At 41.6% G+C, this 70268-nt stretch overlaps 2 protein-coding genes across 6 annotated transcripts in view; both read left to right on the plus strand.

Moving 5' to 3' along the window:
* Positions 1 to 8988: 8988 nt before the first annotated feature.
* pbx1a (pre-B-cell leukemia homeobox 1a) lies at positions 8989 to 59457 on the plus strand. Of its 2 annotated transcripts, XM_005912746.3 has the most exons (9): positions 8989 to 9671; positions 10477 to 10550; positions 49278 to 49522; positions 51089 to 51279; positions 51449 to 51584; positions 52860 to 53019; positions 53930 to 54042; positions 55175 to 55264; positions 58635 to 59457. In XM_005912746.3, the coding sequence occupies exons 1-9, from the start codon at positions 9487 to 9489 to the stop codon at positions 58725 to 58727; spliced, it is 1287 nt and encodes a 428-aa protein (XP_005912808.1). In that variant the 5' UTR covers positions 8989 to 9486; the 3' UTR covers positions 58728 to 59457. The 2 variants fall into 2 exon arrangements, with proteins under 2 accessions (XP_005912808.1, XP_005912809.1); XM_005912747.3 differs by lacking the exon at positions 53930 to 54042 and having other exon boundaries at positions 8990 to 9671.
* Positions 59458 to 63558: 4101 nt separating this feature from the next.
* prtfdc1b (phosphoribosyl transferase domain containing 1b) overlaps positions 63559 to 70268 on the plus strand; it is a 10089-nt gene continuing 3379 nt past the window's right edge. For 2 of the 4 annotated variants that reach the window (XR_006054229.1, XM_005912744.2), the window contains exons 1-5: positions 63559 to 63720; positions 63932 to 64038; positions 65310 to 65493; positions 67122 to 67187; positions 69960 to 69977. Coding sequence is in view for 3 of the 4 variants with exons in the window: in XM_005912744.2 (XP_005912806.1) it covers positions 63673 to 63720; positions 63932 to 64038; positions 65310 to 65493; positions 67122 to 67187; positions 69960 to 69977 (423 nt within the window). In the remaining variant the exon portion in view is untranslated. The remainder of the gene's footprint in view (positions 63721 to 63931; positions 64039 to 65309; positions 65494 to 67121; positions 67188 to 69959; positions 69978 to 70268) is intronic. The other 2 variants (XM_042219222.1, XM_005912745.2) reach the window with 2 other exon arrangements.

A 70268-nucleotide genomic window follows, 5' to 3' on the forward strand; every position in this document is an offset into this window, starting at 1 on the left:
AGTTCAAACATATTGCATGCTTTTTTTTCTTCAAAATTAGATTACTGCCCCAAAGCGTCGAACGACAGCTCTAACTGCATGCGAGGTGAGTTTTAAACATCTTTGACTTTTGTTTCTTCTTACTAAATGAGGAAGATGATAAATTGAAAAGCCATGTGATTTGAGTTCTCCAGTTTCTCATTTTAGCCATTTGGGAAAACCTACACACACACACACACACACACACACACACACACACACACACACACACACACAAAGACACACAGACCAACACACACACACACACACATCTTACATCGATCGCATAATTGACATGAGGGCCAATGCATTACCCCATCAGATTGAGTTATGCATGGACGGCTCTTATCATTTCACCCTAACTTTCAGCTAAACGTGGAGAATGTTTTCCCCTGACATTAGAGTTTGGTAATGGTGCCTCTCAGGGCCACTTTATTTTCTGAAATGAAATATTCATTCATTGGCAGGGACAGTCTTAGAGGAAGCCTGTCTGAAGTCTGTTCCAGCAGACATTTCTTCAATATTTGATGGGTCATCAGCGCTCTGTGTCTAATACTGTGCAATTCTTCCAAATATTCGTTTTCTCTGTTTTGCTTCTCTGTCTGCAGCTGGTTGAATCTACTTACAGTTAACTGAATCAGACATAAAAAAAACTATGGCCAAAAAACATATGGGCAAAAGTATTTTTTTAACCACTTTTGGTGACATTTTAAGTGCAAATCAACCTTTTTCTTGACATTATTATTTTTTTCTTTCTCAACAGGTTATGTACCTTATAAGGCCTATCTGTTGTGTAAAGCCATCAGCAAGTACACACTAAATCAGCTTGATTGCATGCCAACAAGAAGATAAAAGGCTCGGAGGTGGGTACAGTAATCCAAAGAGAGCGGGTGGTCTGCTTCAAGGCATATCATTTTATTCTCTCATGCATATTCACTTCTAAGCCTCTGAGTATGCAGATTAGTCTTGCCTGAACAGTGGACTCTCCAATCACATCCTACTTTTTTTCTTTCGCTCTAACTGCACCCTGCTGTGCATGAGCGCTGGCACAATGAAGGTGTATGGGTGTGTATGTGTGTGTGTCTGTGTGTAGGGGGGATTTTTTTTTTTTTTTTTTTTTTTGCTTGTTTGCAAGTTTGGGGGCAGGCAGATTTGAGTGTGCATGCATGAATGAATGTTTGGGTCTGTGTGCATGTGTGTTTGTGTTCCCTGTGTGTGTGTAGGTATATGATTGCCAGACACATGGCTTTGTCTTGTCCTGGCACCGTGCTCTGCTCACCAGATGTTCTCCTTTTTTATCATCCTCCACTTGCACCGTGTTCTTTGAGGGTTTTTGAGAATCTGTGCTGCTCACATTCAACTTGCTCTGTTGTTTTCGGCTGTTTTGTGGGTAAAAACAAAATGCTCTTCAAAGCCTTTTTATTTTCTGTCGTTGAAGGAGGAAGGTTATTACAAACAACAACTCAGCAAATTACATTTAGACAGTAAATTATGTGCTAATAATTGAGACCTTTAAATCACAATTACAGCAAATTCTATTTAGTTTTATATTTAGAAAAAACCGAAACAGTAAAAATATTAATAAAAAATGTACAATTAAGCACTTGTGGTATTGTGGCTTTGGAAAAACTGACTAATATAAACTGCTGGTCTTTGATCACTGAGGTCCAAACACATGACATCAGCAGGGCTGTCTGTAGTCTGCAGGTTTACTGACTGATCATGTCTTTTTGTCCAACTCATACTTTCACAAGCAGAAGAGATTTACAGTATTAATCTTCCAAGATTAATGCATACGTTTTGGCAGGGAAACAACAAACCACGCTTCCAAATCCATGTTTTAACAACTTTGAACTGGCCTAACATAACACAGACCCATAGCTCCAGCTCATGTTGACTGAATATTCACTTTGAGTTGGATCCAAACTAACTTACGACACGTTGAACAGTATAATTAAGGGTAATCCTTGCAGGAGTTTGCAGCTGAACAAGCTACGTGGCATATAATCTAAAAGCAGTAAGCTAGCTCGCCCGTATTCAGACTGTAAAGCAGGTCCTCTTCATTACCTATGCAAACAGCACATATTTACACACATGTGTATAAAAGAATACACTCAAACAAAGAGCTTTGTGATGTTTTAAAGGCTGATGTTTTCTTTAGGTGTTGCCTTGGTGATACTGGTGAAAGTCTGTCCTTTGGTTAGGCCGACAGAAAATAAGACTGTGTAGGAAAACAAGTTCATATCCTAATAAGTGTTTTCTCCCCAAGGGTGTTCAGGCCAAAAGAGCCCCCACCCAGGCATCTTGAGTGCCTTTTAGAGGCCCGTGGTAGCACTGAGTGCAATTGAGGAAGAGTCAGATTATGGGTAATAGGCCAAGTGGACCACCTGCCACCTGTGGGCAACATCATTTTATTTTGTTCTCCTATGTTTTGTGTACTCCTAAATGTTGGTCTGGTTGGTCTGCACCTTATCGCTGTCTCAATGGGCGGATCGATCCAAATATCGATAGTATCGTTGGCACTGCTATTGTGTCAACACTAGCATGATATGATCGATGCTTCTACCCTCGAAGTTCAGAATGTAGCTCACTAAATTGTGTGTAAATTAATTATGTTTTTGGAAATGACAAAATATACCACAGACATGCACTATGAAAAATGTCTGACCCTTTTTGTGGTTATATCTTTTTATCCTATAACACATTTAAACAACAGAGGCTGACCCAAAGTGCTCAAGAAACAGGCACATTTATATCCCAGGTATCCATAAAACCCAGTTTCACCAAACATAAAAAGCCAAAAGGTGTGTTAACTCATTATTGTGGATAGTAAAAATCACAGTAATTCAGCGGTCAATAAAATATGTTCAGAATTTGCAAATTGACGATGATTTATCTCATAAGTCATGACACACTGCTCTTCCCTACATAAGCTGCCTTAATAAGTTGAAACTGTCAGAAATACTGGCCCTGTATTTATTTGGTATTCGATCGATATAACAATTTGCCTATTTCAAAAAATAATGCACCAATCAGCTACAATCAGCACACCTCGAGTCCTTGTGTTCATGTGGAAGATGTAGATGTCGACCACCCATCTAAATGCTGTAGCAGATTAAGAACACCTCAAAGAACTCCTTGATGGCAGCCTCCCCTATTCTTTTTTGTCTGCCTCAACATGGCGTGAAAAGAAACATGGCAAGTCCTACTCACTAATTAGATGATCATGCGCCTCATTCTGATTGTGACTTTTCTCTTTGATTGACCCCAACTTAAGTGCTGGTGATGTCAATGGTGGTGATGGCTTTATGAAACAGCTGGAAACACACAAAAGGTCTACCAGGATTCATTTATCAAAGAACGGGGAAACCAGGCCTGAGAATTCCTTATGAGGATCCTGCCCTTCGTCCACAAGAGGTCAGAGTGCAGGGTTGCATACAGAACAACTTTTCAAACGTTGCAACATTTTGCTCACGGCAGAGCAGGTGAGGGGAGGGAGGGAAATGCTGCGATGACTAGCATGTTTACACCCAGCTGCCGTTCTAGGTGACTGGTGCTAAACACAGGAAAGCAAGAGTCACGCTACACAATGCAATGCAGTCGTGCCCATGTAAAAATGAGATCAAGCTGTCACCTGGTCGGTGCCACCACCCACCAAACGCACAAACAATCACACCCCCATCAGCAAACGCATAGAGCTGTCAAATAAAGCAACGCTTGTAATTACGGGAGGGGCCGAAATTCAGATTTATTCATTATAAAATGAAGCCTGCCGATCGACGGAGGGACAGCTCTCCTCCATCTGTCATCGTCGAAGCCGCACGCGTCTGACAGAGGGATTCATTCGTCTTGTCGTCTTTGACAGTCGGATTTTCCCGGTGCACTCCCACCAAGAGTCGCACGGGATTTTTTGGAGGCATTCTAAAAAAGAAAACACTCTGTGACAAGGAGTAGGCTCTTTATGAATGCAAATGAGTCTGGGAAAATTCACAGAGTAGCTAGCGGGCTCCGAGGCTCCGGCATCCGTCACATCTCCCCCCACCAGGCACAACCCACGCTTTGCCAAGAGGTCTAAGGGCTTACAGGGGCCCTACAGCAAGAACAGACACACTCAGGGAAAAAAAAGGGCATGGAAATCCTGTGGCTGACATGCACTGCGAGTGCCACCGGTGACTATTATTTTCATGAAAATGATAATCTTACTGTTTTTACATGCCATCCACAGAATCGCTGGTGGGTTTTGGGGCTTTTTTATTATAAACCATTCATCTCCAAATCCCTCTCTGTGTGCGGATATGTGCGTTTGAGGATGCGTCACTTGTATCACTTGACATTTGGCTCCCTTTTATCCTGTTCCAAGGATAGTAAGTCAAATGCTGTGTGACAGGTCAACCCCTTCATATCAGTCATTCTTCACCCTGACCCAGCCTCGGCTGCACAAAAACACATCCGGCTTTTTCCACAGTAAAAATGATCACTGGCTCAAAGATGCAAGAGATTGCTGCAGGGTTCAAAAGCATCTCCATCCTTACGCATCTAGGTTTTTTTTTCTTCTTCTTCGTCTGTAGTCGAAATCCAAGAAACAGAAGCTGTTCATTCAGAGGATTTATGTATAATATTACATTAACCATGCGCAGCTTTTGTTGTTGACTCCTGGTTTAAGTATTTAATTTCCTTAATCGTTAATCTGAGGTGCAAAGAAACTGGAACGGGTGGGTATTTAATTTAGTAGGAGTTCAGAGGAGGATGGTCAACTGAAGCAGAGCAGGGGCTTGGAAATGCTGACTCGGCTCCTGTCGCTTAATCTATTTGAGGCGTGATTAAAGTTTAATTCGTGCCCATCTCCTAATGCTAGCCGAGTGTGTGTGTGTGCTCCTCAGCAGTGGGTCGGTGAGTAGTTTCAAGCTGAGCCCAGGTCTTTTCTCTCTGTCTGGGCCTCACTTTATTCATGCCTGAGGGACGCCAGGAGCAGCAAACAACTGAATTTTTCATCAAGGTTACTTCCTGTGCCATGCAGTTGCTGCTTTCCCGCGCTGTGTTCCTACCTCATACATAACTTACCCTGCCCTGACCCGCAGCTCTCTCTCCAGGAGGAGCTGTTTGACCCTGGTCCAGATAAGAGAATATGTGCTGTGGAGTCAGCATCGGTCTGTTATGAAGCTCGAAATATTGTGATTTGGTTCACCTGGTTTGGTAAACCAGGCGAATATATCTGGAAGCGTGTAATCCACTAAATTACCCATGTTATACATGGGTTATTACACATTATCAGGCTTTTAAAGTGCATAAAGTTTTGTGGGGGGTTTTGGACGCTTCAAGAGGTAACGGGAGTTTCTAAAATGTTACGCCACTGTTTATTTTTATTTATAGTTCATGCCGTAGTTAAGTTCCAGTTCCGGATGCATTATAATCTTTGGTACGATCTGTCTTCTTCCATTCATCAGAGCAGCTTCGCCAACAAATTCAACTAGTTTACATTTCTGTTGGGAATATCGAACTCCTTAGCATTTTTAGTCTCCGAAAAACAACTCTGCAACTTCTGCAGAAAAACATCGACTGTTTATAAGAACATTTTTACATCAAAATTCATCTGCAATTATAATCAAACTCTACTTTTTATGAGAATATTAATGCTGCAACAACACATTTGGTTTTAATGGAGGGAAAATATGCAGTGTCAGACGATTTTTTCCCCCCTTCTTCTTCTCTTTCATTAAGGCTGAAAATGCTGCTTTATCTCAATACAGCAATCAGAGCCACAAATGAGGTCTTATTTATTCTATTCAGAGTTTACTTTCCTAACGGCATCCGAGCAGTAAGGTCATTTTTGTCTATTGGCTTACAGTGGAATAAATTTGAATTTAGAGTGAACAGAATGAGCTCTTTCGATCATATTTCACGCTAATCAATGCTGCCTTGATTTGTAAATCAGAACTTAGGAGACTGATGAGTGGGGGGTTGACACAGATTGGGATTTGAAGAACCAACCTGACACTGCGGTTTTATATTAGCTGAATGATGGAGTAAAAAATATAAGGAAAAGAAAATTAATTGTCTTGACTCCTAAATGTTTTTTTTTCTCTCACTTTAAAGCATGCACGATTGCAGCTGAACCACCGTCTCCCTTCAGAAGATTTACAAGATAAATATGAGGCCCCCTCCAACGTTATGACACAGTTAAATAGGGAATAAAATAAAGCCGAATGGCTGCTGGACTGGAGACTTCCATTTCAAGGCTGTGCTGTGCAGTCTTTGCAGCTCCTGAGTGTCAGACATTATCACCACCACTACCCTCAACCTCACCCTGCCCCTTGTGACAATTACTACTCTACCTCCCTATTCAGCACGTAATGAGAAAACTGACTGATCGATTTCTGTCCGGCCAGTAAAAAAAAAGAAGAAGAACAGACCACACTCCGAGGCACAGAACTGCAGTTTATCCACGTTACAATTTCGATTTTTCAGGCGTTAATGGGAGAAATACTATTGCAAGGCAGCAACTAAATTATTTTTGATGATGTATTAATCATCTGATTCATTTCTTGATGAATCATTTGGTCTATGACATGTCAGAAAATAGCTGTCACAGTCAAAAAGTAAATACGACAAAGTAGATACAGTGCCCTTTTTTAATTGCATCTGCTCGTCTTCATTCCTACCGGCTCCCAATGTTGAGCTTGTTACTCAAGAAAAGTATGTATTACACATTACATTACTCACCAGAGTAATTTGTTACACTACTCATTACATTACTTTCTCGTCACTCCGTAAAATGACCTGAAATAATGTCTCATTTAGGTATGAACACAAAGTCGACAACACAAGACAAAGATGAAAAAGCCAAGTTGATTCTACTTTAGAAGCATGCTCGGATAGAAATGGAGGCTACAAACATGACTGCTTTTGTTACCCGTCGAAGTTCAGGCTCTGGCTGCAGGGCTGGGGTCGGCATACACTCAGCTTTAAAATCCCTCTCGGTTCTTGACTACTTTAGTGTTAGCATGCTATCTATGCAGTAGCCTTGCAAAGAGCCAAAGTTCTCTCAGCAGCAGGTATTCGTCTTAAAGTTTGCGAGGTTTCGTGTGTGATGCCGCTAAAAACAAAATGAAGCCAATGCGTTGGTGCCAAAAAAAGTGCAGTTCACCAAATGACCACTTGAGGCTCACTTCAAAGGTGAATCTATCCACACAGGCTTCAAATGGCAAAGTTGAGCTGGAAGAAAAATAAACACATTTAAAGAAAGGTACAAAAAAATTATATTGATAGTTTCATTTGCTGTGTCAACTTCATAGTGATTTTTTAAGCCCTCTTCTTTAATTGCTAAATAAAAAAAATAAAAATAAATAAATAACAAACTATCAGTAATTTTCCACCTGAGACCAGGAATGTCAGTTAAGTTTAGTAACTCATAAAGATGACAGGCAAAATAATAGTAATAGTTTTGCAACACATTTACCACAAGAAGTGCTGCAAAAGTCAAAGTGTGCAAATTTGTGAATTTGTGACTTGAGGGGGCACGTTTGAGTGGCTGAGTTGTGGTTGTAAACAGTAAATAAATAAATAGGAGTAAAATTATAGGTTTTCAGCTCTCAGTGTATTTGTGTAAGTATTAGTCTACATATTTGTATTTTTTCCCACGTGTAAAACATTTTATTCTACAATTTTGACATTTTATTCAACAAGCCCTCGCATTTTTCAAAACACAAGGTGTTTGGATGAAGACAAATCCAAACACCCAACCTACAAACACGGTCAGACATAAGGGCATTTGTTGATACACGACCGACATGCACACATTTTGTGTGTACTTTTGAGGTTTTGAGAAAGCTAAGGTATTAAACTGAGTTTTTGGCAGCTGTTTAAAACAAACCACAGATTCAGTGTCCTGACGGGCTGTTTGGATGCTACATCCTCTGGACTGTGTGTGCAACACAGATGGACCCTGATCAGATGATAAGAGACTTCAACTGCTGGAATAACGACTCAGCAGGGAGCTCCCCATGCAGGGCTTTATTTTTAATTAATGCAATTTTTAATTGGATTTAAAATGGAAATCCAATGACAGAAAGCTGGGCTAGTTCATTTGGTAGCAGCCTACGTTCTGGACTAACAAAATAACCTTTAGCAATATGAAGTGCGCAGGTACCAAGTTAAACTAGTCATAACAGCAGGTGGGTGAAGCAGCTACCAGTAGGAATGAAGGATACCACTGACCAACACAGGAAAGGGTGAGAAATACTGAACTGCCTACATAGCAAAAGCCTAAAAGTCCATCTCAATAAACTGAGGCGGTTTTAGATTATAAAAAATAATTATTTTGGCCAGCAGTATTACTCCCCAACAGCTGTAAACTGATAGGAAAAATGATCACATTTCTTTTTAATCAATTATCCAGATATTTTATGAGATTTATTTTCTGTTACTGGGTAACTGGTGGTTGGAGTAATCTTTATTATATTATTAAATAGCATTAGCTCTTATTGCTCTCACAAGTAGGCTGTTGTGTTGGATTCCAAAGGAGGAAGGCTGCTAGTTAGACCGCTTTCTGTTACGACTCTTGTGGTCCAATATTCCAACTCAAGACTTGTAAAACGCTTTCTACAAACTGCTCTATGCTCTATAAATTCATCGTGATTTATTGTTCCTTTGACTGATTACACGGGTGTAAATATTCAGCAGGAAAATATATATTCCGGATGACAGAGTGTCTTTTCCGAGCATCACCATGCTGTCCTGTTGGGTCAGAGCTCCACTGCCACTCACAATTATTTATTAGGCTACATATGCACCCTCGATCCATCACTGTATTGCCACCCGGTCCGGTCACATCTCTTTATGTTTATTACAGTGTCCCACCTTCCCGAGGAAGATGATTGACGTTTTCGGAGAGGACCGAGGTGGGACTTGCGCGCTTCTTCTTCTCCAATCGTGGCTCGAGGGGCGGAGGCTTTTCATCCACACTCTGATTATGAGTCAGTTACCAGACATAAGCGAAACAATAACAGTTGGTGGTACTTTGTATCCAAAACCTTCAAAGGCAAGTTGAGTCTTTAGCGCGTTTTGGCGCATCAAGCTCTTGAGTATATCGGAGGTTTCATAAGAGGAGCACAACGCTCTCCACTTTTAATCACATTAGGAGCCTTTAATGTTCAATCCTGTTTTTTTTCCTTCCCTACAGTAGCGGTGCAGGAGTGGCCAAAGCCTAAAGCAGCGATTCAGATCAGATTTCACCTAAACCAGCTGGGAGAGAGACCGAGAGAAAGCGAGAGAGAGGGTTTGTCAGTCTCCCTCCTCCCAAATCCAGAAAAGCTTACCAAGGAAAAAGGAGGAGTGGGCTGGGAGAGAGACACCGAGGAATCCAGAGGAATTTCCGAGGATATTTTCTCTTCTTTCTTTTTTCCTCTCTTCCCCTCTTTGATATTAAAATTTTAAAAGTTGGAGTGGAGGCAGCAGGGACCGTGGTCAAGGATGGATGAGCAGCCTCGGCTGATGCACTCCCACGGGGTAGGCATGGCCGGACACCCCGGCCTGGCGCAGCATATGCAGGATGGCACGGCAGGGACGGACGGAGAGGGAAGAAAGCAGGACATCGGAGACATATTACAGCAAATAATGACCATCACAGACCAAAGCTTAGACGAAGCACAGGCGAGGTGAGGCTTCACAAAACACTTTATTTATTCACGTGAAAATGGAAATATTTGGGATGGAGAGGGGGTGGGGGGGGGGAGAGATCATAACATTGTGGTTCGGATCAAGACTGCCTCTAAATGAAAGCAATTACGCCCACCGAAGTGCCGTGACTGCGCGAAAGCGAAAGAAAGACCCTAAAAACTTGTCACGATTCGTGGTAAATTCTTTGCAAAAACTTTTCTGTCATTTTTTTAAGGTAATATATCGAAACTATAAATGATTGCGTGGCTATATGAGATTGACACAGGGGTGTGTTTTAGCTGTGGAGCACTGAGGCACCTCAGTCAAAGTGAGAGTCTTCTGCCTTGTTACAAAGGAGCTTACATTGTAATCCTATGCTGTAATAACATGTTGCAGATCCCTTTCTATAACCTGCACTAGCAATAAAATATACATATAGCAAACATTTGAGGCAAGTTGTAGTACCTGAGTGAATTTTATTGGATGCTGCATAGGATAAATCTGTGTTTTCCAAAGATTTGAAGTCATGCATTGTGCATTTAAATTATTTTCAAAAGAATTATACCCACAAAGTATGGATTGATTTTTTTAACAAATATATTTTTTCCATGCTTTGGCTCCTGTAAGTTTTATATATTTGCATGCTTTGAAGTACAATCAGCTGAGATATGTTGGGAAAATGTAACCTTTCGGGGATTTCAGCAAGTTCAGTTGTGTTGCCACTTGTTTGAATACTGATTTGGAAAGTGGTGTCCTGTCCCCCCATCCCTCCTTTGTTTTTGTTTTTTTGTTTGTTTTTTTTAGAAAACATGCACTCAACTGCCACAGAATGAAACCGGCTCTCTTCAACGTCTTATGTGAAATAAAGGAGAAAACAGGTAAGGTCACTTTTATGGCCAGTTCCTTATGTGTCAGCATCACTTGTTTTCTTTTCTCTCTTTTTTTGGTGTCTTCTTTTGATCGTTGAAGCATTTTTAAAGAAAAGCAGAGGTCACGGTTATCTAGACTTGACTCTCCCAAACCAGTAAATATGTATTTACATCATGTTTCCTTTCACAAACCTCACTGACACTGGATAGCTCGCTGTCATTGGACATTTGGGCCTCTTTGGGACCGTCTTTCTTTCTTTCTTTCTTTCTTTCTTTCTTTCTTTCTTTCTTTCTTTCTTTCTTTCTTTCTTTCTTGCTCCTCTCTTCTCTGTTTTCCTTGGCCGAGTTTGATGGTGTTTGCTGAAGTGAGCTGTTTTGCATGCAGAGACAGGTCAGGGGGATTTTCTGTTTATGTTCGCAGCCTGGGTCAAAGTCATGAAAAAGAATGTGTGAATTATTACTCTCTTAACAGCAGATTAAAAGGAGAGCTCCTCACATGATGAAAGCCTGTGACTATTCTCTGAGGGATGTGGCAGAGCGCTGCTTTTGAAGGGGAGGAAATAAAACAAAAGATCCAATATAACCTTATCTGTGAACACAACTTTGAAGCTGCTGTCTGAGATTATTGAGAGAGCCTTGTCACTTTGGCTGCTCGGTTGTCGCGTCGCAGCCATGCAGACAGCTGAGAATAAACACGGGGCTTGTGCTGTATGGAGGCAATGCTGTTTTCATTAATTTAACATGAACTGTTGTTCACTGAAGCTTCACTCTTATGAGTCAGAGTTTGGCACAGCCCCCCCCCCCCTCCAAAAAAAGAAAAAAAAAGAAAATGAAGAGAGAACGTGTAGACACTTGATTTTCGTCACATTTAAAACGTGAAGCCCATGAGGAAGAAGCTATAGCAGGCTGGGGCCCTGTTTCTAAATTGCAAGGCTTGGAAAAGTGAGAGAGTAATGCCTGGCTCTTTGTAAACTGTCTGGCGTCTCCCCGGGTTCAACCAGAGTTCGTTTCCAAAAAGAAGAACAAAGTGACTTGGACCTTTTCCTGGCTTTTCCCCCCTGCCTCTCCTCTCTTCCCACCGTTCTTGGCAACCAGGATTTCACAGGGCTTCTGACGAGAGAGGCTCCCCCCAGACTGCAAATTGCCCTCCCCTCCGCTTAGCACCAAGTTTGGAAAAGGAACATAATTCAATTCAATGTGGATTACATTTTCTCTCTCTCGCTCTCTTTTTTTTAATGCATCGGATCAGTTATTTTTACTTAAAATGTGGCTGAGGAACATTTCTCCCAAACCACAAATCAGCGAGCTCTAAATAGCTACATTGTTTTGATGGCGACAGAACGACGTATAAAAAGTTAAGAATAACCCAAGCAATTTGTGAGGGAATCAAGAGTGAATGGCTGCCTCTCTGTGTCCTCCCTGTCTGCGTTTGAAGAGCTGAGCCGCGGCTCATCTTCGCCCATAGGAGGTTTGTGCAGACGAAACTGAAAATCCTTTCACTGCAGTGACAGAGAAAATGACTCAAACCTTCACCATGGCATTTACAGCCAAATGTGCTGAGTGCAGTGTATGCGAGCGGAGTACAGCCTGTAATTTGTCAGCCTTTTTTATATTCTTTATAAAGAGTCAGCTTCTCCCTGCTTTTTACACTGTTGCAGTGAGAGTGTCTGCGAGAAGAAGAGCGAGCAGGGGGCGATGAGTACAGCAGGGCAGATTTGAAGCAACGCTTTCTCCTCGACCTTTAACTGAAGAGAGGAAGTGTTTTTTTCCTTCTTCTTTACGTCATCTATAGGTGCTGCATGTTCACGTGTCTGTGTGTGTGTGTGTCTTGTACGCGCCTCTTCTTTGTAGTGCGAGTGTTGACAGCAGCAATATGGGACATTAGAGCAGTGAGGTGTCCATTGGCAAGCAGCTGACAAACAAGGCGGGAGCACATGCCAATAGCAGGCCTTAACTGATGACCTCACACACCCCCACACCCTGTTTATTTGCGCAGGGGTCGTTCCTGTGTCACAGATTTAGAGTATTTAGCAAGCTTAAACAAGCTCAGGTTCACACGCTGGCCGATGGAAAAGCAGCGACAGAGATTTGTGTTACGACTTACAGTCGTACCTTTCGACACTGGGGTTGTTTGTCCCGTCTTCTGGCCCCTCTCGACTTTTTTCTTTTTTTAAACTATCATCATTGTTTCTGCAGTTCCTGAGAGCACTTAGAATTTGTTTTCCTGTGCTTGCTTCACATCCTGTGAAGAGAACTGGAGAGCGTCTTTGTTTGTGTGGAACCATTACGGCGAGACAAGCTGGCACGTACAGGTTGACTAAGTAAGAGAAGCCAGCCACCAAGTCAGTGTTTCTGGGTGTCAGATTTCAGGCCTACGCTCTCCCTCTCTCACTCTCTGTCTATCTGTGGGCCTGCGACCGTTTCGTCAGGCCACTCTTGTCAGCAGCCTCACATTACTCCCATGCAGGCTCGGGTCAGATGGCGAGCTCCTGCATGACTAATGTGATCAGACGGATAATGCATTACACCGCTTGAACTTATCAAAGCTGGAGACCTGCTGAATCAGTCCATCCCGCTAAGTGCCACCCTCCGCTCTCAACCCCCCCTCCTCCCCATGCATGCGCCGCTAATTGGACGTGTACACACAATTTAGATATTCACAGTGGTGTTGATCTGGTCACTTTGGAGGTGTCATGAACTCTTGGGCAAATGTTGTTCTTTCAGTGTCAAGAAGGCGGCTTTTGTTTTGATGGCTCAAGAGTACTCTTTGATAGTAGAGATGCACAGATCAAGCAGCCAGGCACAGATTTTCAGTGTTCTCAGCCCAGACCTGATTCGTTGCATGTAAAACTTGGGCACAGTGGCACAGGCAAAAAGTGGCGTGTGCACTTTGGGGGGACAATCAGAAAAGCTTTAGTGAGAAAAAACTTAAATCAGACACTTAAATCCCCCCTGAACATGGTTATTTTAAAGAAGCTAACAAAGGTAAAGTGGTTAAAGCTAATGAGCCTCGGTATGAGCAAAGGATAGTTACTTTGGGGATGAGTAATAAATAAAAAAGGGTTCAAGTCCTGTTATCTGGTGAATTTATAAACTTTTTACAAAATGATGTAAGGACTTGATTTTTTGTCTTGTGATATAAATGTGTTGCACCTGCTTTTGTAAAATATGTCAGGTAAAGGTGGGTGCACAGCGACTTATTGTCGGGTTATTATTTGTACCTCATTTTGGTAGCATAACACTTTGTTTTCAGAGTAGTTTATTAAGCAAGAGAAAATCTGTAACTTACTGCAGTTTGAGGTAAACTTTAAAGTTTACTAATTTTATTATGAAAATAATGTTTTACATTGTAGAAAAGCTGATTTTTGGTTCTATATGTTGTCAGTTAGAGTTCTTAGAAACTATATGATAGTTTAACCAATAATACCGGCTGGACCAAATGGTCTCTAACAACCCAACAACTGGTGGCTGCCAATGTGTAATTCAGATTATATGGGATTGTTTTTGTTTTAACCTTAAAAAAAAACAGTCTAATGGATTGAAACAAAACAGCAAAACGAGGACACACTGCAGCCTGTAAATGACCAGGTGAGATGAGTAGCAACTGATAGCATACTTAGCATTAGCTTGGTAATCATACCAATGAGAATCTCCATCAGCATCTCTGTGCAGGAAAACGCACCAACTTGTGTTTACCAAGCTTTTAATTAAGGAAGCAGAGCACTGAAAAAAAAAACGTGTAACACTGAGCAGTAGACTTAGTCAGTCCCCAATAGATGACATATTTGTCCAATGCCATCACTGCAAAATCCAGATGGGATAAGGCAGCATATCCAGATGTTTTGTTTTGTTTGATCAGCTGTTGAAAATATGTATTATTTACCATGAAAAACAGCAAAGCTTCTTAATGCAGTAGGTGAAGCCAACAAGAGTTGGCATTTTGCTTAAATAAATGAGTGAAACGAATAAGTGATCATATTCAGTAACATCAGTATAGCAGTAAATAGCAGTATTGAGCATCATGGATCCTGACTTTGACTGTTCACTAATTACTAATCAAATAAGTGGTGTCAGATCTGCTTTGCTTGACTGAAATAAACCCAAAGGTGCACGGCGATAATGTCAAATTACCGTTTTCTGTAACATTAGCGTTAAACACTTGGAGAGGTACTGGTTGGGCTCAATTCAGCCGTGGATAAACTGGTCACTATGGCTCCCAGTCCTGCAGTTTTTCAGTATTTAATTGACATGGCTGTCCATGATGAGTTCAGGGGTTAGTGTTGCCTCTCTTTGTTACCCTCCTCTCATCTCCAGTGACAGATGGAGGCATTAGTCTCCAATGTGGCGCTGTCCTGAAACTAATGGCTATGTCCTTGGTTTCCCCGCGCTAGCTGGGAGACTGTATATCTGTCCCCGGCTTGGAAGTGCCGAAGCAGCAGTTTATCCCCCTATGTTTTAGTTTCCACGGAAATAAGGCTGAACAGGACTCTGCCTGTTCTCTCATAAATAACTTCAAATAAATAACTTCAAAATGTGTGCGAAGTTTTCCCGAGAAAAATATTGCCTGGCTTTGATTTATGCATTTATCGGAAAACTCTTCCTCTACTTACCAGAAATGTTCGTCTAAGTGAATAATAATAAACATGTAGTATATTTTTATAAGTATAGTCGGAGAGGGGATGTGCTGACTGTCAGTTTATCTTTGCTTTTGAAGTGAGTTATGACATGCGTAAATAGACCGGACTCCCTTTTATTCACTGGCATTTCCTCTATATTCATATTTATGCTCACTACATATTCACTTCAGGGGCAACAGCAAGTATTTTTGCTGTTTCCTGTCCTCTGATATAAACTCACTTGCAATTAGGACAGCTAATATATTATGCAAATGTTGACTGGCTTAATTGAGACATGTTAATCATGTTTTAAGAGGCTAATTACAGCCCTGTATATGTGAGGTGGGAGTTGTAATTAGCCGTGATAACAGATCTGGCTGTAGAATGGTCATATTCTGTGTGTCGATGTATGGGAAGGGTGTGTGTCTGTGTGTGAGATATAGGTATGTTGCTGGGCTTGTTCTATGTTTGCTTTCACTCCTTATTTTTACAGACCTCTCGCCCTCTTTAGCACACAAAAACAATGATAATGTGTGTTTACCTTTCCACTGTTTTTGTCCTCTTTACGTAGTCACAAGTTAAACTGGCATCCACGTCTGTTTGCTTCACCTTCGCTGAAAGGGCAAGAGGGACAGAAAGACGGAGCTATCGGCTCACCTATCCAAGAGAAATATGAATTCATTGCGTCTCTTTCTATAGTTTGTTTCCTGCACTTTTCAGTCTGGTTATCTGATGCAGCAGCGCTGACCATTCTGCACGCCGGGCTTTTATTCGAGACTGTGTTCTTAGTTTTCTGACAGAGATCATATTCAGATCCATTACGCTAAGAATGCCTTCCCACTTATCGAATATAAAATTGCTTTAGAGAGGAAATTTGCTCTATGGCAGAGTGGAGTTTCTTTTTTATCAGATGTTTGTCTCTAGAGCAGCTTTTAGTGTCTACAAAACAGCTCTGGTGACATTATTGCAACTGCAATTGCCTCACCCATTGTTTTTGTTATTGGTGCTGTTTGGATTTGATTGGATTTTCCACAGTCTCATGGAATTGCTTCACGCAGCGTGACTGCCAAACGCATATATCCTCATACTGTTGGCGTTGAAACACCTGCAGATCTTATTATTGATATGTTCATGGGGCTCTAACCATACACTCCTACCTTTGAATTATACTGGGGTTTTTTTGGCCTTTTTTTTAAATACCTTTCATATATTTTCTTGTGCCAAAAAATGTAAGTTATAACATATTCAGATTTTCTTGATGGAGGTGTGTTTTCCTGGCACCCTGCCACTAAAATGTAAGTGGCGTGTTGGCAGCATGCTGGGGTCGTACAAAGGACCCCCTGACTTCGATGAACAGTCAAACATAAAATGGCAAGCACTCTTCCCTGGCTGACTTAGTAAAAATGACACAAATTAATACATGCTGCTTAAACAGGACCAAGATTAATGGTTGCCTTTCGCAGCGGCTTAGATCCACTGTCAGTCGCTGCTCGCTGCCCAGATGGAATCAACACCAATCAATGAGGCTGCCTGACTCTCACTAGATATCTGCTTAGGATGCTGAGTGGTTCACACACACACACACACACACACACACACACACACACACACACACACACACACATTTAAATATGTACTGTACATCCATACACAGCTATTCGATGCGGTACTCTTGTGTCTCTCCTCAACATTTCTTCGGATAAACTCGTGGGCATATATTGTGTTACTTCCCATACAGTGTGACGTTCAATCAGGTGCCACAAAGTCAGATGGGGGAGAGCAGTGAGGCTGATGGCTCAGTAGTGATTGGATGTTTCAATTACTGATAGTAATGCCATGGTGTAGTGAGTCATGCAGTGCAGATAGCACCATTTATTTTAATCAGGACAGGGGAGAGATGGGTGTGGATGTGTCTCCCTCATTTCAGAGTTTCACATTTAGATGCAGGGGAGTGTGTGCTCTCTTTCTCTCACTCTATCTTTCTCTCTCTTTATGTCACACACAAACACTCGCACACAAGCGTGCACACACGCACATGCTCAGGTGGATTGAGAGTGGAGGAGAGGTTGCCGTGGGTAACGCATAGCGACAAGGTACTCTCTCGGTGAGCTATTCTAATTTATGTTAATAAACCTCGCCTGTGCCGTGAGAGACAAAAGGGGCCACAGATGAGCCTTGGTAACCTCGGCACCTTCGCTGGAAGGAAAGGCACAGACAAAGAACAATGCAGACACACACACGCACACACACACAGAAAAGCAGAGAAGAGATATTGAACTGTAGAGAAAGACACAAATACTGTGGCGGAGAGCGATGATAAATTTAGCCACACAAAGAGTTGTTTTTGTGGCTGCAAAATCAAACAGTCTCTTGCTGGCAATCTTCAGTGCGGTGTGCGGTATGTACTATTTCTGAGCGCGTGTCACAGTGTGTGTTGCAGGGGCAGAAACAGGCAGGCAGGCTGTCTCTGGGGATTGTTGCTGCTAATTCCGTGGGGCCTATAGAGACGCGGGGTTCCTGCAGTTTTTGGATCACTTCCCTTGGCAAATGTGACACCACAGGTAGCATTTAGCACAGTGGGGCGAGAGCACGGATGTTAGCACAGGTCAGCACTTGGCCTAGCCACCTGGCAGTGTAAATACCATCTCTGAGAGTAAGATAAGGGCCCTTAAGCCTGCTTCTGAAGGAGGCAGGCAAAAAAGGGAAACCTCAACATGCAGGATTTTTTTCAAAAAAGGGTGTTAGAGTGAAAGATTTTTTTTTTTGTTAGAAAGAAATACATTAATGCCACTCGTGTCATATAAATTGTCGTTAAACTCAAATTACATTAGAAGCAGCGCCGATTTTCTCAATCGTCAGCAGGTTTGACTCAAAGTTTTATGTTAATCTGTTTTGTGTAGATATCCGTTGCCTCATTGCTATTATATGTTTTCAATGTGAAAACTAACCAAACCATTTTCTGTTTGGTTAAATACGTACCCAATTTTCGCAGTAACAGCCATGAGGATTGATAATGCGGTGATGCTTCCTTGCTGCTTCCCTGTACAGTAAAAAATCTGTATCCCCTACCCAAAGAGTGAAAGCTGTGGATTTCCACTGTGCCTTCTGTCTGCCAGCTTGCCTTTGGCGATGTTAGTTCTGGACAGTTAACTCCTACTGAAATTATGTTAATTGCTGTCATTTTCTTTTTTCTACTTGAGCATAATCAGCAAATTATATACTTCTGTTCATTTATTACCAAGCCGCTCCTAACGGAGTTTTTACCCTTCAAAAGATTAAAAGTTAGGAGGTAGTTTGCTCTTATGATTTGTGTATATTCATGCGGGTTTATGGGTATTTTTATGCTATTAGCAATTTGTTATTTTCTGTATCAGTTTGTAATTGCATCAGCTGTTCTGGGCCATAAAAGTTGTCTTAATGCTCCGAATGTGGTGTGAACGCTGTGCTAGTGACACCTGAGAAGTGCTTGTGCTGGAGCCTATCGAAACATAACTTGTGTAAGGTTTATATCGTTTTAATCTTTGTTTGACAGTTTGCCAGTGTGATGCTTTTGTGTTGTTTTGGCAATACTGCCACCCTGGATGCCATCATGCCGCAAGGTTGTTTTTGGCATTGTTACAAAAGTTTCAGGTGTTCACGCACTTAGTATGGAGGAACAAACATAAACATCTTATTCCTGCAGCTGGTGCAGGACTCCTAACTGGTACCAGAAAAAGAGAAAAGAATCACACCTGCACTGTCTTCTCTGCACCGTCTACCTGTTAAATACAGAACTGATTTGAAGATCCTTTTATTTGAATAGGTTGACACCTGGGTACATTTCAAATCTTCCCTGTCTCTACTCTCCTTCTGGGTCTCTCATATCCTCAGAAGAACTGCATTTTAACTGTTCCACCATCATGGTTAGTGGGTAAGGCTGACTTTAAGTTGGAGCAGCAGCCCACAATTGCTGGACAAGCTTTCCAATTACAATCAAAGGTTTGCTCTTTGTTGGTGCTTTTAAGATGAAGACTTGCTGGCTTTCAATGGTCTTTGGTAGTTTTTATTGGTCTTTAGTAGTTTTAGTATTTTGGCACTGATGATCACAGTGTATGTATGTTCCCTAACTCCTCCTAGATGCAATTATTCTGGATAAAACGAAGGATATAAACTATATACTTATAGTTTACGACATACGATATATGTATATATATATATATATATATATATTATTTAGGAAATATTTAAAATCATAAACATTCAAATCCTTACAAATATATTATGTGTAACAGCTAATCTCAAAATGAAAGGTGACATAACGTGTACGTTAAATTTATGAAACTTAGTATATAAACTACCTTGGTTACTGGGATTATTGACATTTGTATAACTTCTGGGAGACATTTAAAATGCATTTTTAAACATTCAAATCCTTACAAATTATATATGTAGTAGCTGATCTCAAAATGAAAGGTGACATGGCATGTACACCCCCATTTAACTGGTACAATTGTACATTGTACCTGCCTGAAACAGGTATCTCTTGTAACGAGTCTCAGTGGGAATACCTCTTTAAATAAAAGCTAAATAAAAATTTTGAAAGAAATTACAGGAACATTACATATACGTGTACTTTATTGATATTGCATGTACATTACGTGTACATTTTTGATACTGTGGGTACTTTACATGTGCACGCTGTTGACATTACATGAGCTTGTTGACTTTGTGTGTATGCATATGTATATTATGTTGACGTTACACTACGTTGTTGGCTTTACGTGTACGTTACATGTATGCTGTTTGTATTTTGCTCAACATTTCTCAGTGCAAGGGCACTTTGGGATCACCGGAATATGTTGTTACGAATATGTGTAAATAAGTGCTCATCAAACACTGAAATTGTGCATCTCATACAATAAAAAGTGTAGCTTGCAAAAAGAAAAATACCTGTATGTATTTATTATTCATTTGTTTGGTGTTCGTGAACAGCCGTTTGTTGCTGTCTCTCTATGAAGATAAAAAGAATGACATGATAAATTAACTTGCACATCTGTGTTTTCACATATCTGTGTGAATAAACGTCACAGGCAGTAAAAGCTAGCAAAAACCTCCAGTATAAGTCTAATTACCACTTAAGTTACCTTATAGGTACGGGTAGGCCTGAAGGTTAGGGGTAGATGCTCTGATGTCACTCTCTGGGTGTAGTCAGCTTGACTTCATTTGAAGAATTATAGGAATCTTCCCATTGTGTGCATTATTAATTACTCTTATTTTCATGTCTAGGTTTATGGGCTACCTTTTCGAAATCCCTCACTTTCTATGTGCACACATACACACAGGCATGGCCTCTGCTGTTACAGGAAGGCAAACTGTGTTAGTTTAACCTAACAAGACCTCTCGTTTTTACGTTAAACTAGGTCACGTGACACAAAGACAAGTAATATTAGACATGCATTTATTACCACTTCATTGAATAAGTTTCAGTGAGTGAGCGTACATGGATAATTTATTTTCAGACTTCCCCGAGGCAGACCGCATGACAGTATGTGCAGGTTCCCCCACGCCATGTTGTAAAAGGAGGATTTTAGTGCTTTCTCGCCGATGCTTTCACGAGTCGTTCACAAGATGTGAAGCGACGACCCCGTGACTCCGCGCATGCCTCTCACGCCTTGAGGGGAGCAGCTCTTCTTCTAATATTTTTTATTTGGCTTTGCTGCCACCACCTTGCAGCCTGTTTTATTGGATTTTATTGATGTCCTTCAGCACCATGTTTAGCAGTCTCCTCCCCTAAACACATAAAATTCCTTTATGTTCCTATTACTTGAGTTTATGAAGAGCGTCTTCTCCCACCTCCCTCCCGATAAGATCATATTGATAGATTGATATTGGGAGAGCTGTAGTGTGATAAAGGCGTGGGGGTTAAGAGCTTCTTGGATAGTTTAACCTTGATAAAACAGTTGTTTCAGTGAGGCTGATTTTGCCCCATCCGTCTTCATCCGTCAGGGCCCCGCTGAAGTATGCAAATGAAGGCAGTAGAGGGAAGCGCCGTGTGCGGTTAAATGGGGCGTTGCGAATGTGCGGTGTACCGCGCAGACGGGGTGATACTACTTACTGTCCAAATTTAGTGTGTCTCTTCTGAAACACCCCACCCTCTTCCTTTTTTTTGGTCTGCCTTTCGAGAATATATACACCCTGAGAGCTACTGTGGCCTCTCGTAAAATGATTGCAGCTGTGACAGAAGCAAATCACTTGGCCCTTTTTTTTAACGTTGTTTAAAATATATGTTATTATAGATTTTAGTGTTTTTGAGCAGCGCGTTAGCCCTTTACTTGTGACTCGTACCTGCATTTACATGTTGCAGCGGGTTTTACTGCATGCTCCAGCCATACATTTTTAGAGTATGGCTGTTTACCGTGGTAATTAGTGAGTCTGGAGGTGTAAGGGTAATGATCTTTGTGATAATAACTGTTTATGCCTTAACACTGCTCTCCATTCACAGTTTATGTTGCTCAGGCAGCTTCATTTGCCTGATTAGTTTTGTACCTACTCAGCAGCATTAGGGATGGGGTTTTTTTCTGTGTGTGTGCGTGTGTTTGATTCTCTCATTTATCTCGCGTGTCGGCATATTGATCGATTCCCCTGCTCACTCATTATTTTGTTCTGTTCTTCACAACTCATTTTCAGAAAGGGGGGCCAGCGCCAAGGCCACAAACAGATACCGTGTCTCCTCGTTGCTGTCTGACTAGCCACCACACGCATAAAGCTGTCAATCAGGAGCTCTCCTGCCTGCCCTTTGTTATGGAACGCCAGCTCTGTGGGTGGGTCCTCTGGGTGATAGATGGTTTTGAGAGCCTATCGGACTGCAAGAAGCATCCATCTCTGTCTGGAGCCTGTTAAACAAGCTTGGGAAAGCAGCCATGTAGTCCTAACCACCACTGGCCTCCACTAAAAACCCCCATTAACATTAATGAAGGATAGCTTTAAAAGTTCTCCAGTAATAGGCTTGAATTGGATTTATGAGTCAGATAGTTTGCCAGAGAGTACGTCATGAAAAATGTCGCTGCTAGATAAATGGAAATGAGTGTTTGAAAGGTCTCGGGACACTGTTTCAGCGAGGATTTCAGCTCAGCTTTGAAACTTTTTTTCCCCTCTCACCCCTCAATCATTTCCCCCTCCAGCTCTAAAATCAAGCTGCAGCTTCGGTGGCTGTGAGGGAAAGCGAGGTGTTTGATGTTTTAAGTCACTGCAGAGATAAAGCTGCTCGTCTTACACTCAGTGCCTCTGCTTCTAGTGGGGGGAAAAAATAAGTTCTTAATACTTTTTTTAAAGGCCTTTCATCCCAGGTGGCACTGGCCATTTCAATATCTTGCAACTACCACTTTACCTGTCTGCAAGGTCCCTATAGATGGCTGATGTGAAACTGCCATTAGCCAGCCAATTCCTCAACCACAGATTACTGTGCCAGTACGTGGTAATCACAATGTTGAAAAGGTCTGATTGCACTCCATCCAACCTACAAAGTGTGGCGTAAATGGGTTTTTCGAAGGTCTGCAGTCGGTTGTTGGTATGTCATCATAGTGCATTAGGACTGTCAGAGGCAAAATAACAGTTTTTGAAACCTCTTTCATTTCATGTGAATGTTAACAGGATGCAGAAATACACTCAAAAGCAACCAGGCAAACAGGGTCCTCAGTGAGATGGTTCAGTGCAAGTGCCCGATGTACGAGCTGAACCATGAACTTGTTCCACTGGAAATAGATGTATTTGAGGTCTTTCTAATTTTCCAGAGCTCCCCACTCTCTCGGTTTCTCCCTCTTTCTGTCTTTGTTTCTCCTCCCATCTTCTGGCTGGTGTGCTCTCTGCTAACCTCGGATATCATTACCGTCAGAGGGAGGTTGAAGGGAGAGACAGGTTGCTATTCTTAATGAATTCCGCTATGTCTTTGCACTCCCCCACCTAGTTAACCCTGCCCACCGCCCCATCGTCATCGCCCCCGCCCTCCCCCAGCTCAAGGTGTCAAATTAGAGCAGCTGGAAAAGGGGAGAACAAGGAGATGAGCAAGGTACATCTTACCCCAGCTCATTTCCTCACTCTCCTTCAAATCACCTCATACAACATGATATTCATGAAAAGTATCCATGTAACAACTGGGGAAATGGTTGGATACACTACACATATTCTCTTTAATTATTAAGAAGCTGGTGTTGGGATTGATGCACTGGTGTGCAGTTAAAGTAAAATAAGTAAAATAACACAAAAGTATGAAATTACATTTTTGTAAAAGCAGGCAAGTGTTTAAAAAGTCGAAAACAACTACATTCGACAAAATGACCTGATGAAGAGGTGGTCAAAGGAAGAATCCAATGAGCTTGGATATTTACTTTATAAATACATCACACCAGTGACTTGTTGATTGGGGGTTTGATGCTGTTAGAAGGTCACTGAGGGCTGACTTCAAACTACTAATGGACAATTGGCTTTGACGTCACTGTAGCACAAAAAAGGGGGCCATGTGTTTGCAGGGTGGTGAGTGTTTAGGGGTTGGAGGTATTTACATGAGCAATAAAAAGGTCTTTCCAGAATGTGAGCTTGTTATCCAGTTGCAGTAATTATTATTGTTAATTGATATTTGCTGCTCAAGTATCCTCTCATTTGTGTATGCGTGTTATCATTTATTATTTTTGTATAAACGTTTATGATGTTTGATGATTGGATAAGGTCTGCCCTTCAAGCATTTGAATATGTTACGGGATCATTAGCATTAGTGTAATTTCAGTGCTGTTTCTGGTCAAGGTGCAGGTGATTTCATTTTTTTATGAGGCCTGTAATGAAGAAGCGTGTCCTTGTTGCATATTTCAGTGACTTGTGAATATTTTTCCATTTTTTTCCCTAAGCATCTCAGATTGCTTCATGGCAGTTTTTCATGGCAAAACTTGAAGGACATGTGTTACACAGTATTTGTGGTGTAAATACTTCAGTTTCTAAATTCCTGAATACAGAGTAAACAGTGAAGGTGTCAAATTGCTGACATGCAGTGCAGCAAGAGCATGGTTTCAAAACTCGAGTGACATACAGTAGATGTGCCAGCAATCCATCCATCTATCCATCCATTTCCTTTCCTGCTTATCCAATTCAGAGGCGTGGGAAGGGGGGATGGGTGGGCTGCAGCCTGTCTCGGATGTCACTGGGAGAGAGGCATTACGCCGCAGACAGGTTGCCATTTAAAGAAAGAATTCAGTGATTGTCTAATATTATTTGTGACCTGTAAATACAACATCTCAAATGCTGAAATTGAGCCATTTTAATGTAATTTTTTAAATTAGCGTTCAGTTTGAATTTTACATAAGCACCACAGTTCAAAAGTGAACATCCGTGGTGATGATAACACAAGTGCATTAGTGCAGATGGTGAAGGCATTATTAATACTGACTTACCTAAATATGGGTTTGGAGCAGGGAAGGTGTTGCTTATATCATCAAGACAATGCCAACTCACATAGTCCACAGTGGTAAACACGTATACTGTCCTGTGTTGTGGGGCATTCCCAGTGTTGGAATGGGGTTGTATCTCAGAGTAGTAATTTAATATTCTCTTTGCTATGCATCCGAACACTGTTCCAACTCACACCTTTAAATTTAGTTCAAGATCTTAAAGTTTCCAAAAAATGCAAAAAAAAAAAAAAAAAAATCCCTGAAAAACTACGTCATGGTGATAAAATTCAGACTTTGACGTAGTCGTAAAAAAGGGGGCCTCGGTAAGGAGCTGAAACAAAATCAAAGAGTAACATAAGATTGTTCACCGGCGCTGAAAGGCTGTTATTTGTTTAAGCCGTACTTTCAGCAGATGTAAGTACATGAAGTTGTAGCATATAGCAACCAAAGAGCTCTGCTGAAGTGCATCAGTTTGATGTTACAGCTGCTGCGTTTGGCCAGTTATGCTCAGGATTGAGAAGATCACACGCCAGCTGTTAAAAAAGAAAAGCACACAGATGTAAGCTCCGTCACCGGTAGCAGTTTTTAATGATGTCAGACTGTTTCAGGGTGGATTTTTTTCCTGTGAGCCCAAGCAGAGCTGTTGTCTACTTCACCCCGGCATTAGTGTTTGATAGTCCTGACTCAACAGAGACTCGGCATCCCCCCGTGGCTGTGCTTACTCACTCCTGAGCCCAGTGTTTAGTTTTCCTTGGCAGACCCGGGCCACAGCTCATTAGACTAAGAGAATGTGCTTGCCTTAATTAATGACATGTAAATATCCTTGAATTGGCCACATTTGCATATTAAGAGAGATTTGTGGAATCTGTGGAGTAATATATTTTAATTAGGGATTAATTAAAAATAATGGGAATTTCATTTCGCCTGGCAGGTTGTGTTTGGTGCGTCGGGGCCCAATCTTTGAACGCAGAGGCAGCTACCAACATGTGAAGGAAGCTCTCTGCTCTTTCACCCGCTATCTGTGCTGCATACAAAAAATTTTCTCTAACACACACACACACACACATACTGGCATCACATTCCTTGAGATGCCAGAGTCTTCCCAGGGGGTCTCCACAAAGCGCTGTAGCTTTGAAAAGCGGGTGAGGAGGAGGCGATTCCAGCTTGAACACCCACAATATGTTTTTGGGGATGGTCCCAGTTTGGTTCAATTTCATCTCCTCTCATCTTTCTGTATCTGTATTTTTTCCCCCCGTATAGTTGGGGAACGGCTCTCAGACACGGAACACTAGTTATGTTGGCAATTATGTTAATGGATGCCATTAGGCCATGATTGTGTATGAGCGAATGGGGAGAGAGGGCACGTTTTCGAGACCGACCTCAACTTCTGCTTTGATCCATTTTTAAGAGACTCTTTGCTATAACACTTTCTAACATATACTCCAGTTTTTATTCCCCCCCCCCCCCTCACAGATCAGCAGACATTTTGACCGTCATATCAGGGATTGTTTCATTTCAGGCTATTTGCTCTGGGTAATGATGTACTCAGTGTGTTTCTTCTTTCCTCTGACAGCTGTGAAAATAAATCTGAATAGAGACAAAGAAACCATCTGTCATCAGCATTACTAATGGCACTGATAGCACGGCCACTATCAACCGCATCTCCTAGGTGGAAATCATCCCCATTACCAAGCATCAAAGCTGCTTCCTGCTTCCTGATGCTCCTTGCAGCAGTATCGCGCACAAACACACACTTCACGACATCGGCTCGTTTTTAAAAGAGAGGTTTTCAACGATTTCCGACGCTCTCGGTCATTTTTGCGAAGAAGAAGAGGCACGCAGTAAACGTCTGTTTTTCTTCAGGCGCCGCTTGAAGCGGACGGCTCCTTTGGCATTTGTGATGTGTCGTCAGCGTGCTGATGTTATTGATCCAGGACCTTCCGAATTCATTAGGAGATCCAGCCCTACAGTGCCGCATCTTTATTTATGTTGCTGCCCCCTCCCTGGCCTGCCTCTCTCTCTCTTTCTCTCTCCGCCTCACTCCCTGTCTGCCTTCCTCTTTCATCCTCCATGCATTATTCTTTTATTATTCTTTTACAGCTGCCTTATCGCCCGCATTTTGGTGAGGATAAGACCTGTCATCTTTGGGTCTTGTCTGGGGAGATGATGGGAGACTTCAAGGGGAAGGAGGAGGTGGACTGGGGGCAGGAGGAGGAGGAGGAGGCGGAGGGTGGGTGTAAAGAATGCTCTCTGTCCCCTTTTTTCATCATCCGATGTGGACCTCTCTCTCTCTCTTTTTATTTCTCCTCTCCCTCTCTCTCTCCCTCTCTCTCACTTTCGCCGTCTCTCTTTGTAATGAGAATCTCTCGCTAATTGAGGTAGCTGCAGCGAGCTGGCCGAGGGTTAGATTGTGATACTGGCTACGTGACCGTTATGCTGATAGAGGTGGCAGATCAATAATTTAGGCCCTGACCTTAATGGTGGTGTTAAAATGCTCATTCCTCTGGAGTCTGGAGGCCTTAAAGGTGCAGGAGTTGGATAAAGGCGCAGGAGCTCGTTGGATGTGGAGGTGGGAGCGGGGGGATGGTGGGAAAAGCAGATAAGAGGAGAGGTGGAGAAAGACAGAGAGGGAGAGTGCATTTGCAGTCAGCCCCTCAGTCTGTGAAAGGAAGGGATCATGAGTGATGTTTCTCCTGCCTTTACATTCAGACACTTACATTGTCACCAACATTCATCCTCTTAGTATCCATATGAATGCCATAAGCTTTTTTTTTTCTTCTCCTCTCTCTGTCTTTCTATCTCTCGCATGTATTTGGTATCCGGTTGTAATCCGTTTTCATAAGAAATCCTCCACCCATTCTCACTGATGCACTGAATGCATCACCAGACACCAGAAGTGAACAAAGACTGCGGTAACGAGTGGGTTTAATCTGGTTCTGGGCTTGTCTTGTGCTTCGTAGCTTAAGGCCATGCTCATTGAGGATTCGGACAGCCATCGATTTGATTCTGAGGGACATTAACGTCACAGCCTCATGCATCTCTCTCTCTCTCCCTCTTTCTCTCTCTGAATCTCTAAGACTCGTTCCCTGCTGGCAGGATGCGACCATCCCCAGCTCTCCCCTGCTCTTCCTCACCCACCCAGTCACCCTTAGGGGATGATATATTAGATATAACCAATTCAATTTTATGCAGGCAGGACAGACGCCCCGGGGACATAAACACACACATTTTTAATACACTCCTCACCAGGAAGCCCAATGCGCCAGAGCCTGCGGCTGCCCTGGGTCTCCTCTCACACTCAATTATTAATGTAATGGCCGTAGTGGCTTAATTAAATAATAAAGACAAGCTCGCTGCAAAGGAATGGGCCAAGGACGGCGGGAGAAGAGGCAGATTCTGTAAATGTGTGTTATTGACATGTGTGAGATTGTGTTACTTTGATGGCAGATGTGCTTTATTATCATCGAGTGCACATTTTTGGTTAAGACCCGTTGTCTCGTCGACGGGCCGCGTGCCATCCGAAATGACTTGTGACGGTGGTTGGTTTTGTAATATTTTCTCCAGAAAGCCTTGTCTTCAAAATAAATCATTTGAGCGAGAGAGAGGGGGAGAGGTGTAGACTTTTGATTCAAGTATCCGATCCGCTCATAAATCAATTGTCGCGAGAGTCAGGTCAAATAGGGGCTCGTGATACCTCAACTACATAAAAAGACTGATTTCCTCAGATTATGGATTCCTGCCACCTCAAGGGCAAGCCAGAGGAAGCTCTCTGTCTCCAATGTGATGAAATGTGGCGTTATCTTTTACTTTGTTTCATTAGATTCACTGGAGATTACACACTCTATCCTCAAACACGCGATTTTCCAGCTTTCTAAGATGAGACATCTCCTGGCCTCGGGGCAAGAAATATATTTCCGAGCTGCTGTCCCCCCAGCCCGTTTCTTGGGGTTCGTGGGCTGTTTTAACTTGCAATTAATTATTCAAATTCATTTTGAAATGCAGGGTTACATTTTGAGTGGCTTGTTCAAAAGGCAAAAGCAGTTTTTTTTTCCTCCCCCCCCCCAACTAATGGCAAGTAAGCCCCCGCCATTAGATTGAAAAATAGGCCCATTGTGTGTGTTGACTTGGTGGCGTACTGCGATGAAGGATTGCGACAAACTGGAGTGTTTAAATCGGCGAATTGAAATTAATGCCCTCTCAAAGCCAGGCTTGCTGACGATACATTAAAGCTAATACTCCAGTGAGGTCGAGCAAATGTTTGTTTATATACATGAAATACGCTCGGAGAGAATGAAATGATTGGATTTTGCCCAAGTAAACACTTATATTAAAGAGAGAGACAAAAGAAACAAATTGTAATGCAATGAGGTGTGGGTGCCTTCTATGTTTATTGTTTCTCCTCTGTTTTTGAGTAGACTAATCTCTTCTGACGTCTTTCATTTATGGCTGGTGTTTTTTCCCCCCCCAGTTGTTCCCTTTCCTTCTTCCCTTCCTTGCTTCCTTCTTTTTTTTTCTTTAAACCTCCTCCTTAAAGCACCTCCGTCTATTTTGGTCTGCTGACACATTGAGACACTTTCAAAGGTCATGCCTGGAGTTTTGTCTTGTCGCATCACTTATTCAGGCTGCTTTTTATTTATTCATGCCACTTTTTGATTTTAATAATTAAAGCAGCGAGATGTTTATTTCATACGCCGATAAAGTGCTCGCGAAGAACGTCCACGTTTTATGTGGCTTCTTTGTGCGACGCCGACGATCTTCCATGCAAAAAAGCGCGAGCTGTTGCTGTCAGTGGGAGCTGTAATGTGTATCGACTGAAATTACCCCCTCGCTTCCACTGCGGCCAGAAGACCTCTTAGATGGCGAGTGAAGAGGCCGAGTGTATAAGAGCCTCTTTTTTTGTACTTTTCCTTTTCCTTTAGAATTTACTGCCAGCGGCTGAGAGTGGTATTTATTTTCCTCAGACTCTGCTCTGCTATCCTGGAGTTGGCAGAGTGATTTTGTAGAATAGAAACATTATAGACTGTTAGTGTCAAAGTGTTAAATGTGATGTATAGAGCTGGGGGTTTCAGTGGGAGGAGGAGGGGGGCGACGGGGTTGAGGAGGAGGCGGTAAGGAGGTGAGCACTGCCAGCCATGACTGGAGCAAGGTGCTCATGGGAGAGAGGAGCCATCCACCATGTGAGGGATGGCAGGGTAATGTGGCGGGAGGTAATGGCTTTTCTCAGTCCGCTGAAACAGAGGGGAGATCATTAGGGGTTGCTGTGCCGCACAGCGCAGTCCGTTTACCCCGACTCTGCCAGCGCCTCCTGTCAGAGCAGGGGTGTGGAGATACTCATTGTATTTGTCTGTCTGCTTTTGTGTGGCACTGGCAGCGTTGCTCCGAAGAGGCTCGAGTGTTTGATTATTATTTTGGGCCTTTTCTACCAGGATGGATAGACGCTGACACTTTGGCTTACAGCTGCACTCAGATATTTTCTTACCAAATGCTTCTGCAGCTGTGAAATCGAATCGGCGAGCTAGCCCAGACCTGATGACAAAAACAAAACTCTTTTTCTCCTTCGCTTAAATGAGTATTACTTTACCGAATGTCATTCAGTTATTAGGAGAAAGCAGGATTGAAAAAACCTTTGGGTTCATAAGAGTTATTTGTTCAAGGAGCCGCGTGAAAATATCAAAAGAGGAAGCCGCTGATTTTATTTGTTACGAGCCGCAACACATGTTTTTGTTGTTAAAAAGCTAAAGTCACAGTCAAAAGAGAAAGAAAAAAGACTTCAGACAGAGATGGTCTGAAAGGCTCATAGACAAAAAAAGGCCTTCAGATCTCAGAATGATTGTCTGTGGCAAATGAAGGTAACCCCTTCTGTTTTCTTTGAGCGAATCATCCTCTTTGGACTGTGTTTGTTTACAGTGGTTGACATTTATGTCTCACCAGGTATGTTGAAACAAGCGAAACTGCCTCCAGACTGAGCATCTTATTTTATAAGAGCCAGCATTTCAAGCTGTGCCGCTGAATATTTGTGAATGTGTCTGCATATGTAGTGTGACTGTGATCGCCCGACTTTAATTGTGGGAAAAGAAAGCGATGACATACAGCTGCGTTTGAAATAAAGGTGTGCTTTGTGAATCAGCGAGAAGTTCTCAAAACCGGTTAACAGCACTTGGAACTGTCGGTCGATTTTTGCCCCGGTGAGCCTCCAGCCCGGCGTGACAGAGAAGATTGGACGTCATTAAGGTCTACACTCTTCCCTCTGTCTGGGGGTGTGTGAAATGGGCTCTGCTGCTGCCAAAAGCGTGCACCGTTATTGTGTATCTCCATCATTCATGGTGAAATCTCACAAAAGAGGAGGGCTTGCAGCGCAGGCGACCAGAGCTGCAGATGGTGTCATTTACCTGCCCTGCATCGGTTTTCCAGATGTTTTTTTTGTGTCGCTGTTTATATGCCCTTCTGTGCTGGCTGAAGGTTGGTGGATAAGTCACATTCCTAACGAGAAGATTCTCCTCGTGTCGAGACTCATTCGCGCATTATGAGGAAAAAAAAGAAGCCTCAAAGAAATATGATCGCTCCTGTAAAATGGACCAATTACTCCCCATTGACAACCTTCAAAGCTCACTTTTATTGGCCGATTCAGCCAAATAAAAGTTTATTGCACGAGCTGAACGGGACGCCATCATTTTTGCATAGCTTTTCCAAGCCCAGCTTTTATATGATCCCCATTATTACACCTCTGTGACATTTAAACTTTATTGAACAAGACTTTAAAATCTGTAGGCAGTATATAAAAGAATGAGGAATTTATCTCTTTCAGATGGGAGGAACCCCCCCCCTTCCAAACTGCTAAGCGCTGACTGAAACAGACACACAATTATTTTGCATGTTTTCGAATCGACAGCTTTATTTTTATTCTAATATCTAAACTACTGCAACAAGCTGTTATTTTACCTTCAAAATATTTTCTCGATTTTAGGAATTAAATTTTACACAGTAGTTAAAAGTCTCCATCATAGCTGCTTTGATCAATCACCCAAGGTGCAATCATCACATTACTACTGTCTGCTAGTCATTTTAATCTTTTCAGCTATACAATATGGACAAAGGATGAAAAGTGAAAAAAGCATAAAATGACATGTTTAAATACATTTTTAAGATCACTTCATTGTTGATGAGCATTTGGTTGATTGATACTTTGCAGAGAGACAAGACATATGCAGCAAATGGCCCAGACAGACAGGAACTGAACCAGGAACTCACTGTTGAGGTGTGTTTGCATATGTTCTTATGTTTTGTTTGGTTTTTTTGCCCAAAAAACAGCTGAAATCCCAAAGATAGTATACAATTACAAAAGAAATGAATTATCACTGTTTGTCACAGTCATCTAATAGATTAATCTACCAGCTGTCTGATCTAAAATACCTAAAACATTGAGGCAATTTAAACTCTCTAATGTTCATTTGTAGGCTCTTTTTTTTATGACAAATGCAATCTTACATCTGAGAATAAATATATTTCCAAGACAGCCAGACGGAGAGAAAGTAAAGCGGAGAAGGGAAAGGCACTGGAAGAAAGGTCCTGCCCCCCTCCTCTATGTAATTAAAAGGGGGTGTCTGTCAGGGGCTGCTGCTGCTTTGTGTGGCCCCATATGTTTGGGCGCTGATACAGGGAGGATTATTCTGTTTGGAAGCCTGATAACAGCCTGTTTATAACCTTGGCACAGGCTGTAGCCTAATCTGGCAGCACCCCCTCTCCTCTCCTCTCCTCCCCACCTCCACCTCCCTCCCACCCCAAATATTCACAGAAAAACCATACTGGCTGTTTTTTCTTTTTTTTTTCTTCTTCCACCTGGGGGAAACAGTCATGACCCAAAAATCTTTCATATGCACGTTCGGCTCTCCTCAGCCTGAATATTATGTGAGATGTTGATATTTAACAATTTCAGAATGGCTCCATTAATCCAGCCTGTTTTGATATTTCGACTGATCATCTATCACCGCACGCTCAACGTGGAGGATAAATAATATTTCCTCTCCTGAATTTTTACTTCCCTTCTTCTTTCAAGGTTTTATTTAATTGAGCCGTACCGATTTTTTCGGTTCGTCTTTCCTTTTCCAGACGTCAGAGCTGCTATTGTTGGAAACTTTCTTTCTTTCTTTTTTTAAATCTGCAGGCTGATTAGTCCAGTCTTTTGTTCTCAGACTATATTGTCATCGCGCTGCCTTTCACATGTCTGAGTTTGTCATGATTTCAATTCTGCTTCTGAAAACTGCTTTGTGATTTTTTTTAAAGTCCTTTGTGCTTTCAGAATAACAGCCCCAAATTGTTTCTTTTGCGCGCCTATTATGCCTTTCCTTGACTAATTGCTACATGATTGACTTTATGAAATTAAATGAAAGCTCCTGTAGTCGCCCAGTATGGAGGCCATATTCTTACAGTAAGAAATAATTTCTGCTAGTGTGCGCTTTAATATGATTTTATTAATATGACTTTAGGCAGTGGCTTTTTCTTAATGTGAGATGACACTGGTGGAAGGAAACCAAAGTACTCCACTAATGTTCTTACATTTCACACCTAAAATACGACAAGTAGGGTTGTCAAGTTAACTGCAACGACATTAATAGTGATATTCAAAAACTAAATGTCAATCCCATTTCAATCATGAGGATTAGAGCGCATGAAACAAACAAAAATAGGTCATGACTTTTTTTTAAATGCTGAGACAAAGAATCAGAATTCCGATTTTAATGTCAGCAGTCTGAGATTTTTAATACTAATGGAAAAAGTTAGAAATGTAACTTCAGTTTTGGAATTTTGATGACAAAACAGAGTAAGTTAGAATAAATTCTGATTTATTAAAAATCGGAACTCTGAGGAAAAAGTCTGAATTCTGACTTCAGCTTTAGAACGCTGAGAAAAGAAGTTGTTCTGAAACAAATTGTAGGATTCTGAGAAAAAGTAAGTCAGAATGTCCAAATCCCGATACCAGCTGTACAATTCCAAAGTTACTCTGACACAAATGTCAGAAAATCTGAGATTCTGACTGTAACCTTGAAATTAACATTCAATTTAACTGAATTCTGACGTTAAATGATAACAATAAAATTGGAATTTAGAGGAATTTGAGTCGTTCTGAAACAAATGTTGGAATTCTGAGGTTAAGGCCAGAATTATTTCTGTAATATTGCACATCAGATTAGTCTGAGCACCTCCTTGCATTTGTTAAATTAATTTGCCACAACAACACATGGGAAAAACATTTGGTTTGGTTAGTTTTATTATTGCAATTTTTTATAATGATAATCATAAAGTGACAGCCTGGGTGATATGTATTAACATGTGACCCAGATCAAGTATTTTCAGGGCTATAGCCAGTATTTGTTATACTTTAAATAGTACCACCTATATTTCCACAGAGATATTAAGAATTGCTTTTCTTCGTTGTTTTATTTGTAACGGACTGCTTTTTAGACTTTTGCTTAGGTGCATAAGCGAATGACGTGACTACTTCCCGTGTATTACATCGTGTATCGACTTCTTTGCTCTTTTTAGACAAAATAGAAAAAAATAGCTCCCCGCCTCACCTCCTGAATCGCATATTTCCGTGCAAATCTCACTTTAAGTGTTCGCGTTAATAAGAGGGTTCCAACCTAGCTGATGAGTTTCCAGGGCGCTGAATAATAGTCGCTCCTGTAATGCACTGTTCTATAGCGAGGACACTTAACCAGCACACTGCGGGGAGAGGGGAGTGCTCGGAGTGGCAGGCAAAGAGAACTGTCAACCTGTCACATTTCTCCCTCCTCTTCCCCCTGATAAATTAAAGTTACACAGTGTGCGTGTTGTAGCAGCGGAAGGCTGTGCAGAAAGCCTGGCTCCTCAGGTCTCAGGAGATAGCTGGCAACTAGGTCAGACTGATAATGTAATCCGCTGACTGGATCCTCAGCCCACTACATCCAGAGTAGAAAAGCATGACAGGAAAAAAACAGAAATGTAGGAGGAAAAATAGCAACTTTAAGGTGTTGTTGCATATCACCTAGCTGGTTCCGCTTAATCAACATTTAAAAAAGAGTAGTGTCCATGCAGGATGTTGTGAGGGAATGTGCCGATATAATATCAAGCTGCTCTGTGTGTGTGTGTGTGTGTGTGTGTGTGTGTGTGTGTGTGTGTGTGTGTGCGTGTTACTGCAAACACCTGATTATTCAAAGTGTAATCCATGTCAATACACCTCACGCTACTTACGGGGGAATCTTATTTGCACGCATTGCTTTTTTCGCGTTATCTTTGCACCACATACTGCACTGCATATGCACAACAAAATAGTGCCGTGCGAGTCTGCAGGGAGAGAATGACAAGAATAAGTTCCTGCATCAGCAAGGTGCATTTTCATTCCCGTGCAGTACTCCAGAGAGCCTCTGTGGGCCCACTGTGACAACTCTGCCCCCCTGCAGGTGTGGAAATGAAACAAGGCCTATAAATAGCCCAGGCAGCTGGGAGTAGAGCGCTGTGGAGCTTGGGCGGAGGGGGAGGGAGTTTGAGGTCCAGCTGGGGATGCAGGTGTGTAGAGGCTGACCGACAGTATATGACTGTTGTCTCACCCAGGGGGCCGGGGAGGGCGGGTGAAGCTGCAGCATGATCCAGTTTAAGAAGTGGAACTTCAGCATAATATTAATTTTTTAATTCTGAATGAATGAAAAGATGGAAAACTAGAAAAAATAAACAGATCCAAATCAATTTGCTGTTTTTTTTAAAGGCTTCAGGAAAACTGTCAGTGCACGTAACAAAGACTGAGAAACAAGCAGAGCAGACCTTTGACCTCCATCCAGGATCCATGAACTCTGTTATGCTGTTACAGCATTTTTGCTGGCATGCTTTGAGTCTGCTTGTCCGCACTTAGAGGGAATGGTTACTACACATCAGGACACTTTGATCTTGATCCTACGATGAAGCATTTCTATTCTCTTGGGAATGGTCTCTTGGGCTCACCTGGCCTCGCTGAATGTTTTAAATATGAAAATGATGTGAGTCACATGCTGGCCTTCGCAGTCAAAAGATTTTAACCTATTTGAATGCATAAGGGAGATTTGGAGCCCACATGTTTGCGCTCCACACCACCACCGTCACCATCTAACACTTAATCTTTTGGAGAATGGTGTTTCATTGCTCCTTTTTCCCATTTCATGAAGGGGTGCTAACGGTGTGCCTCTGAAAAACCCGTTTCTACCCTCCTTTTTGTCCTTTTTTGCCGTTCTGCTGTTTTAATGATCTTAGCGTTGTCGTCATGTGCTGAAGTAAATCACAAAACCACAATAAGGACAGAAACTCGGACATCAGCAGTAGTAACAAGAGGATAACATTTTATCACTTAAAAAACAAAAAAACGTGAATTGAGTGTGAGAAGAAATCAGACGCCTTAAATTTAGTCAAATGATGGTGGATCAAATGTTTGGTGGATTATTCATTTTCGTTAGTGATTTCGCTTTCAGCTGGGCATCTGTAAGCTTGATAAAATGTTTGACATTGTTTCCATGGTTACAGCGATCTGAGCGAGTTTCTGCGGAGGGCTCTTAGCAGTGCTTCTTCGTGCCATCTGCACAGGTTCAACCCCTGAAGGAAGCATGTGGAATTTCAGCTTGCAGAACAAATTGAGTGAAAATATTCAGAGTGTCTATTTAAATCTGTGAGCAGTAACACAGGATATGTGGGTCAATGGAGAGAGAAAAAACAAGTAGAACTGCAGTAATTATGACAGATATGGACTCAGTTTCATTTTAGTAATAATGATCTTATTAGAGGCTGTCATTAATTTTAAGAATGCACGGTATATTTTATTAATCCCTCAGTTTACTAGGAAAGATACGACCTCACGTTTACATTTTGTGACCCCTGCGAAACAGACACAGCTGAACACAGCGTGAGCAGAGGGTCTGCATGACGTAAGAGTAAACTGAGTACAGCGTGTCAGAGTAGATAACCAAACAAGCTGCATAGAGCGGAGACTATAAAAGTATGCTGCCTATCTGCACTTCTCATCTACAGTGAGCCGGTCGGAGGAGCTCAGTGCGTTTCACTGGCTTTAGATTTTTGCGTTTTCCTCACTTCTCTTATCACCTCATCAGCCCAGCATCATGACCCATGTTAAAGCCACGCTGGTTTTCTGCCAATGCAAGTGTTTCCATGCCGTGATGACTCTGAATTAGCCTATGAAAGCACCGTGAAAAAAAAAATGGGCTAAACACTGGTTGAACCTGCATTCGGCAGTCCCTCAATGCACAGGTTTCTCATATCTGAGCGGGATATCAGTGTTTCTGGCGTGCAGTCTTAGTGCCACAGGGCTGTCTGCACCGTATATCAGTTTGCTCCTTGTTCTTCTTCTTCTTCTTTAAAAAAACATAAAATAGAGCAGTGTTGTCTCTATTTTTTAAAATCAAGTTTCAGCTTTTAGGGCAGAAAATGCTGCTTTCACTCCCAACAGATGACTTGATGTGCTTTTCATGTAAATGGCGTCTAGCACTTGCACGCCGGTGTTTGCATTAATGCATTAATTTCTCAGTACTGTATGCTTTTTGTAGCTGCAGGCTGAAAATGACACGTTCCTATCTAAAGCACATTTCTCCGCTTACAGTCCCACTCCACTTAGAGTCTCACGCACGTTTTTTAGTGCTGATTGACAGCAGGAGCTCCCCCTGACCTAGTATTCTGCTACAGTGGGACGATCCCACAGGCCAGTGATTAATGACTAGGCTTTATCCGCTAGTGGTGTGGTAGGCCTGCCAGCCGGGCCACTTAGACTGCTTGGACCGCTACCTCTGCTGTAAACACACTCGTGTCTCACTCTCTGTGCCTACAGCCATTGTACTATCATATTCACTATTACAGCTCTAAACTGGTGTCCCAAGTTGACCTCGCTCTAACCCTTACTCAGTGAGAATGCTTCCCTTAGCAGTCATTAGCCAAATGTATTTGCATTATTTTGAAATTAAGGTAGCTCTAGTAGTGTCTAGTGAGGTTCCCCATGTAAAAAAAAGTGCATGCATTTTCCTTCTAAGTATTCTGTTTTGTTTATGCAAAGTGTCTGGTGCTATTTTTTTTTTAAGTCAAAGGCAAACAGTCGCACATATGGCATGCTATAAGCAGATCTTAACAAACATTTTAAGCCAAGAAAAATGAGTGAATGCAGCGGAGGTGGTCTCACTCGTGGACAGTGATTGCTTACATTGTTTTTCTTTCCTTACAGCTCAGGGCACACTGAGCATTACTAGTCTGCGTTTGAACATCAGGCCTGGCAAAACAGCAAACCTCAGAGGGATTTCTGTAGTTGTGACAGCACCCTAACAAACTGCACACGCAGCAGGAACAAAGCCACTATGACTTATTTTCTCTTGGTGTGAAGCTTGCCTGATAAATGCGGGGAAAGATGATATTTCCTGCTCGGGCATATCTCCCAAGTGTTGCAGCATTATTGGCAACTTGTAACCCATCAAACATTCGGGCATGAATGTGAGCCTTGGTGCACTCTTTACTTTTGTTTTGATGACGAGCATGAGATAAGCGAATCCGTTCTGCTTTCAAAGGATCTATTAGTGTGCAAATATTGAGTGCAGCATAATGTGTTTCAATCAAGTATTATACTTCATGGTGATTAATTGCTTGATTAAATTAGTTGATCGCACATATTGTATTACAAAAACAATGATCAAACATTTACTCCAGTTTTTCAAATGTGAGTGTTTTTTGTTTTTCGGCTTTGCATCACAAACTGAATGGCTTCATGCGACAAAATGCTCAGTTGCAGATTTCTGACATTTACAAACAAATTATTTTATTCTGCGATAAGATCGTAAGATCCTTGCCAGTGATTTGGTCGATTCACCGGTCACCCTGCATTCCTACCCTCACCTATGGCCACGAGCTGGGGGTAGTGACCAGAAAACCAGAAGTTAGCTTCCTCCAGAGCGTGTCGGGCCTTAGAGATTGGACAAGGAGTTCATTCATCCAGGAGGAGCTCGGAGTAGAGTTGAAACTTGATACTACTCCAATACTACATTGAAAGCAGCTAGTTGAGGTGTTCTGGGCATGTCCTACTGGGAGGAGACCCCTGGGCAGATCCCAGATTTGCTGGAGGAATTACATCTCTCAGCTGGTTTGGGAGCACCTCGTTGGCCTACAGGAGAGTTGGAGGAGGTGGCTGGATACACGGTGGTGTGGGTATCTGTGATTAGACTGCCCCTTATAAGCTTTTTGATGCGGCCCTCCACAACAGTCCCAGTTTCTCATAAGATCCCTTGGGAAAACGAATGGCCCACCTCAGGATTTTATAAAGAAGAGTCATTTTTATCTTTTAGATAAACATTTGTCCTCTCTTTTTATTAAAGAACAGACAGACTGTTACTTGTTTCACCTTTTCATGTTTATGTGCAAAACCTGAATAGATCAGATAAAACAAATTCAAATACAGTTAATTGTTAAAGTTGTTCATTTTTTGTTTTGCTAATTACAGTTTTTCCTCAATTGCTTTGGTGCTATTCTCACATCAGAAAAATCATTGTCAGCACTCTTAATGCAGGTCTCTTTTTCACACATATCAAAACATGAGAAATCAGTCAAGCACTTCAACTCTGATGAATGAAAAAAACAAACATTTCACCACTGTATTGAAACTTAGACATCAAATTCTTTTAAAAACATTTTTATTAAAAATCTTACTGACAGAGAGTAGAGCAAAGATGAAGGCCTAATGTACATTAAAAAGTGTCCAGAAACAAAAATAAAATGTGAAGGATTTATTTAAAACTTTGCAAAATTGCTGAAATCTCCAAAAGCTAAATACTTGTGAAACTGTATGCATCAGAAAACAGGGTTTTCTGGTCACAGCACCACCTGTTGTGTAATCCAGTAAATTCATCTACATACATTAAGAAACCACTTTATTAGGTACACCTGTTCAGCTGCTCCTTGATGCAAATAAGTAATCAGCCAAATACAGGTCAACAACTCAAAGCATTTAGGCATGCAGACATGGTCAAGACAGCCTGCTAAAGTGACTGAACGTTGCATTATTGTTAGTGTCGGACAGATTGGTCTGAGTATCTCAGACACTGTTGATCGACCGGGATTTTCCCCACACAACTTGGGTTTACAGAGAACGGTCTAAAAATATCTGCGAGCGGCAGTTCTCTGGATGAAAATACCTTATATTTCGTAATCATAGGTCAGAGGAGAATGGCCTGACTACTTCAAGCTGATACAAAGGCAAGAAAAAAACCCACTCAACCACTCGTTACCAACAAGGTGTGCAGAAGAGCATCTGTGAACACGCAGCACATCGAACGTGGCACAGATGGGCTGCACTTGGACCACACTTGGACGAGCAGCTGACAAATCTGAAGCAACTGTGTGATGCTATGATGTAAGCATGGAGCAAATTCTCTGTTTCCAGCACCATGTTGTGCTGAGCAGCACAGCAACAAAGCAAAAGGGAGTCAGACCGCGTACTAGCAAGGTGTACCTAATAAAGTGACCAATGAGTGCATACGTATAGTACAAGCCCGTGTGTCATTGCCATGTCACAGGTGCCATGACACAAGGCTAAGAGTATGCTCTGTGTTTATGTTTGCTTCTAACTGAAGGGCAGTTTTAGTGCTGTTACTGGCCCTGTGTTCCTGGCCTTGCTCTTTATTAGTTTCTACAAGTTTGAAGTAATTTGGCTGAAAACACCAGTGCAGTCCAACACAGCATGTCCCTTGGAAAATTAATGGCCCACTTCGAGACTACATCATATAAATTAGAGTTGTGAGATTCAAGTGAGAAGTGTATCACGTCTAATGTGGCTGCGTTACTGATTTGAGAACTGCAAGAGTAGTGAGAATGTCTTTTCTGATGTGAGAATTGCACCAAAGCGATGGAGAAAAGCTGTAAAGTTAAACTCTGTTGTTATTAGCAGAGATACGTTGAGGCCCACACACTAACTAATAAAGCTTCTGTGATAGTTATTTGAATTCAATCAAATACTTTAAGTAACAAAAGTAATAAAAATGTGCTGATTAAACAGATGTTCACATTATTAATATGAACATAATTTTCGTTGCAGTCATTTAAACTAATTACTCTTTAACTGATATTCATTTAAGATATGCTTTCTTTGTAAATCTGCCATTTGCAAAATAATGACTGTCATGAAAATGTTGTGGAGTAAAAAGTAATGTAGTTCAGAAGCATAAAACAGCATTGCAGGTCCAAAATTCCTCCACGTTGTGCTTAATTGCAGCAGCTTGAGCGAAGAAAAGTAGTTGTTCTTGCGGCCATAGCTTAAATCCCGGAAATTCATCCTCCAGGAAAGTGTGCTGATATTTTTAGCTTTGCTGTGACTTATCATGTGGCAACAAAAGTGTCTTTTATGGATTTGCTGGAGTGTGATCTAAACTTGTGGAAAGCTTCAGGGATTTTGCTGTATGGTACAAATGAGGGAAGCTGAACAGCTACCAGTGATTTAATCCATGAAATATACAAATGTTGTCTCTAAAACAGAACAAATTAACTACTGACCAGTCAAGAAGCACACAACACTAGCACTTATCTCATTTGGATCATCCTATATTATATATTTTGGCTCTGATGTCACTTTTCCTTGATGCACAGATAATGTATACGCTGTAGGTTATCTATATATAGAAAAGACAAAAGGATCTATTTGCAGAAGGCATATGGCTAACATCATTATCATGCCATTCAAAGCACTCAGTGACCACTTGTGCTTTATGGAGGGACGCATTGTCATCATTGGAGATATTGCTCCCAGTGGGCATGAAATGTATCATGGGATAATCTAAGTAACCACTCAGAATCTTTTTTAATAGTATAGGATAGCGCAGACTGAGCCATGTGACTGTGAATAGGCTCTGTGCATCATGTTAGTAATAAAATGTCCCGGCGGCATCTCTGTGTTTCTGTTCTCTCTATATTTTCCCCTGTAAAAAAAGAAAGTGGGTGTAGTTTTTTTCCTTCTCCTTCTTCCACAGACTGTGAGCCAGGTTTGCTTTGCGGTGACGGTTGTGTAAAAATTCATGTTCACATGTTGTCGAGTGAAGCCGAGCACAGCGAAGCAGAACCACAAGCACTACTGTCTATGAGCGGCCATATGGTGGGTGTCCTTGCATGGTAGCTTAAGGGAGCCTTTCTCCCTGAGATGAAACAATTTTGTTCAGCAATGAACCTCGTCTCTCAGCCTTTCGTGTTCATCAGACCCTGCCCCATCATCCACCTCTGAGATCTCACAGTGTATCACAGCTCCCGTCAAACTGCCTTGAGCAGGGATGGCAACCCTGGGCATCCCAGGTAGACCTAAACAATCTCGGTCACGTGGGTTCTGCCTCCCCCCGCTAGTCAAAACCCACCCCTACTCGTCTCGCCCTGCTCCGTGCCTCCAGATGTGGCTTAATTTACTGCGACTCTGCTAATTGCTGTAATTAAGGATTAATTACTGTTAATTACCGTCGCATAAACTCATCACCAGTCAAAGAGCGAGGCCTTATGAAATGTGCCATGCACAGGAACACACACCGCGGGGACTCGAGGAGGATTGTTTTAGTGGACCTCTTGTTTTGTGTCTCGTCCTGGTGCGTTGGGAGGGCTTGTAGGGCAGCAGTTAGGGCAGGACGCTAACTATCACGGACAACCTCCTCCTGGCTCCGAACACTTCACACATCACCTCCTCACCAACTGTTGCCCAGGACAGCGTCAGTGCGCTGGCATTTGATTAGAGGTTGAAAAAAAGGGGTTTGTTTAGCTACTTAAACAGCAGGGGGAAAAAAATATTGACAGCTCGCCTAAAAAATGGGGCTTCATGGATCAAATATCTCATCAGTGCTGAAACTCATTTTACTTTGCCAGTAGTTTTGAGACATTGTTTGATGCGTTGGCCCACCCTTTTATGAGGCTAGAATTTTTCTGCCAGTACTGAAGCCCAAGGATTGTTCATGGGCTTCAGTTTCATATGCCCGGCCACTCTCTTTAAAGTCCATGAATATCAGATTCAAAAAATGGGCAGACGATAAATTCAGCATGTATGGTTAAAATTCTGGCACCTGTTTATTCGTCCCTCTTCTTCTCTTCTTCTTGTCACCTGTCTTATTGTGAAAAAAATCTTATAAAACATCTAAAAATAAATAGATTTTTAAAAAAAAGCCAAACCCTGCCTGACGTTTATCCAAAAATGAATACGACCAGTCTTTGTGTACTTTGTGGTATCCTGTGGACTGTCCTCTCTCCACAGAGACATCTTTGTCTCTCTGCTTGCAGGCCGCCTGTGCAGCTCGCTGGTCCACAAGCTTGTGACTTCTCAGCTATTCAGTCGCTGTGGTTTCCTACGCAGCCTCGAGCAGTTGGAACTGCATGGGCTGAGCATGAGTTTGATTCAATCAAGGAGATATATATTTTTTAAGACACCTTAAGAGAGACAGACACCCAGGGGCTAATGTATTGCCTATTTTGAATAATGAATTATTTTAATGAAGGCTTTTAAATGGGAGTGCTCTGCGTTGGTGGCAGGGCGGTGCACTGAATGGTCTTCTCCTCTGGCGCTGGCTGCCTCATTATCAGGCCAGCCCCTCAGGCCTCAAACTGGCCTGCTTAAGCCTCAGATGATGACGATAATTACCGTTATTAGGAGTAGCTGCAGGGGGAACTTGTTCTGAAAAACACCAAGCTGAGTTCTTGCCGCCACCGCCGCTGCTGCCGCCGAATGAGAAACTGCCGGTCGCTAGTGGAGAAAGCCGGAGAAGGGGAGAGACAGAGGGGAAGAAAAAAAAAAGCAAGGGATGAGGGGAGCGGCCACCAAATCCGCCTAATGTGACGCCTGTCAGCTCGTCTCCCACCAGCTGTCACCTCCCAAATGCACTGGGGTTCATTTTTTTAATTGACACCTCGCTTTCCTATTCCATTTCTATTTTTCGCCTCTCATTCTCTCTCCATCACTCCTTGCCAGCACCATCCACATCTCCTCATCTCTGTCTGTCTCTCCAGTATTTCTCTGGTGTTTTTCCTTGTCCTTTTGTGTCCCCATCCCCCCACCCAGTGACAGATACAACACTTCAGCTCTGCCCCTTTTCTGCACATGATACTCGAGATGGCTGATAAAACATAAAGCTGTTTTTAGCGGTACTTTATGACTATGCCCTTGTGTACTGAGGCTGTACAGCTTCCCATTATCTGGTGATGGAGAGAACATTTTGGGCCTGAGAAAGTTTCCCATGAGTTCATGGATAGCCACAAATCTCGCTTTGAGCTTGAAGTGGAAAACATTTTAGGACTCCTTAAAGCGGCACCGGACAAGCACGCCCCTACTCACTGATAATAATAAATACGTACAATAATTAGCTGTATAACAAAAAAAAAGGATAATTAATTTTCCCATGGGCCAACAGTAAGTAACTGGGACCAGTAAGCTGAACTCATTTCTGCTCAGTATTAATTTTTATCTCTTTATAAGCTCACTGGTGTCCCAGTTACTCTATATGGCCCCTTGGGAAATTTAATGGCCCACCCCTGCCTTACTTAATAAAGAAAAAACACGAATACGGATAAAAATTCAACTAAAAAGAAATTTAAAAGCTAAAATGAAATGAGCTGGAAACTAATTGGCAGTAAATGGAAAATTTTAAAGCGAATAAAAAAAAAACAAATACACTGAAAAAATGCTAAACTTTCAGTTTCTTTCACTCTCCTTTTATTTTTTTGCTTTCCTCCAACAAACATGGGTGTTTTTCACTTGTCAGCCAGTTTCCATATTTGCTTCCATATTGGTTTCCATACTTGTTCCATGTCCATCATTATATCCTCTTCCTGCTTTGGTTACGCAATCGAGCCTTAATTACTTCATGACAATAAGTCAGAAAAAAAGAACCCCAACTCGTCTCTTGCCGCTGTAAACAGCTCAGTGTTGAAGAGTTTTCATGGCGCAGGCTGTGAGCTATGATTAGTAATTTCATAATGATTGTCCTTTCTTTATTAAAGCCCAGATTCAATTCAATAGAAATGACCACATATACAGTAAATTGGATTTAATGTAACATAATATTCATTCAGTGTTCTCGGTAATGATAATTGCATTGCTCAGTAGTTTACCTCAACTCTGTGGGGTCAGTTTGAAAAATGTCACAATACCGCGTTTTATGATGATTGCTTTCCCGCTACCAAGTGAAATGTGTTTGTAACTGTGAGTATTGAAAAGTGTCGAGCTTGAAAGCCGAGATCAGTGCCGTCGGACTCGTCTGTACAGATGAAACAGTGATTACCTGATCGGCGAGTTGACAGAAAATTCAATCACAGAGTATTGTGACGAATGCAGGGGTCAAAAACTGACCGGCATCGCCTGCTGCAGCTCCCTGTCGTGAGGATTCCAGTTTTTGCAGTCGATTTAGTAACCTAATATCTTTGAGCTTGGTGCTGTAATTCGCACAAAATGACAGGGCTTTGGAAATTACAGATCGATGCTGAAATACGTACTCTTTCGCGGCTAAAATTGTGAGCTCCTCACCTCGCTTTGAGAGGAATTACCCTTTGAACTGCCGCGATATTAATCAAATTTAAAATAGTTTCAGTGCATCAGAAATAAACCAAAAGCAAGCGGTTCAATGAAACAATGCACGCTGGAGAGGAGAATTATCTCTGGGCCACGTTTAAAGAGAGCTCCACATCACAGTGTGATTGCAGGTCTTAAGGAGCACTAGAAAAAGGCTGACACATGTCGCCGTCTCTGCTATTATGCAGTATTATTTTGAGCCGTTGAATTGTGGGTAATGTAGGTGCCATATTTTGACACTAAGGAAGAATGAATGGAATTTAAAATGTGTCCATTTAACTGTCCATTGTGAGTCAGACAGTGTTATAGGTGCGCGACGCTAAATCGGCGCAGTAATCTTTAAACAGCTTTCCATTATCTCATTGACAGAACTTACGGAGCCGGAGAAAGTTCCCGCATAAATCACACATCCTGCAGAAACATGGCAAAAAAGGACTTTAAGGATGAAGAATCTAAATGTTTTCACGGCTGATATTTTGTCGAGATGTCTGATTGGCGAATTCGTAACGATTGTCCTTTTCTTTATTAAAGCCCAAATCGAATTCGGGAGGAATGATCACACAGCGCATACCGTAAATTGGACGTAATGTAACGCAATATTCATTTAGTGCTCTCGCTGATGATAATAGCATTGTGTAGAAATGTAGTTCACCTCTACGTCGTGTCTGCATGAGATATGGCTCAGTGCTGCCTCTTATGAAGACTGCGTTATTGGGCTTGTATCAGATGCAGATGAGGGCAGGATGGTGAACTCCTTGAAGGAGCGGGGGGGGGGAGGATTTGTATTAGTGATACTTGTCATGTCTGCTGTAAATCACGCTGCTTTTTTCAGGTTCCTAGGTTGTTGTTGTTTTGTCTCAGAATGCTGTGTGGCAGGGATGAATGGTGGTGATGTTACATTATCATGTGGCTGTCGCTTTCACTCCTGCTGACTGGTCTGTGACAGGCCCACACACACACACACGCACGCACACACACACACGCGCGCGTTTGTGTCAGGAGCAGGCCTGATTTATTAACTGCTGAAACCCAAGATGACGTTTGCCCACACAATCAATACAGAGCACAGCCACTGCCTGGTCCTCTCTGGGGTCATGTGATGTGGACAAGAGCTAGGCAAGAGAGAGGACGCACACATACATACACACTACGGGGCTGTGGAGTGTATTGCATTACTGTATTGATGGGAAATGGATCCAGTCCAGTGTTGGCTGCTAGCTGCCAGTCAGAGGCAAGAGGGCTAAACTTTCATTGTGGCTGTCAGGGACATCACTGCTGCCTTGTTTGATTGTAAATCTTCCTAATTGTGACAGAATACTTTGACGTCATTAATTAAACATGTTTTCATTTAAAAAAGCTTGCAGGGCGCCAGGCTGGGTGCTCGGGGTAGTCCGGCAATGTGCGTAGCTGTGTATTTTTTTTTACTGTGTGCTTCCTCATTATTAAGAGTGCTTACATTTGTTCATCCAATGTGTTTGCATGTGTGTTTGTGTGTGTGTGCGTTCCTTGTACCTTGAGTCTCCCTGTATGAGTGGGTGGCTTAATCGTCATGTTTATTTACACTCCTGTTGTCTGCAAACAGCAGGCAGCGCGGCGATGGGCATGAGCCAGCTCTTAAGGAAGTAAAACGGCATAAATTAATCCTGTCAATAAGCAAAACAAAGGCTTATTCTTAGAAGTCCATTCATCATATAGGAAGTGGCTCGAGAATAGTTTGCGATGCACATTTATTTTTGCCCTTTTTTTTGGTGGTTGTGGGGTTGGTGGCCCAAATCTCGGGAAAGAATTGACACAAGAACGTGCAAACAAAGGGAAGGAGAGACGACAGGAGGAAGGATGGAGGGAGGGAGGGAAGGAGGAAGCGACAGAGAGGGGAATTGCGTCCTCTCATTGTTCAATTAAGTCTGTCGGTAATGATCAAGATGAGATGATGGCCATCTTCCTTTTATAGATACTAATCTGTGACTGTCCGTGGAATAAGAGAATCGCAGAGTGGGGCGGTCTCCGCTCCTTTGTCGCCACCAGAGAAAGTCAAAAGTGTGTGTTAAAGAGTTTTTCTTCTCTTTTTTGCTGCCATTGTTGTTGTTGTTGTGCAGCTGTTGGGAGCGGGTGACTTATTTTAATAGAGGGCACTCGCCTTTGTCAGGTGATTACGTTAATGTATAGTCCGTGGTCGCAGAGTTCACGACGAGCGCTTTGACTGGCATTGAGGTCTAATCGATTTCATTGCTATTACTGAACAGAAATAAATAAAGCTGATGGCTGTGGTTGGGGTAATTATGCCACAGCACAGTGAATTGTTTGATTTTCCTTATTAATTGTATTTATTTAATCCATTTCATGCTTTTAGTTGTGCACTCGGGGACTTGGAGGGAATGAATAAATCACTCTTAGGCTCATTAGATTCCCCCTCTGGTAGGGATGTGCCACTATTTTGTCAGAATCAAATTGGCAAGTGTTATAATTTCCCGCTGGTGTGATTCACATGAAAAATATCCACATATTCATCTACCAGCACATGTGCACATGCGCCCACACACACACTCGCGCACATGCGCCCACTCCCCCCCATCTGAACTCCTGACCTTTTCCAGCCGTCTGATAGCCATTGACATTTGCCTCCTGAGCTGCGCTTGCTCACGTGTTGGAGCTGATGGGAATGGATGATGTTATTGCTGGAGGAGAAAAAGGGAGGGAAGGGGAAAAAAAGGTGGAGGGGGTGGAGGGGATGGATGTGGTGGTCGGGGTGGTGGCGGGGGGGCAGTTGAAAAGAGGTGGACTGTGGTAGACAAGCTCCCCACGCGGCTCCTGGAATCCATCTGGACCCCCTGCTCCCCGGAAAGGTCACAGGGCGTCTCAGCCTTACATCCTCATTACAAAGGAGCCGTCGCTGTGACCTGAGACTGTTTAGCTACAATATGGCTTTCTCTGTCACACAGCCTGTCACATCCCCTCACTGCCTACAGCCATCACGGAAGGGACGTACAGTATGTAATGTAAGACCGTCCTCTTTAAGCATTTTGATTGATGTGTGGATTAAAGTGTGCATGACAAATGTCGTGGCAGCTTTGTCTTTGTCCTTGAAGACAGGGGATGGAACGGAGGGGCTGCACCTGGTCGGCTGTTTTCAGCTGCTCGCTGAAAAGCAGGACGCTCCGCTTCTTTACCGAGGGAGCCTTCTGGTGGCAGAAAGAGGCAGGGCAGTAAAAAAAACCTCGTTCTCTGTTTGAAAGTGAGGGTGAACCACTTGTGCACAGTTAAAATAGTGTTAGAAGAGCCACCGGCGGAGAGTTTTCGTGCGAGCTGAGCCTGCACTTGTACGTGTTGTGGTGTGGTATGTCATTTGTGCTTGTCCACCTCAGCAGGCCTGTCTTTGCTGTGTTTACACTTCACTCTCCACACCATGGGAGATGAGTGTCAGCCGAGAGCTGAGCGCCTGTAGGTATGAGAAGCTTCAGTTTAGCTTCAGACGCTGTCCTATCTAAACAGTGGCTGTGGCACCAGCGTCCGAGGCGTGCTGTTATTAGGCCGTGTACAGAGGGGAGAGATATGGATACAGTTTGAAGCAAATGTTAGATTTATTCCTACTGAAAGAATATGTTCTTTGTTAAGTGATGCATTTTGAACTCTTAATTATGATTAATGTTACTATATTTCTTTAATGTACTCATCATTTTTCATTTCTGTGTGTAAATATGGCACTGGGACTATTTTATTTAACTCAAACTCTGGCAGGACTCATAATTGTTTTGTTTTTCTGTTTAGACATTAACAGGATAATAAAGCCCTCAGCTAGAAACTGAACCTCAGCTAGAGACATGAAACATGAACTCTGGTAGGAGTCTGTGTCGTTTTTCTTTTTTTCTTTTTTTGCATGAAATGATAGTCAGAAATAATGAAATGATAGTTTTATGCTCTTGCTCAGCTGCCAGCCTGTGTAAGGCTGCAGGTTTTTATGGCGTGGACTTGAACTCTTTTAATGACGCCTGTATTTCAGGGTGTCTACTCAGTAAAATGGAAGAATACTTAAGACTCCTTTCTCAGGCGCTGTAAAATTTTTATACCCACAGTCATTTTGAACACCCATGCAGATCGGCCCGTATTACATCATTGCTCTCGTGACCTCTTCTTCTGTCCTCCACAGTGCTCAGTATTCGAGGTGCCCAGGAGGAGGAGCCTCCAGACCCCCAGCTGATGAGACTGGACAACATGCTGCTGGCAGAGGGCGTGGCCGGACCGGAGAAAGGCGGCGGGTCGGCAGCTGCGGCCGCCGCAGCGGCAGCCACCGGCGGCATTGGCGCCGACAACTCAGCAGAGCACTCTGACTATCGGGCCAAGCTGTCTCAGATCCGGCAAATTTACCACACGGAGCTGGAGAAGTACGAGCAGGTGGGGGAAAAGCAAGCTCATTCTTTATTACACGTTGCTTCAAAACACATTCAACACTTGCTCAGCTATCATAGATCACGGATTTAGCTCAGGTCCTCTGTGTGCACAAGTTATTTATGTTGCTGTTTTAGTATAATGCGAGTGCATACATAAGCTGTATGCAAGTGAGGCTTTTTTCCTGAAAACTGAGCCCTTTGCTCAACGAAAGACACATAAATTTAACCCCCCTTTTAAAAGGATGATCTCCCATATTGATGTGCCCATGAGCCAGTCAATGGTACGAAACTCCCTTTTTTCTTGGATTGTGTATATGGATATATGTAACAAGGAATCCTGTGTGTAAATTCATTATTTTATTAGAGAAAACCTTTTGTCAGCAAAAATGTGATTTTTCTATTCTTTGGTGTTAAGTGTTTGAAAAAAGGCAAAACGTTGCACTTTCATGTTGATGGATACAGAATCTGTATTTTGTGAGAATTGTTGGCATAAATTTCAGCAGTTCCAAAAATCAATGTGGATGGAAGATCTTGCCGTTCTGTCAGTATGACCTCACTGTTTTTGTAATGTTGAGGATCTGGCTTTTCATTTTAGCTTTCTAACGTCCCGTCCAGACCAGATCTTCTTGCCCTTTGCATGCTGGGAGAGGCTCCACGCTGCCAGCCTAAATAGGAATAAGTTGGTAAAGGACAGACGAGATATTTTCCTGAGGATGTTTAAGTAATTTTGTCAGTCTAAGAGTATAATGTTCTTGAAATCAGCACTCGTGGGACAGGCAAGCCGAGCCTTTCGGAGATGCTATCTTCAGCAGGCAAACAGCCATTATATCAGTCACACACCAGCTCTTTTCCAAAGACTGTAACATCTTGTCATTCCCGTGGAAGTCAAAGCGTTCTGGGTTTGTCATCTTCTCCGAGGAAGGCTAGTCATCGCTAACTGTCAAAGCCAATATACACCTGAGCATTTTTGTGTCACCACGCTATGTACACCTCACGTGGTATGAGTGAGTAGTGTCTAGCGTGTGTGTGTGCAAGCAGAACGGCTGCTCAGTGCATCACTTTGACTGACGTAACCCTGGTGTTGACAAGCAACAGACACCTTGACTCTGAATGCAGTCATATCCAGTGACTGATTCAGACAGAGAGAGAACGAGGTAGACGGAAAGATGGAGTGAAAAGAGAGGGAGACAGTTTAAACCTCTTGAACATGAACGGGACTGAAAGCCTGCTGTCATTTTAGATTTCTCTTCACTTGTCACATTCTCTCTGCTATTGAAGAGAAGTCTTTTTAATATTCAGAGCACTGCAAGTGTTCGCTGCCTCCGCTGTATGACTCCGCTGCCACATTTGTTTGGCTTGAAACATCGCTGCGTGTCTGCCGCTTTAATTCAGACTATTCTTATTACCTCTAACACTACTGCTGTTACACTGTCAGCACTGCTCGTGCCAAGGCTTACCAGTGAAGGTGCAGGCTCACCAGAATCCAATTTCATCCTTTTGTTCTGTCTGAAGCTGTCGAGCCTCTGCGATAGTTATTCTTTTTATGAATCCTGCCTGTCTGTGCATCCAGGCGTGCAATGAGTTCACCACCCATGTGATGAACCTGCTGAGGGAGCAGTCTCGAACACGACCCATCTCGCCCAAAGAGATCGAGCGCATGGTCAGCATCATCCACCGCAAGTTCAGCTCCATTCAGATGCAGCTGAAGCAGAGCACCTGTGAAGCTGTTATGATCCTGCGTTCACGCTTTCTTGATGCCAGGTGTGTGTCTGTGCGCCCCCAACTAAATCTTATTCATATGTACTTATATTTCTATTTGACTCTAAGCTGCTTTTTTGTTATCACTCCATTTGATTTTGTTATTACAGTTATTGATTATTGATGGTGCAAGGGAGGAGTCATTTTTCTCTTCTGTGTTTTTTCTGATCAGGCGAAAAAGGAGGAACTTCAACAAACAGGCGACAGAGATCCTAAACGAGTATTTTTACTCCCATCTCAGTAACCCCTATCCCAGCGAGGAGGCCAAAGAAGAACTGGCCAAAAAATGTGGCATCACAGTGTCACAGGTAAGATCCTAGGCAAATTGAGAAAATTAGGCTCTGTGGTAAGTGTGTTGCTCAAAAACAATTCAATTATTCTAAATCAGCAGGGCTCTGTGCTTCAGCGGTCGGGAGCCCTGTCAGCCTGGGGTTACCATTAGAAACACTCACATTAAAAACAGTTGGTTTTCTTACCAAGTTGTCAGTAGTTTCCAAAGCTACCAATACCTTTCCAGGAGCATTTGACAGTCAGTTGATGCAAAAATGATTCACAGTTTTTTCATGGAAAGACTGGATAGTTACAAAGACTTTAACTATAAAAGCTTCTTTTTTGCATGCATTTTCTTTTTGTACTGTAACATTTTTGCTTTATCATGGATCCTCGTTTTTCTTTTTGGGTTGTTTCATTGTTTTTTGTTTTGTTTTTTTACTCAGTTGGTACGCTGGCTATAATTTTCCATCACTTCTTAAATAAATACTAGTAATAAAGACGACCACCCAAAAATCTAATTTGAATAGGGCTAAAAAACTCACAGGGAATAGCAACCAAATTCAAACATGTAGAGCGTGGCACGAGCTGAATATGGAAAGTTGATCATTTACCTGCTTGAAGTGCAGAGCCACTTCTGCCTTGGGCTGTTTTGTTGGAGAGCCAGTCAGCCAGCCAGTGTAACTATGCAGCATGAATTGGTATCATTTCTATGACAGTAAATGTCAGAGAATCTGCATATAAGAGTCATTAGTGAATTTCTTGTGATTGCTTCAACTTTGGACTCAGCAGCTTTGCAGTGTCATGCATCTGCCAATTTTTTTGTTTTGTTTTGGGGTTTTTTGCACCAATACAAGATTATTTTTCTGACTTATCTTCAATAGCAGATTATTTTTCTGTAGAAATACATGAAATGGGTTCTAGGTTAGGTGGTAACAGTCATTTGTAGTTCAACTGCAGGAAAAAGTTAAATCTGGTCCATGAAGTCCTCATCAAAACAAGAAGAGTGCTATTGGAATACTGCTGTTATATTTCTGTAGTGCTGAGAAGGCCTCAGTTTTCCCCCACATAAAGTGGAGGAGGTGGCTGGAGAGAGGGAGGTCTGGGTGTCTGTATAAGCAGAAGAAAGTGGATGGAGGGCTTTCCATATTGCTCTGTTCCATGAGAATTAATTTGCAAGCAACATGAAATACCGTGCAAAGAAGAGAGGAGGTTATTGTGCTAACTGGTGTACATGGCATGACTCCGACGTTTTAGGTGTGCAGAGTATCATCTTATATTTGCATTTATTTATCTTGCTACCGTCTTGACAGGTATCAAACTGGTTCGGGAACAAGAGGATCCGATACAAGAAAAACATCAGCAAGTTCCAAGAAGAGGCCAACATGTATGCAGCGAGGACTGCAGTCAATGCAACCAGCGTGTCCGCTCACGGCAGCCAGGCCAACTCCCCATCTACTCCCAATTCAGCAGGTGAGCTTCGGGCTCTGATTAAAGGCCGCTGGGCTATAGTGAAACAAGTTCCATCAATAGAGGCGTTATCAATATTTGTTGTTCACCAGAGCAGATAGAAGCGTAAGATGGAGCGTATTGACGTTCTCATACCAAAGCCACAACTCAAGAATTCAGTCTCTGGTGATGTTTCTTATAGACTAACAGAACGCTCTCCTTAATTAACCCAGTAATACACTTTGGCTTTCTTGCCGTTCTTCTTCCATTTTTCTTCCTTTCTTCTCTGCCGTCGTTATCTTCCTCTCTCACTCATTCGCTCTCTCTTTCTCTCTCACTCTCTCTCTCTGTTATTGACCTCTTGGTCTTGTGGACGTTAATTTTTCCTGCCTCTTGTCCGGTTGACCTCATGTATGCCATTAAGCTGCTCAGAGGGCAAGCGGAGTCTTTTGTCATATAGAGACTTTGCGACTGTATTGGATTAGGACCGGGTGTTGAAATCAAGTTACGCGATGGTCTCTTTACATCTGGGGAGCTGGGGTCCATTAAAGGACGAATACGATTCTTTGGGTCTTCCTGCAGATCAATTATTACTTCCTTAATGAAACACTAGCAGCACGGACATGTAACAGTAATATGATCCATGAGGCTCGTTTTAATTGGATCTTAAACAGTTTTACGACGAGAACCTGTCGGATTGTTCTTGCTGGTTGATTCAGTGCGTCTATTGTGTGCAACTTTGTAGAAAAAGTCTTTTTCATAATGCCTGCCACGCTCTCAAACTAACCCATTCAATGCCTTTGTGCTTATGCATGATTTCATTTTAACTCCTTTTTCTGTCCCCCTCTTCTTCTCTGTTACTATCCCCTTTCTTCTGATCCTTCTCCTCCTGTCTGCGCGTCTTTCTTTTTCTTCTGCCTCTGTGTATTCTCAGGTTCTGCTGGCTCTTTTAACATGTCAAACTCCGGAGACTTGTTCATGAGTGTGCAGTCCCTCAATGGGGACTCGTACCAAGGGGGGCAGGTTGGGGCCAACATACAATCCCAGGTAGGCGCCTCTCCAAGTTTAGCATCCCATGTGGCCGTAAACTGGCACATTCCTGAGCTCGTTTGTGATGTGGTTTAACCGCTGACCAGTCTGGGAGTTTAGATGCCCACAATAACTTGACCTACATTGTGAAACGGAGGTTATACTTAGCCTGAAGCACTACATTAATGTAGAAACCATTGTCAAGCCACAGTTGAGTAGACGACTGCGGACAGTTTTGGAAACGGTGCAACACTCATCAGCACCTCTGACAAGAGTTCACATAGCCACTGGTGCACTTTGTAGCTCCCTGACCTTGCCCCAGTGGACAGTCATGACCAACGCAGTGTTACAACTCTCACCACGGATTAAGGAATCACCACCCGTAGTGAAGGCCTCATTTGGTTTCAGTGCTTTCGGCATCACTTCCTTCTCCCTCCATTCCTCCTCTTCTGTTCTGATCAGCACGCCAATCGCTTTAGGTCGTTCATGAATATGCAGAAGGGACGGCCCTTATCGTAGATAAAAAGGTCTTCGGGGTTTGCCCTTAATTATTGAACCCGAAAGGGTTTATTTTTCTGATCACGAATGAATGACCTCAATCTCAAAGATTTGCAAGTATAAAAAAGGCACAAAGTACAAATTCATATATGTTTGTCTAGTTGGTAGAGCAGTCAGATTTGTTGTGAAATCCATATGGAAAGTGTGTTTCTGGGGAAAACAAATATAAAGAAATATGAATTGGACTGTGGAATCTGGAAAGAGCATGACAAAATGTTAACAGTAGAACAAATCCTGCATCACACCATGGTTTTATTGGCAGCAGGTGATGCTGTGGCACTTCATCTGAGTGTTTGCTCGACTTTAAATAGTTTAAAGAAAAGACACAAGTCTGGACATAAGAATATACAACAAGAACAACAAATACATTGATAATTAGCTATCCTATATTTACTCCTGTGTTTTTGTCCTTTTGTGGCGTCTGTTATCGAGCTTGTAATAGAGGCCAAATCATTCTGATTCGCTGTTTGTAACCTTTTCCTGTTTATGATACCCTTTTACTATCAGACTGACCTTTCCTTGTGCATTACTGTCTTTGTTATCCAGAGCTTTTGTCTTACTGGTCCTTTTGTCTGTGTCCCCGCTGTTCCAGGTGGATACCCTTCGCCATGTTATCAGCCAGACCGGAGGATACAGTGACAGCCTCGCAGCCAGCCAGATGTACAGTCCACAGGGCATCAACGTAAGACCTGTAAACAATCTCACTCTGTCCTTCTCAGTGCTTCTTTGCTCTTTTACTTTGCAGTGATTCCCCAGCTGCACAGTGTTGGTGATATCGCCTAAATCTGAATGCACACTAAAATGCCACTTAGCAGACTTTGCCGGGGTTGGGCTGTTGTCCAGCCACTTGCCCCCAACCCCCCTCTGTCTTCTGCCCCAGTCGTGCCCTATGGTGGCAGGCAACGAGGCAGCTACCAGGCTGAGTAGCTGGACATGCTCCTAGCCTGTCGGAGGATATTAGCGTTAGCGAGGCACCTGCAGTCGACAGAAACAAGGACACAGGTGTCATCGTCGCACCAGACGCTGCTCTGTCATTGCCACTGTAGGACGACTCATATTTATTTCTCCCTCCAAGACTGGCTTGGAAAAAAAAGAAGTTCAGAGTTGCTGCTAATCCTTAAAATAACTCGTTAAGCAGCCTGTCAAAGCCTCAGCCAGTTGTCTCGGTCTCCTTGCTGGGCCGGGCAGGGCGGGACAGGCAGCACTCGAGGCAGTGTGTTAGCATGTAGATCCACAGCGACAGGCCGAGCGGGGCTGAACAGAATCAATACGACAGTCACAGGGACAGAAAGAGCGAGGCTTTGGGCTAACAGTCCAAGCACATTGGCCAGATCATTCATCCACAGGAACAGCAGCACTGACAGCCAAGCCTGCAACACCCCTCGTGCTAAAATAAGAACGAGAACGCGTCCAGCGCGCTGCAGCATGCAACAGGCTCGTTTTACATCTGTAATTTAGACTAATAACAACACACCAAATTATGAATCTCTGACCTCAGTTGCGCAGCTAATTTGGCTTCTTTCTTTTTCTTATTTATTTTGCTTTTTGTTCATAAAAAAAACGCTTTTTATATGTGGAGGTAGTAGAGGATTATAAAAAACTTTGTTCTGCTCTAAATGCTTTTTTCTTTTATCTTCATTAGTCTTTGAGGATTTTTTTAAACATCAAATATCAAATGATTTAGTAATTTAGAGAAACGTAGCGTATCATGACTGCAGTGTAATTGTCATACATAAATGAGTGGTTAAACTGCAGCTACCATAAATGGCTTCATTAATAAATTGGAACTGGATGCTCAACGACGCATTTGGTTTTTAAGTGCTTTTATTGTCAAGGCAAGCCCCACCCCACCAAAACTCAAATGAGCCACCCTGCAAAATTCAAATTGCAGTAATCGATATATTAAAAATAATTAAAACTAATTGTGCTGTTTGTTGTGAAATAGATCGCAGATCCAGCCTGAGTAGAAACACTTACTTTGAAAGCTTTAGAAAAGAATAGAAATAACTATTTCGGAAATTCTTAACAATATGAGGCTCTTTTACAGTTTTACTAACAAAAATTGCAGTGTTTTATTGAAGCTTATGAATGAAGTCGTGCATCTATTTAGCCCAAATGATATTTTTTTTATATTCTTTCTAAGATTTACTGACTGAACTCTCGTGGTTCACCTCTCCTTCTTTATCCTTGAACAGCAATTACAGCCCCTCAAATTGCTAGTGGGTGTCGACTTTCTCTGAGACTGGAAATGCATTTTTTTCCCCTCCTCATTCTTTCTTTTTTCCCTCTTCTTGCTTCTGAATAAGATGACAGACGGTCTTTACACAAAATAACAGGGTTTGGAAATAAGAGGCTGCCAAAGCACATTCCCAGCACTCACTAATAGCGTTGAAATTGCAATTAATGGTCTTTAGCCAACCTTTTATGATGATTTGAGAAGGCTTCCATTTTAAAGAGCTTTTTTTTATTGTGATAATTTATTCTTTTATCATCCATCTCAGGGGTATATTCTGAGATATATGAAAGGTCTGTGTATTCGCTGTTTTATCTTTGCTATTTATCTCACATTATGTCGACCATGTGGAGGTCCAAGTGAAAGAAGTGGCATGATAATTTATTTCTTTTTCTGAAAGCATCGTTTGACAGTTTTTAGTGCTTTCATTTAGAGGTTTTAGGAGCAACATCACTGCTTTTGAGGAAGTCTTTTATATTTGTTTTTACGTTTAGGGTTTACCTGGTATTCTTCATATATATTTAACAACAAAACCTGCTAAGAAAAACCTTCTGCTGTGAATATTTTTCGAAGGCGTTACCTATAGCGTACTCCTTTTTATTGGCAGGTGTAGTTCCACATTTATTACCTTCAATCAATACACTAAAGATGTAAATATTAAGTAGTGTGGTTTATATTACATAGATGTCATATAGAAGGCAAAGAGTGCTTTTGTTGGGCTCAATATTTGGCTCTATTTGAACATATCTGGGGGGACGGGTGAGTCTGTACAGCACACTGTAAAAAGGTTTGTGTATATTTTAAAGTAAAACTGTCATTTTCAAAGAAATCTTCACTATTCATTAGTTTTTCCAAGCAACCTTACCTCAGTAAATTACAGTAGTGACCCAGCATACTAACACATATGCACACACCTATTATAGTATCTTCCTGTAGATATTAGAGTATAATCAGTTACAGTGTAGCTGTACGGCGTATGGGTACTTTATAAAACTAGGGTGTAGTGCACCGGTAGTCCCTTGTAATGAAAGCATATGATGAAGTTTCATTTTTACAGCAAAAAGCTCTATAAATCGTCTTATTGTCTCCCTGTTTAAGAGTCCAATGGGCAGATTAATACCACTGTCCTGTGTGGTCATTTGGCTCAACATAAAGAAAATATTCCAGCCTCGCTCTGACAGGAGTCTGCAGATTAATTAACGCATTATAACGTATTAATTTACTCTGCACAAAAACCGAAGTGTAGAAGTTGTGACAAGCGTCATCCCTGGCATATTTTGATTTTAAAGAAAACAGGACATAATGTGTTAGTGAGTAGCAATATGCTAACGTGCAGATTGTTTTTATTATATCTGATCAGAACCAGCCGAGTTAAACACCTCCAGGCTCCGGCCTCATGGTTTGCATGAACCTGTGAGGTAAACTCCTCACCTAACTCTTGTTCACAACACAAACAGGAGGAGGACAGTTTTTACTAAGAATATTTTATTTTGGGGTAAAAAACATGTTTTTTTTCCTTCTATTTACTCTTTTCTTATAAATCTAGAACCACTCTTTTTATTTTATTTCATATTAACTGTAGTTTGTGTTTATTTGTTTTAATTTTAGTGATTTGGTTTGGAGAAAACTAAAGAAGAGAAGAGCTCTGTAAATGCATGATGACTCCAAAGTCAGTTAAATAACAACCCTGAACAATAACCAAGCTAATCGTGTTTGAGATTTTTGACACAATTTAGCAGCCCATCCTTAATATAAAGAATGATGATATTTCATATCACATTCATATTCACGCTAACTTTGTCTTCTTGTGTCTTTACAGACAAACGGTGGCTGGCAAGATGCTCCGACTCCTTCGTCAGTGACATCGCCCACAGAAGGACCCGGAAGCGTTCATTCAGATACTTCCAACTGAATATATCCATCTCTACACTCCATCCACGAAAAACAAACAAAAAATGTAAAAAACATGAACTGACGTTGCTATTCGCAGTATTAAAAAAAAGAAGAAGAAAAAAAGGAATTCACTGCCCCACCGTACGGCGAGGTACCACGAAATCCTAACCAGAAAAATTCAATAATATTTCCTCTGCTTATAACGATGGACTTTTGGGATACAAACAAAAAGTTTCACAATAAAAAATATTTCAAAAAATTAAACGATATTGCAATCAATGGAGATGTTTGTACAGATTTCACATTATAATCGGAGGGCTGGGGTTCCTTATTCACTCGTAATGTTTTCGCTCATTATGACGATAAGATAAAGCAAAGAAATAAAATCATTGGTTTTAACTGAAAATACTTCATTCTACCTCTCAGCCACTTAAAAAAAACAACAAAAAAAGTAGAAAAATGTCAGTGACCATTATTTGTTTTGTAAAAATGAAACTTTTGTCTTTGCGAGCAAGAGGCACATCTTCTTACTTACATTTTGTTGTCTCTCACCTATTCTATGGTACGCCATTTAGACTTAAATATTGCTCAGTTGTTTACAATGTGTGCTTGACAAAAAGTATGTTCATCTTCCCCTCGCTGTCTCCGACGAGTCAAAACCAAGTTCTGTCAGGAGATTTTTACCTCTAAGGTAACCCTGTGAAGTATGTTATCTGTAAAACAATAAATAAATACCTGTCATCAAATCAGACAAGCTTGACATTATTCATTAAGAATCATTAACCTAGACGATTTTACACAATGTTGGTTTTGGTTCTGCAGATACACGAATGACAGATTTAATAGGAAAAGTAGGAATTGTGTTTTTCTGAGTTCTTCTTTATCGCAGCAGATTCTGATCATGCCAAAACAAAACTGCTCAGTTTACTCGCCGTGTTTGGTTACTTTGTTACTAATCCCGATCCTTTCCGAGAGAAAGATGAAAAGAAATATTGCTTTCATCGCAGACAAAAGTTTGTCAAAGACGCATGTAACTCAGTTTGTTGCAATCCACTTAAACAGGGAAGTCATTATGCTAATAGAGTTTTACATGCTCGCACAGTGGATCTTTGCTCCTGAAGCTGCGGCGCAGGCCCACAGATGCTCGTAGCATGAAGCCAATGATCACCGTCACGACGGAAGGAGCAGGTGGATGAACTGCGGCTCAGCTGAGGACAGTTTTTGACGTGTTACGCATTTTTTGTTGAATTGTGTCCTTGTTAGGATGTTCATTTGCATATAAATCAGTGCATTATTCTGCTGGAAGTGCTTTAGTAACTCTAGAACTGACACCAAAACAAATATAGATGTTTAAAGTCATGCTTGCCTCCGTACCTATCAGGCTGATTCTTCTCAGTATCAAAGATTTACAAGGAAGCGTTAACGATGAAGTACTTAAAGAAGGGACGAGTCATTCTGTCAAATAATGTGTTTTCTGAGCAGTCTAACCTTGTTTATAGACACTTTTTATGTTGTGTGGCCTATTTGTTTGTATTTGTATTTTTTTATGGTATGCTTAATGTAGGCTCCTATTTTTTATTTTTTATTATTTTTTTTTTTGTTGTTTGTTTGTTTTCCTATTCTTGTGAATTAGCTCATGGGTTTTCAACATGTGTTAATGTGCACCACTGTGCTTGACTTGCTTTGTTGGAAAAGGGTTTTCAACACATTAAAATGATATGTAATGCAGAGCGATCATACATCCAGCATTTTTTATTATTGTGGCTTTACGAGACAGCAACGACTCTACGTTTTTGCTCACACGGAGGCGTCAATGGCGCGATGGTAATCACTGCTGTGATAACTGAAAGTCAGCCAAGGTTAGTGAGCCCCCACTCCCTTAATGGCTCCACATCTTCCTACCATTCATGATGGCTCTTGTCCAAACATATTCAACATATTTGGACACGTGCACTCAGATAAAAGCACACTGAACCAAATCCAAGCATTTACAGTGAACAGAGGGTTTTGTGTGTACTGAGGATGTAACACACATGTGTTTATGTAGCATTTTTAACTTCAGGTCGTACCTTAGCCATACACTCATAGAGCAATTTATTCTGTACACTTAAAGCACTTTATCTACCTCACAAGCAAGTCCAATTTAGAATCACCGGTTAACCTGACAGGTATGTGTTTGGACTGAAGGAGGAAGCTGGAGCACCTCCACACAGAGAGGTCCCAGTTGTGGATCAAACTGGGAATCTTCTTGTTGTGACTAGTGGTGCTACACCACTGTGCCATCCAGAAACTTAGAGTGTATTGACTGTGAGCCACAAAAGCTTCTGTATATACTCATCAGCACCTCTCACTGGCTGACACTGACAGGCTCTTTCTTAATTGGTAGTATTTTTCAGCAGTTGTTACAGACTGAAGTAGATTTGGTCTTGTTAATATAATTTTGTGTCATGTTTGTTGATATCGTGGGAGCCCGGTCAACACCTTGAGCTCCTTGTCATGTTGCTCGAGCAGTTTTTCATGATGACAAATTGTCGTGCTGGGGGTGGCTGCTGCTGATGGCGGTTGTTGCTGCTGTGTGGGTTGTGCTTAGTATGTCTGCATAGTATTCACATGAATGTCAGGACCCAGGGGTTTAGATTGTTGCACAATAGGTTATTGCATTAATCAATGTGATTCACGTCATGTCATGACAAATCCAAAGACCAAGACAAAAAAAAAAATCTCTTACTCTGTCATACTCTCCAAGCTCCAAGCTCTTTGTGTCCTGCTGAGGAAGGAGGCCTTTAAAGGAGACCTATTTTGGTTTCTTCCAGCTCGATATATTTATTCTTGGACCAAAGTAGCTTTGTATGATTTACAGCTTGGTGCGACTCCTCTGTTCATCTACACTTGCCAGTTACCTTCCTCGTCCTTAAAACCCAATTTTTTCTGATTGGATTCCCCTCATCAACCCAAAATTCAAACAAAGAAGTCTCACCTTACACCTTACATACATTTTTATGGTCTATTGAGTTTTTCTGTAAGCTTAAAATTCAGTTCTTAGTGTGGCTCATGATGTGTCTTAGTAGGATAACAATGCAGGACATTGCTCAAGCAAAATCACTTGAAGTCCGTGAATTGGCTCAAAATCTGATAGAAAATGAGAAAATGATCAGATTCTTCAAATACAAACAACACTGCTGACAATATCTGAATGGACAGTTGCATGTCTGACAGAATTACATTCATAGCAAGTGAATATTCATAATTGGCCAAACAACAGGGCCGAGGGTATGTGGGAGCAGTTGGTGGTATAGTCTGCGGACGGTCAGAGGCCTTGACTGCTGAGCGAGTGTGAAGTGCCAAAGCCAGACTGCTCCCCTGCACCCCGAGGGCGGCGAAGGAGCCGGGTTGTGCTCACCAGCAGAGAGGGCCTCAAAAACAATCTGACAAGACTTCTCATCTCCTGGCCTCTGCAGTGCTGCAGTAGATGCTCATGAGCGAGATTATTCCAGTGTCAAGCCTGCAGCTTTGTCATCTGAAACAATAACATCAAGTGAGATAACTCACGCAGACTGAGTTTTACTTAATTTTTGAGGGATTTTTTTTGTCATGCAGCGTAATTCTCACACCGCCGAGGTGGTGACACTGCACAGGCCGACTGAAATATAATGCTGCTGTTGACATCTGTTTTCCAGCTGTCAGTGAAGCACTGTTTAAATTGCAGCTGCTGTGGAAGGGGCATGGATGAGTGGCTCAGACACCTTGTGTCTTCCTCTTCTCAGCAGAGCCCATACTGCTTGAATATGCAGTGAAACTACCACTCACACATTGCCTGAATGCTTCATCTTAAATTCACTCATTTACACACTGTAACCCACATATTATATCATGCACAGGAGACAGGGTGTGGCCCCTGAATTTTTCTGTATTACAGTCTGTTACTCATCTCTTATTTTTATAATGGCACAAGGCAACGTTTTAATGAATGTTTACGAGGAGTCATGTATCCAGGCTGTTTAAAGATTCAGTTACATGAAGACAAAATGATTGATCAGAAGAAAAGCTGTGTACAGAAGAGCCAGAAGTGTTTGTCTTCTTCCACTAGATGGCGACTTTAACACATTTTGTCAAAACTTTCACATCCTCCACACTGTGATATGGAACAGGAAAGATTGCTTTCAGTATTTCCCAGTGGGAATGTTTTGACTGAAGTAAAACCCTACCCTATCAGTAATCAGCATTTCAGTTTTGGGTTTTTCCCCCAGTTACTCTTGCACAACACTAAAAACTTTCGTTATATCCCCAGAGTGATGACGCCTCTTCTGTTTTCTTTGCAGCTGATCCATCTCTTTCACTCTTTTCTCTCAGAAAACCACTCAGATTCAGTCTCTGTGTATTTTCCTGTCATGGAAAAACAGTGACAGCAGAATGATATGCATATGTGAAAAACATGGCAATTCAAAATCAACAAATATCAAGCCTTCCGGTGAATACTGATGATTGCATTTCAGAGCTGCTCTCCTTTTTACAGAAGAAGTTTTCAGCTGAAAGACTTGTAACTTTGTAAAAATGATGCATGGTTAGAAAAAGGCACGATCTCCACGGCACTGCCCGTTCTGAATAATAAAAACATTTAATAAATATATATATTTTTTGTTGCATGATTGTATGCTGTAGTATACTGTTAGTTTTGGATATTCTCTCCAACACTGCCCGGTGTTGTGCCAAAAAGTGATCACTTCATTACTAGCCCTTGAACAGGTAAACACAGAAAGGTGGGGCCCCATGAAAAGCAGCAGTACATGTAAATCTAATGTTAGAGCGCCCCTGCTGGATGGTTGCTGTTTGACAGCGAGAAATGCAAAGTGTTCGGTTTCCTAACATTCCTTCACCCCGATGCTCCTCCTCTCTCCTGTTGGTGCCAACTCCCTCTATCAACTTTCCTGAGACAAAAGCTCCTTTTGTGGCGGTGGAAAAACAACATGGCAGAATTTGCCGTCCAGTCCGAAGGAAGAAGCGAGGGGATTGTGGTAATTAAATTAGGGGGCTGACGGGGAAGGGACAAGTGTCGAAGAAAAGCGTCGCTCGTGTATGGATGCACAATTTGCGCAGGCAGACAACTTTGCGCGCCTTGCAGATTGCTTAAAGTCACACGCGCTTCTGGTGCAAACAAGATAAAACTCGTTTTTCTCCTTGTAGTACAGCAGAAACATGATGTTTGCGTTTATCTCCCCCCTGCAGATTAAAGATGACTGGCCAGGCTACAGTTTAGATCTCTTCAGCTATCCAGCACACTACTCCGGAGATTTAGACTGTGTCATCATCCCGCATGGCGTGATTATGGACAGGTACATGGCTACAACTGGGAAGTCGCTTTCTTTGTTCTTTGATAAAATCGTGCATCAAGGAAGTAATGTTCCCATATGCTTTTGCACGGGGGCTGCATAAAAGCCTTTGTACAGTTTCTGGGGAAATCCAGGGGATATCATGCACAGATTATGCGATATGAACTTGACGGAGGTTTTGGCATGCTTTTATTGAAATGAATCCTGGTAAAGCTTAGAAATTCCCCAAAGAAACAAACAAAAGAAATAAAAAACCACAGCTCCCCAATGAAAGCTCAAATCCCACAGTAACTCCCCGCGTGTATTCATACTTTTTTGGTAAAAAGAGAAAAGCCAGCAGGAGTTCAATCATACTTTGTTTTAAATAGTACTTATTAACTTCTGTATGTCTATAAAAGAAATCAGAAAATGAATTTTTAATTAAATAATTAGTGTTTTTGTCACGTGACACAAAGCTTTTTATCTTACTGTAAAACACAAAAGCTCTGTATGTGGGTTTGTTTATGTTTCTGCTACCTGCCGTTACACAATCAGGAGCCGAATAACCAAACTTGGCACACGGGTACATTTTATGCGCCTGAAGTTTTTAATCTATTACCGATATCATGACATCATGATGTTTCCCAGCAATCGTCTAACAAAGGTCTAAAATGATCTGTTCTTAATACCCGTGCACTAACAGAACTATGTCAGTTTTATGTAATAACAGTAGTTGTAATTTATATCTACAAAAGAGGTTCTCTGGCAACCAGCTAGCAATGGGCTCAAATCAACCATTTTTAGAATTTACGCACGTAGAACACCTTATGATTATCATTTCATGTCAAACAGCATGAGCGGGCGGAACAGTACTGAAGCATGGGCATGTACTACTATGTATAGTTGTGGTCAGATGTTTAAACAAGTTGCTTAGGCATAGAATAAAAAGTGCAGTAGGAATGTGTGTGCGACTGGCTGAATAAGCGTTTTTGGTGCTCAATTAGTGTCAAAAAGTGCTTTGCCAGTAGTCAGTTTAAATCACATGTGAGCCATCTGTTTTTCTTTCTTATAAAATATTTAAAACATTTATTTAAATGTAGTAAACGGTTAATCAATCAGTTTACCTGTCTTTGCATATTTAACCAGAATTATTCATTATGGTCAAATAGGAACACAAAGCTAAACAAATTTAAACATCACATATGGTTGTGGACCGACAGGGATTTCAAAACTGTCTTAACTGACGAGAAAAGAGGTCTTTTAGAGGTAATTCACCTTTTCTTCATTGTACACAGAACAGAACGTCTCGCTAGAAACATCATGGATGACCTGGGGAACCACGCCATTGTGGTCCTGTGCGTGCTGAAAGGAGGTTACCAGTTTTGTGCCGACCTGGTGGACAGGATCAAGGACCTTAGCCACAACTCCAACCGCACAATCCCCATGACGGTACACTTCATTCGTCTCAAGAGTTACTTGGTGAGCTGTTGCCCACTCCAGCAAAGAAAGCTGACAGTTTATCTTGAGTGGCATTTGTGTGAGAAGTGGAAAGCATTTTCACGCTCAAAAGTATCACCTGTGAGTTTAGAGTTAGTCACAAGATGTGTATTATTTTTCATGCATTAGAACATTGGTGTCTTCCTCTAACTTTGCCTTGAAATTGCTGTTATGATTTGATGTGATTGCTGACAATTTTTTTTAGCTGTGAAGTACTGCTGGTGAGATACCCTCACTGGCCACTTTATTGGGTACACCTTCAAGCTACACAGGGTTAAACTTCTCTGTGGAGAATTATTCCCTGTTCTTAGATGACGAAGGTGGCACCCGGTGTGGTCTTCTGCTGTGACAGCCAATCTGCTCCAGGGTTCAGTGTGATGTGCATACAGATATATCTGAGTTACTGTTGCCTTTCTATCAGATCAATGAAGTCTCTCCTCTGACCTCTGGCGTCAACAATGCATCTTCACGCAGAGAACTGGCACTTACTGAATATTTTCTCTTTTTTGGACAATTCTCTATGAACCCTAGAGATGGTTCTGTGGGAAAATCCAAGTAGATCAGCAGTTTCTGAAATACTCAGACCGGTCTGGCACAATCACAGCCAAGCTATGCTCAGAGTCACTTAATTCCTCTTTTATCCTTATTCTGAAACTCGATTTGAACTTCAGCTGGTCATTTTAACCATGTCTACATACATAAAAGCTTTGAGTTGCTGTCATGTGATTAGTTGATTATATCTGAGTTAATGAGGAATTGAACAGATATACCTCATTAAACAAGTTGAGCTGGTTCGGGCATTGGACTTGCATGCCTCCTAGAGGTGGGAATCACCATACATCCCACGATACAATATTATGACAATACTTAACGCACGATACGATATTATTGCAATTTTTTAAAATATTTTGCGATATTCAGATTCTGTACATAAAGGTAAACTTTATCAATATTCATTTTATCTAATATCAAAGTCTCACACTCAGTCTTTCTCTCATTTCAGTCAGTTTTATTGTTGACAAACTGAACGGTTTGTATTACAGTCTAGTCCAACTTAACTGAATGCAACCATCTGGTACAATTATAGCTATTCTGAACTATGCAATTTATGAAAACTATGCAGCCCTTCAGCAACTGAAGAATTTGAAAGTAAATTAAAACAAAATATAATTTTACATTAAATAAAAAAGTTTTAAACTTAATTAAAATAAAACATGTCTTAAATTAAAATAAGTAAACTGTCATGTTTATTGCTGCCAAAAAAAAGTTAAACACATTTGGACAGTGAAGGAATGTCAGGATTCTTGCTCAGAAAAAGGATCAACATGCTCTGAAGTCAGCATGTTCCACTCCACAAACTTTTTTTGTAACAAAATATCGATTTCTGCTGTCCCTGTATCGATACATTATTAGCAAACAAAATATCACGATACTACACAGTATCGATTTTTTCCCCCACCCCTAATGCCTCCTGGGTGAGGTGTTTTTTCAGCCATGTCCAAATGAGATGAAGCTCCAGGATAGACTCAGTGCATTCTTGAGAGATCATATCTCTTATAGATAGATGAATGGATAATTGAAAATATTTCTCCTGTATTTTATGTCCACAGAATGACGAGTCAACAGAGGATCTTCACATCCTCGGAGGAGAGGACTTGTCTTTTTTAGCTGGAAAGGTAAGATTTTCATTATCATTGAGACGTCTGAGCCTTATGATGGGCCCTGCTTTTGTAAAAATAGGTAGCATGGAGATGGTGATTGTTGATAGACAGCAGCCTCAAGAGGGCACCCTTCCCTCTAATGTGCTGTTTACCTCACTTCAGTGAATGAGATCAAAGATGGCAGTTTCTGACACACCTAGCGCTGATCACATGCCAGCTATGACGAAAGGTTTATTCCATTTTATCTCAAGTGAAGCAAAATGTATGGTGTAAATTGGAGGCCATACTGAGTGCGTACCTCGGTAGATCAAGGGGATGACAGATTTACTTAACACAGTCCCTCTTCTACGGCTCGTTGTGTTATCCTGTAATCAGAGATGGTAGCTCACAGAACTTGAGTGTGTGTGCAGACTGTTGCTAGCCTTTGATAGTGCATGCCACCTAACAAAGGGTCTCAGTGAAACAGTGCAGACTTGTGGTGATGACAGTCACCTTATTATAAAGAGTTGTAAAATCATTTCCAGGATTGGAAATAAGAAAAGCAAAACTTTTAGATGCTTTCATCCTGTTTTCTTGTAAAATACATATATACATAATTGTATTTTTTTGTCTCTCGGAAAAAAATGACAAAGAAAACATTTTATTTGTTTGTTTACAGCAGGTTAGGAAGGACTCAATCTAACATTAAAGGCCCTGATTACATGACACGTAACTAGTTTGATTTAGAAAGAATAATCAGCACTGATTACAGCATGATGGGGTTCTGTGATGGCAGCAGATCATTCATAGTGCTGAGTGACCACTAGAGGTATTATTAAAGTGAAATTAAACCAAACTAAAACATTTTAGTCAACTAAAACAAAAATAAAAGCAAGAAATTAAAAAATATTAAAACTATCTGAAACAATATTGTGAACTTTGAAAACTAACTGAAATAAAATTAAAAGTATAGAGGAAATACCCTTAGTTTTAGTTTGGTAAAAATGTAGTTACAACATGCCTGATGAGGCGTTGATGGATGTCTTTAGATGTCCATGAGACAGTGAGTCAACTGCTTTCAAATGGTTTTGTGTTTTTATTGTAATACCTCTGCTGATTTGCCCAAATCTTGCCTTGGACATGTGCCCACCATACAATGGTGAATACAAAGACGGAAACTAACACTGAAACTAATTCAGACTAAAGTAAAAGTAAACATTTTATACAATAAAAACTAAACTGAAACAAGAAACTAACTGAAAATAAGCAGAATTCAAAACAAAAAATTGAAATAAAAACTAATGAGAAAATATTTGTGTGCTTATATTCAATCTGGAAAGTCCTAAAGGGTTCAAAGACTATTCAGCAGGGAAAGTGGCCTAAATTACACAATTAAATAAAGAAAGAAAGAAAAGAAAAAGACAGACAAGATGAGCCTATAGAGAGCACACAGCACTCCTCTTAGCATTAAGTAAATGTGTTTGGCATAACAGAGCATTCAAACCACATTTCTGCTTACTAAATCTGGTTTATTAGAAAAAAATAAATAAATAAAACCGGCCTAAATTCCAATTATCACCAGAGATTTGAACCATCTCACAATTATGTGAGCTCTGCTGTTCATACCCATATATTTCTTATAAAAGAATCTGTGTACAACCTTTTTGCCAAGTAAGCAGCTTTAACTCCCACTCACACACACACACGTGCACATATCTATGTAAGCATACAGAGGGATGAATCATTAACCGTTACTATGGGAGTTACAAGTCAGCAGTGGTATTTTTAGATAATTAAAGTCAGCTGATATGAACATTCACAGTCATACGCATACCTCAGCAGTACATCCACACAGTAGCCAGGTGCCTAAAACTTGAATAGGATATGAGGTAGTAGGCTTGACTCACTGCTTTCCTCACAGAATCTTTAGTGTGCTTGTGAAATCCCTGAGCTCACTGTGACGTGCTGCTAATTTTTGTCCCAGGTCCTAACAGAATGAGGTGATGCTTTCCAGGAAGAGGTTACCTAATTGTTTAACAGTGTACACATTACTGTTCATTTGCTTTTTGACCTCCCTGAAATGTAGTTTTCAGACAGTGAGCTTTACATATCTTGTATAGCTCATTGCTTTTGCATTTCTCCAGGGTTTAGTGCGCTCTAAATAAATCTGGATGAATAATGAGTCCTAAACAAAGCACGACTGCACCCTCGGATGAACCCTTTGTTTAAAAAAGTGGAGTAAACTCTGGCAGTTAGAGAGTTTCACTTTTCATCGTGTCCTAGCTAAGTTGAAGCGAAGCCCAGATAGCGGCTCTTAATAAAGACACTGCCCAGTCGTCTTCAGTTTATTAGACAGACATTCGCAGAATTTCAGCTATTTCTGTGCGACATTCAGGGCAGTGCTGCAGGAACATAGCTTTCCAATCTGGATTAGGATCATTCGTTTAGCTGAATCACTGATATCATAAATGCAAAGAGTCTCGCGGATGTAGTGTATGAAAAAATGTGGTTGGTTTAGCTGATATTGGCCATATTTCAGTACTTCTGCTTTTATTTCAGCTGCAGCCTGATCATTTCCTGAAACATTCTTTGTCAGTTGGTTTTGTTTTGCACTTCAGAACACAACAAAGTGTATTTCTCTGTTTATAATTAATTGCTTCTTAAATCACCTCTAAATGGCTTTTGTCTTTTTTTTAAACGTGTGAGTTTTAGTCTTGGAGTAAGTGTGGAGCAGATTATCTGTTTTCAATCAAGAGTAATTGTTTGTTCCTGCCCTCTCTTTTCTCCCCGACATGCTTGCTCCATAAGAATGTTCTGGTTGTGGAGGTGAGTCAGCCATGTTTTTGCTACTCTGCCTTTCCCCGTGTTCACCAAATGGACCTTATTGTGTTCCTTGTTGTTGTTGTTGTTGTTGTTGATGATGATGTTTTCCAGGTCAGGAAAACTCATTTAAATTTTTTATCTTCTTCTTGAAGGTCCTGAATTCAACATGAGGACACTTTTTAATTGCCTGACCCATATTTGAGAAACCAAATAGATTTATTGCTTTGTGTGTGTGTGTGTGTGTGTGTGTGTGTGTGTGTGTGTGTGTGTGTGTGTGTGTGTGTGTGTGTGTGT

This window comes from Haplochromis burtoni, unplaced genomic scaffold (genome assembly GCF_018398535.1).
Source record: "Haplochromis burtoni strain Fernald_Lab_line unplaced genomic scaffold, NCSU_Asbu1 Contig_3, whole genome shotgun sequence".
Taxonomy (NCBI): Eukaryota; Metazoa; Chordata; class Actinopteri; order Cichliformes; family Cichlidae; genus Haplochromis; species Haplochromis burtoni.

What these genes read in the sequence shown, in the direction of transcription:
- pbx1a (XM_005912746.3), top strand. Translation starts at nt 9,487, where the DNA reads ATGGATGAGCAGCCTCGGCTGATGCACTCCCACGGGGTAGGCATGGCC. An exon ending in AGCTGGAGAAGTACGAGCAG is followed by an intron (nt 49,523 to 51,088) that starts GTGGGGGAAAAG and finishes CTGTGCATCCAG; the next exon opens with GCGTGCAATGAGTTCACCAC. An exon ending in TCACGCTTTCTTGATGCCAG is followed by an intron (nt 51,280 to 51,448) that starts GTGTGTGTCTGT and finishes TTTTCTGATCAG; the next exon opens with GCGAAAAAGGAGGAACTTCA.